We start from the raw sequence: 60103 nt of genomic DNA, 5'->3' as shown, positions 1-60103 counted from the left end.
CATCTTTGCCATCTGCAATACCTTCACAAACCGTAGGAGCTGATGTTAGCTGTGAAGAAGCAGGTGGGGGTGGCTTCCTTCACCCCCTGCCCATCTGTCACTTTTCTGCCTCCAGAATTTTCCAGCTGTAAGGTCTCAATACCTTTGTGGGAGGCTAACAGCTGGAAGACATGGATGGGAAGTAACAGGTTGGAAATGAAGAGCAGGGCAAGGTTTAATTCTCTGGACCCCCACTGCTTCTTGCTGATTGTCGTGAACATGCTCTATTCTATCAATCAGGTATTGTGATGCATATACCCACACTTACATATAATAAAGACTTTGACTAAGCTAGAACAGAATAGAAAAATAAATTTGAAAAGACTTTGGGCTGACCAGCAGAGGGCAGTATTGTAACAAAACTAGCAACAACCATTGTTATGTAGGATCTCTTTAGGTTCAAACCAGGTTTTTCTAAACGTGGCTAACAACATCCACATTTTCATCCTCTGAATAAATTACTCATTTAAGGCTTTATCTTCATCTGCATTTATTCCATAAACTAAATTAAGTTCATGAGCTGAGTCTTCATTTATAATTGCTAAAAGCAAAGGCTGTTCAAAAACATACCAACCACACCGCCTTCTTCATTTTCAATTGCTAAACAGTGAATCTTCACTTAAAGCAGTGGTTCATAAACCGAGGATAATTACTCCCAAGGGGGTAATTTGGTCATATCCTGGGGGTAACAGAGCAATTTGTAATTGCTTGTTGTGAGTTGAGGATCCAGGTGGGGCTGTTGCCACTAGACACTTATGGAAAACAACAAAGTTTGGTTTTGAGGGGGTGGGGGTGGAGATAATGCCGTTATTCAAGACTGGGAAAAGGAGGAAATGGGTCCAGCAGCTTAAGAACCCTGACTTAAAGAGGAAAAATAAGATGGAAACTCCACATATTCTGAAACAAACCTCATAGCTGAGACAGAATAGGGATCGCTATCAGCGGCAACATTTCGGCCAGCGTCTGTTTCTTCCAATGCGCAGACAGGAAGGGAGCTCTTCAATGCGTCTGCTCTCAGGGCTGGACCAGAAGTGGCAGAGCAACCATTCACTTGGCTTGAGCAAATGGTCTCCAAACCCACCTTTCTCAATCTTTTTAACATGGAGGGACCCTTGAAATATTTTCCAGATCTCAGGGAACGCACAACCTTCACAATCCAATTCATTTCTAATGACACAATCCGTGTTTGGCAACGTTTACAGTAACAACAAAGTGGAGGGGCGGCAGCTGAGTGGCAGTGTGTAAAAAGCCCCACCATGGCGAGGGCTGGCGTCACATGGCAGACAAAGAACAGCCATCTGCCACCATTTCATGATACCGGAAGACATTGACCTCTCTGCTTCCTAGATGCTATGCTTTCTTCACTCATCTTTCATTCATTCATTCATTCATTCATTCATTCATTCATTCATTTATTAACATTCTTAATTGCTTCTTGTTGTAAGTATACATTTAAATCCAGCCATGGGGTCTCAGTCATGGAGAAGACCTATGGGGTCCCTAGGAGTCAGAAATGGCTGGATGGCCAGGTTAGCACTTAGAGGGATCATTGTTGACTTCCTAATCTTGCCAATAATCCTGGTATTTTGCTGGTTTCCCGACCCATTACTAACCAGGCCTGGAGGATGTAGGTAAAAATATGACCCCAAATGCAGCCCAAACCAAGTTACCCAATGTTCTGTTTTTGTAGTCTAATATATGATCTGTCTGGAGATAAAAGGACCATCATGATGGAAGCAAGGGTCATCATGATGGAAGCAAAGACCATCAGAAGGAAGCAAGCTCTGGATGATATTCATGATACTTCAACAATGGGCAACTGTTTTCAGAAATGCCTCCCTTCAGAGAAAATGTCTGCTTGGAGTGGGCATTCCACCTTTAATGCCATTCCATAGCCCCGCATAGCTGTCTGTCTCAAATCCACCAAGGCACCAGAAATGGGACCTAAATAACAAGTATGTCACCAAAGTCAGACAGTAATAATAATTTAGAAGCCTACCTGACTTCTGCTGACTTTGAAAAACGGAGCAGAGAGAGACCTGGCTAATACTTAAACCAGGAAATGTCAGGACTGTAGGCCAGGATAGAAAATAAGAAGAAGAAAGAAGAAAACTACGTGGATGTAGTTCCAGGACTTGATTGCAGCTTTAGGGAATATTTACTTGTTCTATGCTTTCATTCAAGACAGGACATGATGTTGACGCACTCACCCACAAAAAAGAGGGCCTCCAGCATGTTACCACCTTTCAAATATTTACCTTGTCATTTTTAATCATCATTTGATGTTTATATTTTCAAAAATGGATTTTAAATATTACTAGCTGCCTTGAGTGCTTTTTAAGTAGAAAAGCAGAATTACAAGTATTTCACATCGGCACGTAAAGTTCCTAGCTGAACATTTGGGAGACGACAGTGCTTGTCCCAAGGAAGAGGGACAAAAGCCCACTGAGTTGGCCAACTCACCTGTCTTTGGGGACTACGTTGATGGGGTCAATGTAGATCAGTGTTGTCCAAACTTGGCCACTTTAAGATGAGTGGACTTCAACTCCCAGAATTCCCCAGCCAGCATGGCTGGCTGGGGAATTCTGGGAGTTGAAGTCCACTCATCTTAAAGTGGCCAAGTTTGGACAACACTGATGTAGATAGAGGTTTTCTGCATCATTGAGACAAGTGTGAACTTTGTCCAGATGGTTGACACCATACCTCTGGCAAGGTTGCTTTTTGAATGTTCATCACCTTCATTTCCCCCACAAGATGAACAATAAAGGGGATGAAACTTGGTATGGGAATTTTCTCAACAGGGAGGGGCAACGGCCTTTCATTATGAGAAATGGTGACCTCACCCCTTGGGAAAGTCAGGGAGTGTCCTACCTCAGCCCTCAGCTGAGGGTTGACTGAGTAGCTCTGGGAACATGCTGGATCAGAGGAACCAGAAACAGCTGTGAGATCTTCCATGGATGCAAAGGCTGAGGAGAGGATGAAGGCACGGGGTCGGGGGTGAGGAAAAAAGCACCAGCAAATAATGGGAGTGGTTCAACTAGATCATGAAATGTGGCCGACTAGGTGTAGCAAGCACAGCTAGGGGGCAGCACCTAACTCATCTTGGCAGGGCTCAGATGTTAAGCAGGGTTGGAGCTAATTAGTCTTTGGATGGGCGTGCACCAGGAAATGACTGCATGGTAGCCATGTGTCCGTGTGGCTACCAGGGGCCAAACTCAAGGGAACCTTCCATAGCAGGCAACAGCAACCTGGCTGAAGTTGGTGGATCTAAAAAACTAAGCAGAGTTTGCCCTGGTTGCTGTTTGGATGGGAGAACACACACACACATGCGCGCAAGTACCAGTGCTGTAAGCTAGGCTGGATTGCAGAATTATTCTGGAAAAAGACCATGACTAATTCTTCTGTATTACTGCCTTGAAAAGCCCATGTGCATAACCAAGAAGTCACTGGGAACTGAGCTGACTCAGAGATTTTCCTTAGGAACTGCCAGATCAGTGTAGATACGATTACTACCCATGTAATCCAGTTCACAACCTGCAGGTTAGTCATTGTAGTAAACAGGGAAGGGACCTGCCTGAAGGAATGATTTTAACTGGGGATTTCCCAGCTGGTATTTTTAGCAAGAACTACACATGGCAAGCCTGGATTCGTAGCAGCTCTGCAGATCAAGTCTTTTCTTTCTCCCAAATAGTAGACCCAATCTAATAGCAGTTAACACCTGCAGTAACAAATAATCTCAGTCTAGAATCTTCCTCTTCTGAACCACGAGTCACACAGCTGAAACGTGGCCGTTTGCATGTCTTCTCCACTCAGTAATGGAAGCTCTGGAGAATTTGAAAGCCTCGAAATCTTTTGATGGTCTAAGCAAATCTATTAACCATCATGGAAGACAAAAGTCCACAGTGTGCGAAAAACCAATGGAATGATTGGAAACTAGATAGAGGTTTTTAAGTGGTGTTATTGCAGAAGCATGTTGGAGTAACATTTTCCAATAATTCATAGGTTGTGGCATAGATTCCTTAGGATTTCCATGACTTCTTCGCAGTGACCGAAAGCTACAAAATTTCATTTAACAGTTGTTTGTGTATACGCTTTGGTTAGTTTTGTAGAGTACAACTTTTTAAAAATGTTTGTAAATAAGTTGGTCAAACTTGTGTAAACATAGGCTTGGGCTGAAGAGACTCTAATAAACACATATTATTAAATACATTGCTTACAATGTTGTTCAGCGTTATTCATTTTTATTTTAATGTTAAAGATTAATTTCATTTAAATCAGGATTACTGAAATGTAAAAGGATATGTCCCTTCTCCACTGCAAAATAAATTATCCCATTGGTACAAATAGACTGTGTGCATGAGTGTGTGTAAAAATGTAAATTTGCTAATGGCTTCAGGAGAGAAAATTTAAAATTTATTCCCATTCTACGCTGGCATCTGCCAGTCCAGAATGGAAACTTCTCCATTTTCCGCTAAAATGCTTTGCAAAAATTGCTTTTCAATAAAAGCAGAATGCAGAATCACAAATCCAGATGTAAAGCAGATAATCTGTTTTCCTTTTTTTTTTTAATGCTTTGGTAGCAAACATAGATATCAATACATTCCCCCCCCCTTTTTTTTTGCCCTGTTCACCGAATACACAACAGCTTTAGGAATTATTTTGATTGGAGCAAATAGCACAGTATGAAAGATTCACTGACTCATTTTGATTGTTGGATTTGTTTCCTCCAGAGAGACTACACAGAGCTTCCCCCTCCATCTTTATCACCACAACAAGAACGCCGAGAGATAGGGTGGCCTGAAGTTACCCAGTGACCTTCCATAGCCAACGGTAGACTTCCCACTCACAATTCAACACCTTAATTGCTACATCACATGGACATTCCTACTTTAGTTCTGCTGGGTGCAGGAGTTGGCCCAACAGAATATACCCATATGTAGTTACTATCAAAAATGCAGGAAAGTCTGAGAGGATCTCCAGGATGATGCCTAGTTACAGTTTCTAAGATGTCTAGTTTGACCTTCGGGGCTGAAATTATCCAGCTAAACTAGATGGCATTGGAGAAATGGAAAGTGACAGGTTAGCAAACTGGGCTTTCAAATCATTACAAAAACCACCATCACTTAAACCTTTTAAAGAATATTTATTAGTTTTCCATCATCAAGTCCCCATGCAGATCCCCTGATATCTGAATGTTTTGCTCCAACTGGAAGGCATCTTGGTCAGATCTCAAAATTTTAGACCTGGCCTTTCATTAATCCAGTACAACAAAGACAGAAGAAATCAGTGATATCTGAAGAACAGACAACAGAAACAGCTACTAGGAGTAGGATTTTACATATTTGGGAGAAATTTAGAACTTGGCAGAGATACAACCCATGTTTGCATGGCAACATTAGCATTTGCAACAAAAAAGAAAGTGTGCTTTATTCTCCATGGTCTGAAGGTTGCGCTCTGATCTTCTTAACGGCATCAAGGACAGCATCAAGGCTAACTTTGTCTCCAAATTCTTTCTCACGATGCTCCAAGAAAACTCCCTAAAAAAGAAACAGAGCTCAGGAGCGCATTTTTCCCCAAAAACGACACTCAGATCACGGTTAACATTTCCACAATTTGCTTAGCTATCCCTTTCTGTGCTTAGACAGAACTTTATACCAAAGACAAGATTTTCAAACTCAAAATCATCATCATCAACAACAACATCTGGCCCTCCATGTTGGGTTTTACAAATTAAGCAGGAATCTGGTTTCATAAGTTCCTCATTTGTAACATTCTGCCACACGAGAGACAGGATTTACACCACCAACTGTAATTAAAACTAACATCTAAAAGAAGTGGAAACACACAGACACACAGACACACACACATTCCTCTGTGATTTACTCAGCACTATCCCAACCTGGAATAGAAAGCTGATTGCCAAGGTCTTTTTGTGGGCTGAAAGCTGCAGACAAGCTCGTTTCCCAGAGCACAGAACATATACATTCACAGCCACATTTCTACACTCTCTACCTGTTTCCCTGGGCCGATCACAAAAACCCCTCCCAGGATAATGCCTTCTCCGTCCATGTTTCCGGTGAACCCGCTCCTCCAAGCGCGCCAGAAATTCCTCCAGACATTGCAGCGGAAAAGGGCCACGAACAACATCTTTCTTTTCAGAGGACCATAGAACTGTTTCTGTAACACGGGATTAGAAAAAAATCAGCTGCACACAGAGAGAGGGAATCTTCTTAGAGAATACCTACTGCAAGTGACCACATTTAGCCAACAGTTGCTGATCTTGAACAAACAGGATCAAATCTGATCAGTTTTTAAATGAGACACCGCCCAGATGCCCTGAGACTCTAGACTAGATTGGAAAGTGGTGCATGGTATGGCTCAGAAAGAATATAGGTGGGTTCATGTGTTCACCAGGAGACTTCACTTTTTTACCTAGTTAAAAAGGGGAATTTCCTTTTCCAGTCATCCTGTTATAACGGATGAATCCTTTGGGGGGTCTCTTTAAACACCTGGGGGGGGGGGTCCAAACTGCCTGGGTTACAGGGAGACAAATCCAGTTCACCTTGACCCAGAATTTGAATTCTGAGGCTACAGAATTCTAATTTCTTCTCCCACATCTAGGTCAGAACTATAATCCAGCTAAGTGCAGATCTTCACCTATTACAGCCTCACCCATCTTTCTTTTAAGCCTCTTAGCCACCATCCTATCTGCAGTTTGACCTATGCATTACTTGTAGCGGTGGTTCACCTCCACTAGCAGAATGTAAGGACGTGCCATGAACTACGTCTACCTCCTCATTGTTCACTGCTAATCGATGGCCTGGTCTTCTAGAAATACAACTTGGAGAAGAACCCAACCATCTCCTTCACCCAGAATCTGGGTAATTAAAATATTCATATTTGGGGCTTTGCCATTATTAAGTTTCCTATAGTAATAAAGTAGATAAAGTAAATAAACATGGCCATAGGAGCACAACTGAACATAGAAGAATCAGCACGTCCACTTTGTCTTGTTACAAACCCAGAAATGCAGACTCCTGCTCTCTATAAAAGCTTCTTTCTCCTCCAGACGTATCTGCAATGTGTACCGATCACCCCTCCCATTATCAGCACTGCAACTTTCTATTACTTCCCCGTTTATTAATGTCATTCTTTCAACTTTTGAGAAGACAGGAAGACTCAATGGGGAACACACCCCAAATTCTAGAAAGGATAAAAAGGGCAGGTGGGGTGAACAGCTGCTCTAGTCTTTTTTGTTGATCTAGCTGTGCATACTGGGAATCCTCCATGAGCAAGTCAACACTTCAAAGGCAAAGAGTGCTCTGTCTATGTCCACTAATGACACAATGGCCAAATCCAATTAACCTCTTAAAGAGCAGCTCGGTGAAGCTAATTTCCATGCCAGCAGATTCCCTTTACAAACCTTTATTATAGCAAAATCCATAGAAGTTCATCTAACGGGATCCACATTCCATGCCGTGAGACTTAATAGGAAACCACAGGCATGGAAGATCCATCTTATTCCTGGAATGTCTGTTTTGCATTCTTACATCCCAGACAGGACACTTTCTACAGTTTAAATTAACATCAACAAGCAATCTGCCTCTCTTGTAGAGAGAGCTCAAAGCATGTTGGTTTTCTCAAGTGTTTTAATATTACTATTCTAGATTCTATATATGTATTATTCTCTAAGCTGCCCACAGGTGTTAGGGGAGTGAGTGACACATGAAAGAAGGGAGGGAGGGAGGGAGGGAGGGAGGGAGGGAGGGAGGGAGGAAGGAAGGAAGGAAGGAAGGAAGGAAGGAAGGAAGGAAGGAAGGAAGGAAGGAAGGAAGGAAGGAAGGAAGGAAGGAAGGAAGGAAGGAAGGAAGGAAGGAAGGATCCCAAGCTTGCAAATTCAGGCTCACCCACGGCGACTGGTAAGAGAGGTGGCCTCTGAATCAGGAGAAAGGATTGTTTCCATTCTGGGCATTTTGGCATCTGCAGTACTTTAAACAAACTTGTAATGCAAATGTGGGCCAGAATGCTGACGTGGATTAAAAAAAGGCCATCTATAAGGACTGGATATTGTCAAGCAGAACTGCACAAGCTCAAAGTTAGACTTAATCTCTGAAGTTCAAACTACTGTGGGGCCTTTGCCAAGCACACAGGATCCTTATTCCATAATAGCAGCATCTGCAAGATGAACAAATGAACCGTTTGAACACTGCAGGTTTTAACCTGTCTCCCCAAACAATTCAAGCAAGAATAATTTTATGCTTCCAAGGCAGAAACACCAATGGGTAATCTAATCATCCTTAACTCGGGTCAAAAATCCCATCTACCTTTTCATCCAGAAATATTTCTCCCTTGAAATATGGTTGAAAATCTTCCACCTCCATCCCAACATTCTCTTTCACAACAGCATAAAGTGGGACCCCCAGCTGGTCAAGCTGGGGTCTCAGAGAGGACAGCTCAGTGGCCTCCTAAAAATGAAAGGACAAGTTGAGTCAACCTTCGTCCAACCCTATTTAGCGTGAGGAGTTGCCTGTAACAGATATATTAAAATGGTTGGTTATGCAAAATCTTATGACAGTAATGTGCTACAATTATTATTATACAATGAGTATATGATGCATTTTCACGATTCCAATAATCAGAGGGAGGGAGGTCCAATGATTCATCGGTTTGAAGAGAAGCAAGACTGTATCTGTAAAGCTTCCTAGTAGAGTTTTGATTTTGGAAGAAAAATGGATAGGAAATAAATGCAAAACAGAATCAAATCTCCCTGAAATCAAACTTATTTCCTGGTGACTGCAAGGGGAGTAATACAGAAGTGATTTGCATTTCTAGTCTAGAAGTTCCACAACAGCTTTTAAAGCATATTCAGCACTAACAATGATGTGGAATGACTACTAGTCACTTTTTTTTCACAAAATTGTCCAACCACCCCCTTTGAGAACCATCTAATCTATTTGAATTTTGGTGACAAGCAGGAAAAACCTTAGTCCAGTTCACCTAGGAATAAGGAATACCTTCAAAGTTGCAACAAAGAAGGGGATGCCTTCAGAATGGTGTCAGGCTGCAGCCTGTGAGATGACATCAGAGTAGAGGCAGATAGCGTTCAGAGCCAGTCATTTTTCCTATGGGTCGAGGGCCTTCCCACAGGAAATTGCTGCCTCATCCTGCTTTAGGGATATCTGAATCAAGTCAAACATTCCAACTTGTCACAGATTTTTCTGAACTGAAGGAGATTTGGAGTGTGAGAATGTTTGCACCTTCAATTGAATTTCTTCTTCTTCTTCTCTGAAGGAATATTGGTTTGGGGGGAGCCGGGTTATGACACGTTTAGCTCCCCTTTTTAAGCTTTGTCTGTACTACCCTAAACTTTCTATATCATGCCCAAATTCCTCATCCTTTGACCAACTAGCTACCCAACTGTAGCTTTTTTTTAATCAATCCCCTCCAGTGATACAGTATTAAACCTTTTCCATTTCAAACCCATGCCAGATTGACTTTTGAAGGGATAAAGATCACCACGAGTCTCTCTTCTGCTCCTCTCAGGCATTGAGTAGACTCAAAAGCCCACCTTGGAGGCTTCTGATTTACTTCTCTGAAAGTGGTACGAAACACTCAATAGAGTGGAGACCTCATTAATACAGGCTAAGATGTGGAGGCCAAACGTCAGCCCACCTTTATCGAGCAACAGGTTTCCCCAACCCAATGCTAGGCTTGGCAAATGATTCTGGCTGAAATCCAATGAATTGCACCAAACTGGAATGGCCACTATAGGATTACGCCTATGGTGCTACAACAACTTTTGTGCAAGGCTACTTTCATCAGGTAGGAGCATCTGGCTGTTCTAAACTGGACTTGGAAGCTAAACTGGGTTAATGCTTGGATGAAAGACCACCACAAAACTCCAAGGGCTGTAGGCTGATTTTAAAAAAAAAATCTTGGAAGAAGGCAATGTCCATGAATTCACAAAAAGTTGAGCACGACTCAAAAGGGATTTTACTTTGTATACCTAAGCAGAAGCTAACAAACCATAAACTGATTTTCTTTTAGCTGCCCAAACATCTCCCATAACTACTTGCAGATCCTGGGAGACACTAAGCATGCAACTTGCAAGTAAGGAAGAATTCCTGAAGAACTGGTCTAAGCTTGTCTTGACTTAGTTCTAAGATCAAGCATTTGTATTTGGGGTAAACTATTTCAGGCTGCTCCTAGGAATGCATGCTCTTAAACACATAAACAAGATTTTAAACCTTCCCCCCAGCATAGGAAAAGCAAATTGCAGGAATAAGGCTTCTGGCTTACTGTACATCTGATGGGCTATTTTTCTAGGTGGAGAAAAATATTTAGGAAAACAAAGACAAAAATAGCAAACAGAAGCCCACTTAAAATATGAAAGGATAACACCCCAACATAGGATGCTACTCTTGGGCTGCATCATTTACTTCCTTTGTGAAGGAACAGGTTTGTAAATCCCATCACCTTAGGCTAGAAATTCCTGGCCTTAGGAACCAGATTAACACTCCACTTTTTGATGACCATGACTGTGCCTCTCTTTATAAATCTGTACCAGTAACTCCTGCTAACCCAGTTCAGTCCAGTAACCCTGCTGTGTACTCTGCCTCCTATTTCCAGCTTAATAACCTGCTCTCTCTGCTAGGCTGAGGGCTCTTCTTTTTGCTTTCATGTTTTCAATTCCCTGTTCTCTACCTTTTGCTCCTAAAGAAGATTATAACCTTTTGTTCTTTGTCAGTTTACTTACTGTATGTCATTTTCTCCATTCCTCCCAGTTGTGTTTTTTTTTAATGTAGATTTAGAGATCTTTAAAAGCTTTGTTTTTCTTTGCTCCTTTTGGTTTGCTGCCCAAAGGATTGACAGTGAAGGTACACAGGGTGTAATGGTATGCTTGAAACCAGAGAAAGATCCACGTTCTAACCAACTGAACATTCCTCCATTCTCAGTTAAGAGAACAATGTTCTCAACAATTCACAGAAGAGTTATGAATAAGAGACTGAGAAAGTGTCCACCTTAAACACTAGGAGATCAGGTGAGTTGCTGAGACTTCTGTAACCTTATTCCATCCTCTTTCAATAAGTCTTAGCAAACAAACTCTGAAAGAACCTTGCTTTCTGTGCAGGTGGGGTGGGATGGGGAGTCCAAGAACTTGGCACAGGCATTGGAGTAAATGTTTACAGGTTATGCACAGGCTGTGGTAATGAGAAGGCTCATGGTCCAAAGAGATTCAAGTTGTGCCCACTTGAAGACATGTCATTCTTTCCAGTTTCCTTCTGTTTTCCACTCATCCATAAGACTTGAATGTTTACATCTTCATGGGTTTTATCAAAAGTATGCAAGCTAGGCTATATTTTATCCAATTCGAGGTGTATTCGTTCATTCAGTCACTTACAATTTGTGACTATGGGTGGAGCACCTCAACAGAAAGATAAATACACTACAGAACTCAGGTAACTAAACCAAATCGACACTTAGCTGAGGCTGGGTATAGCAAACACTCTTGCAACAAAACTGGCCCATCTAACATCATGGTCCAATGCACGTGAGAATTTCACAGCTCTACTGAAAGCCAATGAGATATTTTATTCAACATCTCTTACATCCTCTTTCATTCTTTATTAAGCATTTCTACTAACTTGTCTTTAGAACAGAAACATGTTTCTATGTTTCTCTTTCTTCTCAACTGCTGGCACTTACCAGGAAGGAAAGGAGGGACCTACTAGCGTCTTCTCTGATTAACAGGTTCTGTTCATCAGAAACTGGAGTTTCTGTTCTTGGGTATGTTGAATGCAAATCATAGTCACTATTATTTCTAGGTCAGTCACAAGCCCTGCCATGGCATGATCACATGTGATAGAGGGGAAGGAGCTCCAACTCAGAATGGCCCTGGTTGACTTATGTTCTGTGGACAATGGCTGCTGGGGAGACATATTTTGTGTGGGCTACTCTTGGATATGTAAGCACGCCTTTGAAACTTAGAACTGTCTCCCCTAGTTTGGGGACCCTAACTGGAGGATTATCTTCTCTTGTATTATGAGCTTACATTATTAGTGATCTTATTATAAGTATCCCCTGCGCAGAGCATGAGATCATAGCATCAGTTTTGCTATATCGTTACAACAAAATAAGTGATCTGTACTGTGTATTTGTGGGTCTTGTTGGTACATTAGCATTCAGAAAACAGATGCAGCACACCAAATACCTAAGCTGGGGTTTCTGTCCAAGACAATAACTGACGGGCAGTTAACAGGACAACCTGCTCCAACTGATTCCTACAATCTGTTCTACTGGAGAATATACATTACCTCTCTGCACAAAAATCACCCAGGCCGCCTCACCGCCATGACGACAGCACCATTTGTCTTCCACAGCTCCTTGGCTTTAAATGTTCTTTGTTCTCCTTGGTATAAAGGGAAGCATAGATAAGTTAAGTAACAACTCCTTTAAGTTGTGCTCACATCCTGGTGACTTCACGGACAAGTTCACATTGGTTTTTTAGCAACAATATGGAAGTGATTTGATACTGCCTTCTGTGTGGATGTTTTCTCAACTTCCCAGTGTAGCCTATATCTCTGGGATTTTCAAGAGTCTCCCATGCAAGTTCTACCAGGTCCAACTCTGCCTAGAATTTAGGGTATCCTAAATCTTTAAGATATGATCTGGAGACAATTAATTCTATTACCATCTATCAGGCCAGTTCGATGCCTTCTAGCACAGCCATGCTATCCAGGAATTATGGTAGTTGTAATCCAATATGTTGAAGAGTACCAAGTTGAAGAAGGTCTGTGCTATTTTAGCTCCATTTACTACTTTTACATGTACTCTCTTCCTTAAGAGAGTTTTGGAAGAACATCTGAATTCTAAAGGTCCATGAATTCACGTATTCTCCAAACTGAGCCCCACCTTCTGAGTTCCCAAAGTACACAGCCACAACTGGATCTCAACAGTATAAGGAAGAATGACCTTCTGAGCAGAAAGGAAATGCTTTTTCTGAGAAATAAATCTCATCCATAAATGAAATGAAATGAAATGAAATGAAATGCTAGTCAGCTTTCCAAGTGAGGAGTGTTCCAAAGCTCTAAATCCCTCTAGTAGAATAAGATCTCAGGTTTTCTATTAGCTCTTTACCCACATCAGAAAAACTAGACTGGTCTCCCCCATGCATTTCTATAGTTTGCAATTATGAGCTCCCCTAAGTCTTACCTCGTCCCAGAGTCTTCAAATCAATTGTCTCTAGAAAGTCCAGCGAGGCCTTTTCTGCTTTAGGGAGAAACAAATCCGTATTGGCAAGGATTATCCCCGTCACAGCAGCCCCGATGGCTCCAAGTCCAAGGGTCCACATTGCTACAGAGAAGTACCCTGGATCAATGGGTAAAGACATCTCTAAAAAATTAAGGAAAGACTAATTACAACAGCAACTCAAAAGATTTAAAATGAAAAAGGAAGAAAATGATCTAATTTCATCAAGAACAATAGTGCAATGGTAAGGTAAGGTAAGTTTCTGCTGAGTCAAGCTCAGCTCCTAGTGACTACAGAGACATGTCCATGATGTTTTCTCAACAACAGTATTATTCACTTGATAGTCAAATAATTCCTCCTTGCTTGGCTGCAAAAACTGAAAACATTTTCAGAAGAAGAAATGGCTACTGGTCCTGGCTGCCAAATTACTCAAGCTAGTGCTCACACATGTCCAAGCCCCTGCATTTCTAATACATTGCAAGTAATGTTCTGGAGTTACCAGAATATGGGTAATTGACTCCTGGCCAGGAAGAATTTACCAAATGGACATACACTAGAGTAAACAGGAAGGATTGTAAATCAGAAAGGCAGCTGGACTTTCAGTAACACATCTGACTCTAGCAGGGAATGGAATTTCATCCAGGATGGATGGCCACCATTGCTTGGGGCATTCTACCATCCATTCTGCCCTATTAGTGGTAGTGTAGAGAACCCTCAAGTGATCCCAAGCACGGAAGAAGCACATTCAAGGCATCTCCTTAAGACAGGGCTTCTGAATCAGAACTGCTGTTGAAAGTAATCACTTTTGTGAGAAATCCTCCTTCTGGTTTCCAACAAAGTAAACTCTCCTCTCCAGCAACATAGTTTCTAGAGGGGGAACTGAGTCAGAAGTTGTTTCAAGCTAGAGCTTGGAAGCTGTCAAGGTCTTCTTGGGGTAATCTTCCAAAGCAAGACTTGTTGCACAATGTTGCGAACCACCAGTTGGGAAGCAAGAGTCATCTCGGATGTTTACATAGTGGATTCCATGTACACACTCACACAGAGCTGATGGGCTTAATCTATATGTATACACACATGGAGAAAAACAAAGATAGCTTAAAGCAATAGCAATCCTCTTATCCTAGGATGGTGGCGAAAGAGAGCTGATTTCAGAATAGAATTTTTAAAGAAAGGGACAATTTTGGAGCCATGATATACAACATAACCAAATCCACACAACATCAGCATTGCCAAATACTAGGTACTGGACGGAGACTCATCATCCCCAGCCAGTAACAGCCTACGCGCTGTTCCCACGGAGTGGCACTCCATGCAAAGTACCGCACTGGAGATAATGCTGATGAAGACATGTGATTCAATGCCCTGCTTGCATGAGCTTGTGCTTGAGAGCGTTAAGGAAGTGACGGCAAGAAAGCCCAACAATGCTAAACTTTATTTATTTATTTATTTATTTATTTATTTATTTATTTTCTATTTATTTATTGGATTTCTCTCCCGCCCATCTCCCCTACAATAGGGGACTCATTAGCCACCTGAACTCACTGCCAGCCAGTGCTACCCATCAGTGATGACTGGGATCCTGGGGAACATCAAGACCTAAATGAAGACTCAGCAAATGACAGCCCTACTTTAAACCAGACCTAACCCATGCCTACTGGGTTCTTAAGAGGTAGCCCATAAATGAAACGGAGGAAACAGAGGCACCAGTGATGATGCCTACTGGCAAGTCAACGAAGGATGAGCCTGGGAAGAACAAAAACTTTAACTACAACCCTAGTTTTGTCACCTACGATTAAGTCCAGCAAACTCATTATTACTGCTTATGACTTAATACAAGATAATAATGATTTTTTAAAGTTATATGCTGCCTGACTCCCAGCAACCCTGTTTCTCTTACCATCGTTTGTACAATGCCATTCTAGCCAAACTAGTATCTGTGAAGCTATGCCTTTTTAAGGAAGTCCATGGCTCAAATTGTGTGCTCACAATTGGTTAATATACAAATAATATTCTGTTTTAACCAATCTCCTCCAATTTAGGGCTGTCCGGATGTTCAGTTCCTGCATTCTTTGAATCTAATCTACTTACTTCACAATTCAGTTTTATGTCCTTTGCTTAGATCTTAGTTTCTGCCTACCATGTACTTAAAAAAATTAAAAACCCCGAACCATCCAGCATTTCCTTCCCAGTTTTTCTGACAGCATATATTCCCATGTCAAATATCTGTGAGAGTGTTTAAACTAAACAAGTTTTTTTACAGATTTGTTCATCTCTTAATAGTGTGTAATCATGCATGTGTGATAGGAGTACAAAGACTGTCACTGCAAAATTGCTTTCGTTCTGACCAACATTAGCACCAAGCATGGATCAATCAATGTTCATAGATGCTATCTGTAAAGAGAATGATGCCACAGCCCCCAGCCCCAACCCTCTTTCCAATGTCTTACAGCTGCCACACAAGTACACAACTAAGAGGAAGATGTCTTGACATCCACCACATTCAACACAGTGAGCGTGTCTTATACTGTCTCCAGAACTGGCAAATGGGAGAAAAGAAGCGACAAGAGAAAAGTCAAGCTCAATTGCTGGTGACCTGTCCATGAAATTTTCTTGACAAGAGCACCAAAGTAGGTTCCACAGTGGAGAACATACGTAGCCCAAGATTGAATTATTGTGTCCTTGGTATTCTGAGTTTGCTTCTGCTTATGTCACCTAACCTGGTAATGAAACATCTGCAGGAAGAGAAGCAGGCACAGAGAACACCAAGAACCCAGTATCAAAGTAGTTTGCTATACCCTTTTTCTGAGATGTTTTCTGGATTCCCCAGTCTAGCCTGGTGCCTAGAGATTCCTTGCAGTCTTCCATCCAAGTATTATTAGGTTGAACCTTGCTTCATTTTTTTCTTTTTTTGAGATCAGCCAAGGTTGGCTAGGTGTTGCCATCTACCAGATTATAGGAATCAACAGGCTGAGCTTGGATAAACCAGCTTAGTCTATCTTTATAGCCATGTTCCAGAGCATCTTCTATTCAGCTGCTGCAGGTGTTAAACCTTCCCACCTTAAGCCTTAAGACCACGCTAGAGCAGAAGGTGCATTACATCAAAAACATAAACTCTAGCTATAATCAACTTGCCCTGCAAAAAGTAGCATTACTTCTCTCCCTATAATTTCCCTAACTTGCTTGCAGGGCAGAGAATCCCTGTGCTGTTATCCCTTTGACTCAAAGCGAATAAAGGAATCCAAATAAAATATGAACCACTTACATCAAATTAAAGTACTGCATTTATAATTATAACCCACCTTTTCTTAACAGTAAGCAAAATAAACAAGCAGCAACAGCTCCACACACCATATCCCATCGCCTCTGTTCTATTGCATTATATGCTGCTGCAGTGTTAAGGTTTTGGCTTGGCTGAAATGCTTTGCTTTTTTTAAACTTGTATTTAATTAATTCAATTTCATAAAGCCCTTGTGTTTTACATGACAAACAGCCAACATTCATTTTAAGTAGCTGTATTAAAACTCAGCCAAGCACCCTATTGATGAATGAAGCATGCAACATTCATACAGTTTGGGGCAAGAGGGAGTTAACTCCACCAAATCATTTTTTCCTTTATTATGAAACACAACAAGCATGCAACAACAGAGAATACACTGGAGGAGACTGTGACAGCCTTCTGAGGCTGGCTTTAACTCCAAATATATTACAGGAGTAAGAGAAGACACTTACCAGCACTCACATGGATGCTAAATGCACAGGCTTGAACATCTGAAGCCCTTCCAGTTCAGGAGAAGTCAAAAGCTATCTGGGCAAGCAGAGGGCAGGTCCTGAATGAAAAGCCTCATGCAAACAGGGCGATGGAAATCACCCTCCTCTAAGACAAAACATGGGCAGGAACAGGCTGGTTGCCAGCCAGAACAAGCTTGGCATTCTCTCAAGTGAATTGCTCCAAACAATCTTACTGAACACATCTTGTGTTGAAATAGGGGAGATCATTAGAAAATTGTTCAAAGGACACATTTCCCTAGGGATAGTGTGTATGCGTGTGGGGCTATCAGGAGTGATCTGAATCACACACAATCCACAGGTGTGTAAGAAGTTGTCACACTTAGGCTGACAAATGTTGGCCATTAAAATAATTCCTAGCCTGCCTGATTACATATGTTTCTTGACATCAAAGAAGAAGTTCAAATCTAATCACACTTGCTGGATTATCTGAAAGCAATCCTTATTCACCAAAAAAACCCAAACAAGCAAGCATTGGCAAACTGGCAGTTTAAATAACTAAGTGCTGAGAAGTTACAAGCATTTCTTTAACTAGAATTACTCAGAGGAAAACCAATCGCATTTAAGGCAGGGAGAGAAAGTGTTGATAGTAGACTTGATGTTGAAAGACAGGGCACCCTTTAGCGACTCATTAAAAAAAACCCAAATATCCAAATCATATTATACTTAAACTAGCCACTAATATTTAAGAAAAGGTGTCTTTCAGTTCCTAAGCCAGAATTGTTATCAACACACATGGTAAAAAGGGAGTACCTGGTGGCTTCATGGGCCTTGTAGTTCTCTTAGCAACAGCATGGAAATGCTTTGGCGCTGCCTTCTTCTAAGATTTCCTTTTTCTTTTTGCTTCCCAACCTACTTCACAGGAATCTCTTCTTGTCTCCCTTCAAGCACTCCACATATAACCCTTCTTAGATTTTCCAGGTCAGCCAAAGTTGGCCATGTGTTGTCAAGGAGTACTTAAAAACTCAACTCCGCATCAATGTAGAGAAACTAATACTAGTGCTAATGGTCAGACAAACCGTTCTTCTGATTTTGGCTGAACTGTTTGGAGGCTTTCAATGTTTAGAATGGTGGACTACGTAATGTTTGAACACACCTCTAGAGAGCTTTATTTCTTTAAATCAACTTTCCCAATCCACACCTTCCAGCTCAGCGGGACTCCAATTCCCATAATCCCTAGGCAGCAACACTGATAACTACATGGCTTGGGATGGGGGAGGCTGATTTAAACAACTGTGCATTTGTGTACTGTTTACTGATTGTGGTGACCCTGGGCATAAATGCATCTGCATATACTCAAGATTTAACTGCTATTCTTACTAGCAACGTTCTAGCAGGAATGTTGGCATTATTGCAAATCTTTTATGAAGACTATACTGCTGAATTTAACAGATGCTGAAAACTTTCTCCGCATTAGTTCTCAGCCTGATTTTATTTGATGAAGGAAAAGCTCTAGGTTTCCTAGAATGGCCTTTTGCAACTGAATCACATATAGTTTAATGTTTATTTGGGGACTATTATACCATGGCTTTAAAGCAGTGTGGATAAAAATCACCTTTTTTAAAAAACAACAAATACATTTTTTTTCTTATTTACATCATTATTTTTCAGTTAAGTCCGTTCTGAAAGCAGTTCTTCAAATACTTTGTGAAGAAGGAACGCAGTTCAAAGATGTAATTATGAAGATACCTTCTAATTCTACTCCATTCTGTTGCTAATATGGACATGAGAGAGAAGTTAACAGTGACATACCAGACCTCTCGAAAAATGGAATGACAAGGAGCAAACAAACAAGGTTTGTTTCTTAGTACAATTTAAAAGCTGCTGGTGGTGGTTCCTTTAGAGCATCGTGGCAAAAATATATTCCATGGATCCCGAAACAACTAACTCAACTAAAACTCAGCTCTCAGCTCTTAATGACTTCACAATTATCTGCCTGCTACAGAGAATATTGTTGGAGGAACATTAATCTGTAAAAAACAATATGACTGAACCCTCCCTTTATGTAAGTTGCACCTCTTAAAAATGAAATGTGCACCTCTCTCTGACTGGCCAAAAAATATTTGTTTCAAGTTTAAATTGGTGACCCTAAGGAACTAGAAGATTGCACAGATGAAGAAAATCAACTGAATACCATGTTTCTGATATATTACAAATCTGGCGTGGTCATGCTGACATGTAAGCATTTTTCTTAAAATCTTTGGGCCTTCTCTGTGCTGTTGTCACAAAAAACTATAGCATGCCAAGTCTATGCAGTTGATGTAGACTCAGACCTTTCCTTCTGCCTCTGTTTTCCTCCAGAACTGATTTATACCCATATATTGCTAGCCTATTATGGAGTTATTGCTGACTTGACCGTTCCTTTTTACCTTGTTTTACAAGTGTACAAGCCATCTTATAAACTTTCTAACCTTTAATGGTACTCTGCAAAATAATATTTAGAGCCATTTTATGTCAGACGTTACCACAGAAGAACAATAACTAAAAACAGTAGACCACTGCAAGAACACTGAGAGTTTAAACGTTTCATGGTTCATGTCAGGCAAATCTTCCTAGATAAAATATTTCACACCCAATTTATTATAAAATACTGTAAGATGGGTCTCTCTCTCTCTAATCTCTTAAGTCAAACAGCAAAAACAACTAAATAAGAATCCCCAAAGCTCTTTTGCTCTTGAAGATGATGATTCTTTCAGTTTTTCAAAATAGGCTGAAGTGTTATGACTCTGGATCACCAAGCAATAAACGGTGTTTATCAATAATTGATTAACTCAGCATTACCAGATTTGCAGAGGGGGATCTCCCACTGCAGATAAAGTTAAGGTGACACACACACGTTATACAAACATTTAGGGTAAATGTACACAAAAATAAGAATGATTCTTGCCAAGACAAGAACACTTCAATACTGATTGGTTTTGTTTTTTTCCTTCTACTACAGATATTTAAGAACTGACATCTCAAACTGGGATTGTCTCATTGGAATTGCTTATGGTGACAAGTCTGGCATCTTTCATATTTTTGTAATTCCCATACTAACTGGGAATTATAGGATCTGTAGTCTAACACATCTAATGATGAGAAGGTAAGCCAAGGAGTTCTACTCATCTTTCATTACCGTTGTCAGTTAACATGTTGGTGCGTGCATGTGTTTACCCCACCCTGTTGCCTTCCTTCTTGAATGCGTTTGGAAACACGTTGAGGGCTAAGCCTAACAGGGTATCATGTGTTATTCCAAGCATCTCCACCCAAAACATTTCATGCCACCAGGAAGCTGGCTTGGGAGGGCAGCAGGACAGAAAGCTTGCAAAATGTTTTGCACCCCTACTTTTTCTTGGCTGAGAAAAAGATGGAAAAGAAAAAGATCCCTCACGCAATATAACCCTGGCTAGAAGGAATGAACAAGGAAATTGTGTCTAGTCTACTTCCAAGACCCAACGTCCCTAGGGAGCTATGAAAACAGTAGGGAATTTCTCCCATAGGAGCTGTCCTGTGTGAACCTGGAAGTGTGAGTCTGGAAGAAAAGGTCTAAACTGGCTTTTTTCCCAGTATGCTGCTCTTCCCCTATGATATCTTACATTTTAGCAAGAGATAGTCTGTGATATTATACTTCTGACCATTGCTGAAATTTGCAAAGGTTCTGGGAAAATTCTTCAGAGATAAATGATGGAACATACAATATAAGGACCACTTTTCAAGCTCCTCTTTGCTCAGCTCACTATCCAGTGATCAGCTCCACTCAGAAAATCTTCTTGCACTGATCTTCGAGTAGTCCCACCCAAGACTGACTATATTTGCCCTGCCTTGTTTCAATCCATTTTTGTACCCAACGGATGTGCATTACTCAGGAAGGGAGACAGTGTACCCCACCTCCCTTGCTTTTCTTTCTGTTCATCATCCACTTCGAGAAAAATTAAGCTGCTCTATTAGCCATCCATAAATCATCTCTCTTGGATGGCTCAAACTCAATAACCATAAATTCAATTGCATGGATGAATCAGGCCCTCCAAAAGGTGCAGATGGGTTGATTCACCAAGGCAGTGACCCCAAGGCAAATGAAAAAGGCAATTCTGGCAGTAAGCATTTGGCTGCACCAGGATCAATTACCAAAGGCTCTGTTGCCCTGGAATGAAATGGAGCATTTATCTCTGGAAAGCAGCACTCTTTGACTTGCAAATAAATCTGTAGGCAAGGGCCAAATACACAGTATTATTGCAAGTGGAAGAGCTCCAGTCTTTGCCAGCTTGAAGAAAGAATGCCAGTTAGCAATCTGGGTTGGAAAAACAGCAATGATACTAAACTGAAGAAGCCTGAATTGATGCAAATGATTTCATACTTGCACGTGTGTTAAGTGAATTCCGAAGTCTCAAGCATCTTACGAGCTCTACCATAGGACAGAGTCCTCTTCTCACGCACCACATATTTTTGGAAACAAATAAACAAATATAGGAAACCCTTCCCTAGTGAGAAAGAAATTTGGGAGAGTGATCTGGGGGAAACTGCTGGATCATAATACATTGAAAGCATTGTGATAACATGTGGAATTTCTGCGCAGGAATTATATGTGAAGATTTTGCACTGATGGCATTTAACCCATGTGGGAATTGCACAAATGTTCCATAATTATTCATCAAAATGTTGAAGGGGCTGAACACAGAAGAGAACATTATGTCATGTTTGGAGTACCTGTGAAAAAGTATCAGGTGACTGGGAAAAAGTTTTTGACTATTTGAATGTTATAACTAAACAAATAATTAAACTGTCACCAAAATTAGGTTTACTACATATAATCTGATGGAAAGAATATGGGGTTATATAGTGAGAAACTCATTCCATTTTACTGTTGGCAACTAAATTGTTAATTGCTCAGCACTGGAAATACTTGGATTATTTATCAGTTGAAAAGTGGCACTGTAAAATTTGGCCAGTAGCTCCACTTAAGAGTATAAGATAAAGTTCATACATTGAAGAAACAGGACCGCAAACCATCCTTCTATAGGATCTGGAAGATTGTTTTTGCTTTATAAAAGATAAGAAGACTTCTGTCAACTTGCAGGATATGTGGAAATTAGAACACAATCTGCAGCAAGACTAGAAAATTATAATGCAAAATTGGCAAAAGGTGAATCAAGATGTATTGTTATGAAATTTTAAAACTTACAGAATAAAATAAAAAATCTATCAGGATAGTGCATATATACATGACCATTTTTACATCTGTAACATTTCTACATACTATTTTGCTTGCCTTGGTCATCATTTATAGTCAGTCACTAATTATTCCATAGACTGACTCAGAAAGAGTTTATTGCTAAATTAAGATTTGAACTGAAGCCCGATTCTTTATTACACTGCCCGCTCTCAACATGTTAAAACAGGGGATTAAACAACAGGCATGCCATATTTTATTTATTTTTTCTCATACCGTTGCCCTGGAGTCACCAGGCATCTTCTGAGCAACCAAGAGGCTTAACTTTAATCAAGACAACTTCACAGAAATCCCAACCTACATGGCTTTTCAAACACCAGAACTTTAACTCATTTAAGATTGGTGCATTAAACAAGAGATTCTGAACCATTCGATCGACATGCAGCGTGCCTGGTTAAGTGAAAGTCAAACACTAGATTTCTGTATTCTCCAGAAAAGAACAACAGGGTGTAAATAAACAACAGAATAAACCAGAACTCCTGATTGATTGATCTGGGCTGTAAAGACCAGAATGGATTCAGGTCACAAAAGACTGATTTAATACCCTTCTCGGCGCGCTCTGCCTTCCTAACAAAATCCCAGGACGAGGCGCACGCGTCTTTTGCAATCCAAGGAGGCACGAGAGAAATCCGCCCGCCTGCTTGTCTCCTTTCACCTCCCCTGGCAATGAGAGCGAGAGCACTTTGTGGCGGTGGTTGTGTCATGCCACTAACTAGCATCCAAGGAACAAGCAGAAAAGCTATTGTGAAAGTGTTCCAGGGGCTTGGATGCATTACAGTTTTGTAAGAAGAAACTACTACCGGCTTCTGACCCAGTCAGCTTCATAAAAGAAGCCAAACCGGGGTTGTTTTATGACGATGTGTGGCTGTCGGGCAGAAATGCCTACCTTTGACCGCTGTACGTCATAAACCCTGAATGCAACTGGCTTTACATGAGCCAATGATTAACGGCACTGCTCTCGCCGCCACGTTTTGTGCCCAGTGCTGTTTTTGCAAATTAAACGTAAACCGTGCCAGTTTCAGCTTGCAGAGCCTTTTCACCACCTGAAGAGTGCTATGCAATTGCGAGGGTGGTTTTTCTAGCTTGTAGCCACCCAGAAACCTCACCTTCACTCACTCCAACGGCACATGATAGGGTTCTACTCAACGGTCACACCGACCCGCAGCGTGACTTGTTTGCTTGGGGCTAAGAGCGACCCGCACACCCGGTAACTGCAGCTTAGCGCTAAGCGAGGGCCGGCACCAGGTCTCCGGGGCTGATTCTGCAAGCCCTGGTTTGGGAACGGCCGCGCAACCAGGCCACCTTTCAGGGTCCTGCCCCTCTGGCTTCTCCAAGCGGCCGAAGCCACGCGCGCTCCCCTTTCCAGGATTACAGGAAGCCTCCCGTCCCTTTCAACATTGTATCGCCGCGCCGCGCTCCGACCGCGCGCCAGAGACCCTTCGCGCTTTCAAGGCCGGCAGGGAGCTTTTCCCAATTTTTTCCTTTGTTCAGCAGCTGGCCCGCCCCCCCTTCCCCCGCGACTTTTGCGGCGGCACAGCCGTGACGCGCTGCCCGCGCGAGCTGCTGCCCCTGAACCTGCAACGGGGGAGAGCGCCCTTTCGGGGGGAAGGAGAAGACGCTCGGCGCGGGCGCCTCTGCAAGGACATGGGCGGCCTGCAGGCTTCCTCCGGCGGCTCCTCCGCCGGGCGCAGGGCAGGCAGCACCCCGCCCTCCCGCGGCAGGGCGCCCGCGCGCGAACCAAGGACGGGGGTCCCGGGCGCCGGTGCGCCTTGCTCCGCGGCCTCGACAGATCGGGCGCGGAAGGTCGCGCCATTCGCACCCGGCCTGCCGCTGTCCGGGTGAAACCCACGCGCGGCGGGGGGGCGAAAGGAAACGAGGGCTCGAACCGACCCCCTCCGCAGGCGAAGCGAGGGAGGAGCCGCCCTTCCTCCAGCGGGGATGCTCGGCACCGGCGCTCCGGCACGGCACGGCGCGGCAAGCGCTCCTCCCCGCCCCACGCCCGGGCTGCGGCTCTCTCCGCTCAGCTCCTGCCCCACCCGCCCCGGGGCAGCCCTTCTGCTGCCCCCTGGCGGCCGCCGACCCAGGCAGCGCCGGCCCGTTCCGCCCGCGCGGGGGGTCGCGCCCCTCCCCTCCCTCCCCTCCAACGCCCGGCCCGGCTGGCGCAGGGACCGCGGGACTCACGCTCCGAAGAGCTGCGGGAGGTGCTCCGCCCGTCCTCACCTGCGCCCGCCGTCCGGTCGGGCGCGCTGGCAGCCTTCCCAAGGCCCACAAGCCCCGGGAGCGGGGAGAAGCCTCCGCTCAGGCCGGCTAATCAACCAGGGAGGCGCGGCTTCTGCCCGGCGGTCGGGGGGACGAAGCCGGGGCTCCGGCGGCCCCTGGGTCCCAAGGCGTGGGAGTGCTGCCGCGGTGCGTGGCTGCTGACCTTGCTGGGGGGGGGGGGGGGATCGGGTGACGCCGATTGGCGTTTGCTGCAGACAGCATCTCCCGGCTGCAAAGTCAGCAGGGCCACCAGGTGGCAGCGGAGAGCCCTTTCTCTGCCTCGCTCCCCGTCGCCCCCTAGCGGCCACCTGGAGCGTTGCAGCCCCGATCTGAGAGGTCTGCCTTATCCCAAAGAGATCACGGGTTAAAGGCAGATGAAATGAGTTGCGTGAGGGGCTGCACGCGCTTCAGCTCCCGCAGTGTTCCGCCTTGGCCGCCGTACCTGGGGAAGGCTAGGAGCAGAAATCAGATGGAGACTGATCTGGACCCACACCCAATTGGTGGTTCTCCCAGGGCTGGCAAACTGTAATTTGGAGCGGGACAGAAGTTGGCACCTCCATGGACACTGACGCCTCCAGGACCTTGTTGAGAACGGGATATTGGAGACTGGCTGAAAATCGCCAGTATTTCAAGACGGAAGGAAAGGCTTTAGGGGAGGTATTGAAACCAAAGTCCCATCTAACTGTGTCCGTTCCCTCCTCGGTTAATCCTCTCTGGCTACTTTTAATAAGCTAGGAAGGGCAAAAAGCAGCAAGCAAACTTACTAAGGCAAGGCAAAGTTCGACTACGTAGAACAGTGTTGTCCAAACCTGGCCACTTTAAGATGAGTGGACTTCAACTCCCAGAATTCCCCAGCCAGCCATGCTGGCTGGGGAATTCTGGGAGTTGAAGTCCACTCATCTTAAAGTGGCCAAGTTTGGACAACACTGACGTAGAATATACACACAAGCAAAGCTCAGCTCCTAGTGACTTCACAGACCCGTCTGTGATGATTCGGTATTAGAACTACTAATCAAAGCAGAGTAGCTCAGAGCATTTATTTGATTTATATCCACCATTATTCACAGACTCTCAGCAACAGCATCAACGTGGCTTGCCCTGCCTGCTTCAGACGTGGTTTCTTCTTCTTTAAATTTCAAGGGGTATTTATTAAATATGGGTAGCTGTAGGCCATTGCATTTTGGCTTCACAATCTCCTCCAAACAGCCTAATTTCTTCTGATGATCTTCTATACAAGGCCTCACCGACTGACCTGGCTTATTTTGAACCCAGTCAGCCAGATATTGCAGCCTGCTGTACACATGGATGTGTATTATTTACACATGCATTTATATAGCTACATGTATTTAAATCAGAAATTCAGAAAATCAGAGCGGCTCTGTTCATTTTTATTTTTCCTGGCCGGGTTCTTGTTTTGGAGAGCTGGCCAAGAGAACCACCTATTTAAGCACTAGTCTTGATAAAGTAACTTTTTTTTTCCTAATTAATTCTCCAGCCATAGCAGGAATGTCACCTTTTTTACCCTTCTAAGGTACTAATTAGAAAGAAAGGAAAAGGAAAAGGCATGATTATTTTCTCCATAGCCAGTTTGATCTGGTCTGAGTAATAACATAACCATAAATCTGCAACAAACAAGGGTCAGCATTTCTTCCTTCTGAATCCGGGAAAGCGACAGGTCTCTTTAGCACAGAGTTTACCTATTCTCATTTGTATTTGATTTTGTTCTCATTTTCAATACCTTATCCCCTCCTTCCTTTTGAAGCACAATTCATTGAATTGGCTGCTTTGGGCCTGGTACGCACATTACCCTAAGCCATGAAATAAATATTCAATAAACCCCAATTGAGTACTTTTCACACAATCAGTCTTAAACCAGACTTACAAACTAGGAGGACTATGTTCACAGAACATGCCACACCAAAACCAGAACATATTCCAGTCCTAGCTTGATGCAATGTGTGGATCCATGCATTGCCATTAACCATGGTGATAAGCCACAATGGATTAATACATCACACTCAGCCTCAACCAAACCCTGGATGGCTTCATGTGAGGAACGTACCCAGTCCCTTTGAAATGGTGGGGTAGATTGGGGTTAATGCTAGAAAATGTGTACCATGTCTTCAGGCCCTCAAGAAACATCCTCCTTAAAAAAAACACAATGGAAGTGAGATAACATCAATCTTTGCTTTACTCAAGGCCTAAACAGCTGACTCATCTGGCTGGCTTAGCAACTCAAAAGGGGAAAGATCAAGTGTCAGCTTCAGTCCTCTGAGGAATTTGTCCACATCCACAGGCAGAAAATACTGGAAGTTATCCATCAAACAAGAATTAGTAGATTCCATCAACATATCCCTTTTCATCCTTAATCTAGGAATGTACTTTTTTCTTATATATTTGCTCTTGAGAGCTCTGTGTTCAGCAGGCAGTCAACAAGTTCTGCATATTTCAGAAGGACTTTATGCATTCGCAGGAGCATTAACACTGATTTAAATTATGGAAGTGGCCACTGATAACCCAGATATTTTCAATGCAAGCAGATTCCACTTTCAGAAAAACAGATTTAGCTGAAATGAACCACAGAGGATCAATGTCAGTAGTCAGACAATGGATTATGAATGTGATCTTGGGAAAGAGCATGGCTGCTCTGAAGTGTTTTGGTGCTGCATTTGCACACGCCCTGAAGCACATTTTAAAGGCAGAATCGAAGCCCTCCTGCATACTGGCAGCATAAAAACCCCAGATTTTGATGCTCCTTGCATGCTGCATTTATAAGCTAGTATCTGATCAGCACTCAAGACTAGCCATTTTTCTAACAACATGTGTATTTAACTTTAAAAAAAAAATAGCAAAGAAAACATGCAATTTCACAATTACTTTCAGAATCAGTACAAAATAGCAAGGAATCAATACTATAGTGATTGTACATTCAAATGTGCCATAACAAAACACACAACTGAAGTTTTTTTTTTAATTGCTGGTATTGTTATTTATCCATTTGAGTTAAAAGGTTGCTATCTTCATTTATTTTCTTGCATGCCCCTCAGATAGGTAGAATAAGTTTTCAGTGTAATGTTTTATTATATTCTTATGCTTCAAGAGAAAGGTAAATAAATGGGTAACAGAGAAGTCAATGCTAAATATTAGTTTTGCAATCTTTTTGAAAAGCTGTATATATCCAAAGTATTAAATCTTTCTCTGAGAGAAACTTAATTTTCTGTTTTTAATGGCAATAGAATACTCTGGGTAGTCCTTATTTAAATTTCACTTTTACAGCATCTATTTTATATGACAAAATCTAGATTCAATTCACTTATGCCCATATGCATGTACATACATCTCAGTGAATTACAAATTTCCTCTTGAAAAAGTCTGTATATGATATTTGCAAATCAAATGAAATAAAAATCAAGTTAAAAAACAAGTATTTCCTTCTTTTATAGCACTGCAAAACCAACATTTACAAGGCAGGAGTTTCGGTAACATTTTACAAACACCCCACTATTAATTACAGAACTTTCCACTTGAAAAATGAGCAGGATGAAGTGCAAGACAACAGCAAAAAACTATATACAGAGCAATAGCTCTAGTTTTTATTACCATATATCTATAGAATGTTTAAATATGCAGCATTTTCTCTTTCCTTCTCTTGAGATTTGTCATGTGTCATTTCTCCCCCATCAGTTTTCTAATAGTTTTGTAATTACCTGTTTCCTCTGTTCAGCTGTCATATGCTCACAAGCTTCCAAAACATTTGCCAGTATTAAAGTCTGTTGAACTGTTTTGGCTTTTACCCAGATTCTTCCATTCATTCCCAACACCAGTTCAAATGGATAAAGTTGTCCCAAATCCCAGATGATTTCACAATCTGGAGCCAAAAGCCTGAGATTAAAACAATGGGGAGAAAAAAGAAATCAATCTGTGACATCAATCAGGCGTCAACTCTTATCGTTAGATTATTTTCCTTTGAGACCTAGCCAAATGCATGTTAGAGTTGGACTGCTTTTAATTTCTCTTTTCTGGGGAAGCAGAATTGTATTCTGAAGACTGGTGTTCCATGTAGTGATATAAAACAACTTCGCCTAAAAAAGCTCTACAGGTGTTGGGGTGCAAGCTTTCCCATTTTTTTCTGTCAGCTCAGAGTAGCAAAATTCTTGAAAATGCTGATGGTGTCTGTGTGTTGAACAGAACTAGTGCTGATGGGAAGTGGAGTCCATATACATTTTGACAAAAAGTTAGGAAAAAAAGCCAGAAGCACAATTTATTAATCGAAATTTACTGTACTGCAGTTTTAGCTTAGCTGCTGCTCTTATAACCGATTCACAAAACAGACTTCCCTTTCAACGGCTTTCTATCCTCTTTAAACAGTACAAAATGATATTATCACTAATCAACCTAACAGATATATATTAACTTTCAAAAAAAAAATATCTTAAACTAGGGAAGCATACGAAAGGCATAACCGATGTAGTTCCAGAAGTAAAGAAATCTTAGTAAGAATTCTATCACACCTACTTTCTTATGAGGCCCAATGAGACCTTGAATAAAAAGCCATCTTGTCCTATTACTCCCATGCCATTTGCCCGACTGCTGCTGTCGATGCAGACCATCTCAGGTTCCATATCTTTATTGGCAACGATAAATTGGCCATATATAAGGTCACCCACCTAAAGAAGGAAAGAAAAAGAACACTTATGCCTATGCCATTCATTTATTTACATCCTGCCTTTCCTCCAGAAGCACAAAGTGGCCTATGCTGCACTCCCACTTCAGTTGCATCCTCACCACTCTGTGAGGTAGGCCAGGGTAGGAGGGGAGGATTGGGCAAAGGATGGTCCTAAACCTGGGTTTCCCTGGTTCCAGACCAGCAATAACTACTACCTCACAGTAGCAGAGACCACTTTTTAAATAGCAGTCACTTTAGGATCACCAGTATCAGTTCAGCATGACTCACTCTGAGGACAGTAATCTTTTGTGTGAGAAAAGCAGCATCACAAATATACAAAAGAGCATTCACATCATCTCCAGTACTGAAAGATATCTTGCACTGCAACTGAAGAATGTTATCAGAAAATTGTTTTGCCCAGTACAGTAATGGAGTTGGTGGCTTTCTCATTAAACAGGAAAACCAAACAAACTCACGTGTTGTAGAATTGGCAGCACATCAGTCAACTGACTAGTGAAATGTTATCAGATCATGACTTGATATCCCAATTTAACTAACAATACCGCAAAGAAGTCAAAGTCAGAAGGGAAGAGAACCAGGGAGAGAAGCTCGTATGCCATGCTTTTAACGGCAATACGTAAGTATGATTATACTTAATATTTAGCTTTCAGTAGACCAATGAGGTGCATTTCCAGCTCTCATTCTCAGGCACACCAGCAGATGTATCTGAGAGTCTTCTTGCCATCTCCTATGCCCTTGTTCCCAAAGGTTTGCCTGCCCCTAAGGTATCTCCTTTGAAATTTAAGGCGTTCTGGTGACCCACAATATGACATTACGGAAGTCCACCCAACTGCAACTTATTAAAATAGTCGCGTCTTTGTGTGTGGAACGAGCCCAGCCGCAGCCACTTCTATCCAGATTAGAAGTACTGACTGAGCGCGTTGATGCTGACCGCCACGGCTCAGTTCCATCCAGGTCCGCTCAGGAACGCTGCTGCGTGCGACGGGACGGCCTTCCTGCTCGTCGCGGTGCTTGAGAGGGCGCCTCACCTGCACATTCGGCCTGTTTCTCTTGGTGGCCCCTTCAAACGCCAGGTAAGAGAGAGACGCCTGCTCGCTGCCTCCAACGTCGAGTTTGAATATGTCCCCGGCTTTGGCCGTCACTATGCCTATTACGTGATCTCCCTTAACTGGGACATACTAACAATGGAATGGGGGGGGAAAAAAGGATTTTTTTTAAAAAAGGATTTTTTTGGATGGAAAACAGTATCATGCAGCAGTCCCCTCCCTTGTAATCCACCATGAATATATGGGTTTTTTTGTAAAGTGGCATAAACACAGCATTCCTGCCCCAAATGCTTATACTTATTTCATTATACATTACAATATGCTTTTTTAAAAAAATTACATATACTTATATGTATATAGCCACGCACACACTGGCAGACAGGGCCGCAAGCCTAGCCACAGCTGCGCATGCGCAGCCTTCTTACCCGCTTCTGCTGCGAGTCCACCCAATAGGTTCCCCCGGAACTACTTCCGCTTGCACTTCCGGCCTGCGCCGACGGGCCGCGGTAGCGCAGCAACCCGCATTTCGTGACCAGGAGGTCAGCGCCGCCCCGCCTCAGCCCCGGGCCGCAGATGAGCCGCCCTTTCTGCGGCCCGGTCGCAGTCAGGCGCAGCCGCTCGCCATCCGCCTCGCCCTGGCCGGGCAAGAGCAGCGCTTCCCCCGGCATCACCACCTGCCCCACCCGCGTCTCAGCCAAGCAAGCCGCGGCGCCCGCCATAATTTCAGAAACAGCCGTGGCTCCTGCGCCTGCGTGGGTCCCATCGCCTTGCGCTTGCGCAGAGGGAACGTCCAAGGCGCTGGGCGATTACCAAGGGCTCGCGCTTCGGCCCCTGCGCATGCGCAAACGAAGCTCCGTATCTTTCGCTGATCGTTCTGGGCTGCAAAAAGGGGTAGCGACGTTTAGGGGGATGCAGCGCGTCGCTTTTCACCCCTCGAGTTTAGCTGGTCGGAGAGATTAAGCAAGCATTCAGAGAGGGGTGTTTATCCCTTCAAAGAGTCCAAAGAGCTTCAAACATCAGCAGACCAGGTGGCCCAGGATGATTTCTGAGTTAACTCTTTGGCCAGGCGAGCCCTTTAGTGCCTGACATTTGCCAGCTGGACCATCTCGGAGCAATCGAGCACCAGTAGAAGCCTGAGAAAAAAAGAGAGAGACGATAATGCAGGAAGGGCAACTCCCTAAGCTTGTGCAAAGTAAGCAGTTTCACTCTAAGCCCGTGCAGTCTCCTTGCAAAGAAGTCACTGTGAAATTTGCACGCACCATAGTCAAGAGTAGCAAAGTTTGTTTGGAGTCCTACCCCAACGGCTGGCTGATGCCCTTAAAATGTCGCAGGAAAGTCTGAGATCTGATGACCGCGGACGCTGCTTTGGGTGCACAGAACTTAATTTCACATATATACACCTGGAGTGATTGGATTACATTCTGCTAGCTAATCCTACTCTTCCTTATCTGATTTTGAAAACAATATGTGGATTGCACCTTGTTAATAGTTGAAAGGTGTGGGCTACACTGGGAAGTTGGAAAAAAAAAAAAATCCCAGGAGGCACCAGCTGGATTTACAGACAGCTTTAGGTTTCTACACAGACCGGTTGTATCAACTTTGCACAACAAAAGGAGAAAAGTGATTCACACTTTGCAAAACACCCCCGGCTTATAAATGTTTTTATTTTCACTTGACGTGTACCATTCTAAGTTAGATACAAAATTAATAAGGTAGTGTCAAAGTTAGTTGAATTCCTATTGGGACAACAGAAGCTATTAATGCCAACGTACAAAAGACCTGAAAAACTCTTAAAAACAACAACTTTTCTTATACTGAGTGAAATATGCACCAAGCCATTCTTACATTTGCATCAAGACTATCAATCAGCAGATCTACAGAGAGCGATCAATCTTGGTTCTCATATATTTGCACCGGGACAGTCACATCTTCCTAGACACATCATGGAATTAAAAGAAAAAAATGTTTTACAACTCAGCTGATACTAACTCTTCTCAAGGAAGCTGATCTAGGGGTAAATAAGATCTATACTGGTTAAGCTACGCTTGATGGTTCAGATCTGCAGTTTATGCCATCTTAACTATATCTGTTTTAAGCCATTTCTGCAAATATCAGTATCTTTATAACTGCAGGTCTCTAGATTAGCAGAGCAGAGCAAGAGGGAAAAATGATGAATTAGTTCCTGGAGTGTAGCGACCCCTCTGGCTGGCAGTGGAATAGCACGATGTGAGACCATAAAATGTGGAATACTGAAGAAAGAGGACTTTATATCACAAGATGGGGTTTGGTTTTCCAAAGGGATGTCAACGCTACTCAAACTGGCTTTTATTGACTTTAGTATACCATCATCTTCAGCTTTTGTATACAACTATCCCGTTTCTCTGTGCTTGGTTTTCTGTTTTCCAGTAAAGTTTTTCCTAAGGCTAGGGGACAATTCCAATAGCACATTATAATGTGAAAAATGGGGAGTGGAAACTAATTATGGCTTATGCTTCACACCCAACAATCATAATAGTCTCAGATGCAACAGGAAACTGCTCTCATTTCTTCCTAAGATTGTAATTGATTAAATATCAACCATTTCCTCCTCTTCCCCTCTTTGCAATTTGCTTATCAAGTTACCTATTAGCACATAATTTTATGACTATGGAAATAGTCTAAGAAAGCTATTGCTCCAATATACTATACAAACCAGAAGTGTACATCTTGTGAATTGCAACCAAACCCTTGCAAAACTATCATTAAAGGTTTACTAGTCTTTGCCTAAAAAATATGTATATAGCTGTTACCAGTTATATGTATTAAAGTATTACAAATGTGATTGACACTGTACACAACTGAACAATTATAGTACAACCATCATCTGTGGGAATCAGTGTATGCAATTTCTGTGTATTTTATGTGAGGTCAAGTCATACAGTATTTAATGACAATTCTTCAAAGTGTGTGACAGTCTTAATATTTCATTTGTTAATGATGCCATTAATAGTCATATATTTCAAAGATTTAGCAGAAGAGAAATAAAGGAGAATCATATGATATTTGTATTCTTCAAAAGAAACTCATTTTTATTCTGGACATAATATATTTGTTTTAAAAAATAGGAAAAAGTGTATACACACAAAGATATCTCATGCATGAATGCATATACAGTGGGGCAAAAAAGTATTTAGTCAGCCACCAATTGTGCAAGTTCTCCCACTTAAAAAGATGAGAGAGGCCTGTAATTTTCATCATAGGTATACCTCAACTATGAGAGACAAAATGGGGAAAAAAATCCAGAAAATCACATTGTCTGATTTTTAAAGAATTTATTTGCAAATCATGGTGGAAAATAAGTATTTGGTCAATATCAAAAGTTCATCTCAATACTTTGTTATATATCCTTTGTTGGCAATGACAGAGGTCAAACGTTTTCTGTAAGTCTTCACAAGGTTTTCACAGACTGTTGCTGGTATTTTGGCCCATTCCTCCATGCAGATCTCCTCTAGAGCAGTGATGTTTTGGGGCTGTTGCTGGGCAACACGGACTTTCAACTCCCTCCAAAGGTTTTCCATGGGGTTGAGATCTGGAGACTGGCTAGGCCACTCCAGGGCCTTGAAATGCTTCTTACGAAGCCACTCCTTCGTTGCCCGGGCGGTGTGTTTGGGATCATTGTCATGCTGAAAGACCCAGCCACGTTTCATCTTCAATGCCCTTGCTGATGGAAGGAGGTGTTCACTCCAAATCTCATGATACATGGCCCCATTCATTCTTTCCTTTACACGGATCAGTCGTCCTGGTCCCTTTGCAGAAAAACAGCCCCAAAGCATGATGTTTCCACCCCCATGCTGCACAGTAGGTATGGTGTTCTTTGGATGCAACTCAGCAGTCTCTCTCCTCCAAACACGACGAGTTGAGTTTAGACCAAAACGTTCTACTTTGGTTTCATCTGACCATATGACATTCTCCCAATCCTCTTCTGGATCATCCAAATGCTCTCTAGCAAACTTCAGACGGACCCAGACATGTACTGGCTTAAGCAGGGGGACACGTCTGGCACTGCAAGGGTTGAGTCCCTGGCGGCATAGTATGTTACTGATGGTAGCCTTTGTTACTTTGGTCCCAGCTCTCTGCAGGTCATTCACTAGGTCCCCCTGTATGGTTCTGGGATTTTTGCTCACCGTTCTTGTGTTCATTTTGACCCCACAGGGTGAGATCTTGCGTGGAGCCCCAGATCAAGGGAGATGATCAGTGGTCTTGTATGTCTTCCATTTTCTAATTATTGCTCCCACAGTTGATTTCTTCACACCAAGCTGCTTGCCTATTGCAGATTCAGTCTTCCCAGCCTGGTGCAGGTCTACAATTTTGTTTCTGGTGTCCTTCGACAGCTCTTTGGTCTTGGCCATAGTGGAGTTTGGAGTGTGACTGTTTGAGGTTGTGGACAGGGGTCTTTTATACTGATAACAAGGTCAAACAGGTGCCATTACTACAGGTCACGAGTGGAGGACAGAGGAGCCTCTTAAAGAAGTAGTTACAGGTCTGTGAGAGCCAGACATCGTGCTTGTTTGTAGGTGACCAAATACTTATTTTCCACCATGATTTGCAAATAAATTCTTTAAAAATCAGACAATGTGATTTTCTGGATTTTTTTTCTCATTTTGTCTCTCATAGTTGAGGTATACCTATGATGAAACTTACAGCCCTCTCTCATCTTTTTAAGTGGGAGAACTTGCACAATTGGTGGCTGACTAAATACTGTTTTGCCCCACTGTATATTTAATAAAGTTTTATCCAAAAATTTCAGTAGATTGACTATATTTCATTCTAATTGTCCATACATAGTTTATATGTGTAAGCAACTTGTTCATAAGTCACAAGTAATACCAGGTGTTGTGGCCGTACTTTTATTATTTTTACATTAAAGAACAACATTTATTGAACATCTCAGTTTCGATCAGTGGCACTTTCAGCTTCAGGGACACTTAAAGTATTACGAGTGATGACCAAGTTTTTTGAGACTAAAATCCCACAAAGAGTGTTTACAAATATCTGCTGATGCATTAATCTGATATACACCTTTTAAAGACTGAATAGAAAAAGGAATTGGAAATTTCCGTTTTATCTAAGCAATGGGAAATTCTGTCTCAAAACATTTGGTAGATCTTAAGACTGTATCTTATTCAACAACAACAACAGTATTTTGAACTTACTGGACCCTACTGCATTTATACAGAAAATAGGTAAAGTCACTGTGTTGGAGAAGCGATGAGAAGATGGCTTCATTCAAGCATATGTTTTTGAAATGCGCTAAAACATATTGGAAGAAGTCATTACATATATTAATTTCACTTTGGGAAAGCTTTTAATATTTTCAGATGTCCGTGTCTTTGGATTTACACATGTACCATGTGGAAATTTACAGCTGGACAATGGAAGTGGATTATCCATGTCCTTCCTATTGCTAAAAGAAATGTCCTTGAACATTGAAAAGCTAAAGAAAAATGTATGTTTGTGTGTATGTATATACACATAATCATAATCACAGTGACATAATACAGGGAAAAACTGGGTTACTTTTCAAACACATAAGAGTAATCAAAAGTTCAGTTACAATGCCTTATTTCAAAATACAACAGCATCAGTATAAAAAGAAAAAAAGAAAAAAAAGGAAGGAATTTCAGTACATTAAAGAACAGTTCCCTACCCCAAAAAGGTTACAATTTAAGAGAAGTGTTTATCAGCAATATTCTCTCAAAGAGCAATTAGCTTTATAAAGGCAGAAGGCTACTACATTTAATGGCAATCTGCTTGGATGATTTTAAGTCTGCTACTGAATACTTTACTTGGCAACATTTAAAAAAATAGTACGTGGCTACATTCATATACCGCCTTTAACCTGGTTAAGGAATTAACTCGCTTTCTGGGTTTGCACAGTACACTGAACTATAATCTAATGAAATGGACTGTGTTCACACAGAGCCACACAGTCACAGAAAAAACTCAGTTTAGCATTTTGTGTGAATGTAGCTCTTAGGTTTGTACCCAGTGTCTAGTTGTACACACACACATATAGATGTGTGACACTGATTTGGAGACACTTTATATGAACCTGTGCCTCTCTGTATATGACCTGTGTATAGAATATGTACACAGCTCATATACAAAGACACAAGTTAATACAATGTGTCTCCAAATCAATGTCACACATCTATAACGCTGATGATGGTTCTACACATGCAAAATGCTTTGTGTGGACTGCATGAACCATGATCTTGAGAATAATTCCTTCTGCCCAAAATCATCTATAATTGCAATTATGCAAGAGTCTTACTGCTTATTGAGCCTCATTTGTAATCAGCTGCATGAGAGAATTTCCAGTGTAGGTAAATGTCATTCCTTCCAACAGATAAAAGCACAAAAACAAAAGCTACAGGAACACAGCAGGTTTTGAAGAGGAGCATCAAATACACATTTTCCCAAGACAAATATTAGTTGCCATCTGTTGATCCACGTTATCCGTAACATCCTAGTGTATCTATGCTGGAAAACCGGCACTATCACACACTCAAAATACAACACTTTCATCATCAGTTTTAGGTTACACCTCTTTGCAAAACAAAGTCTTTGTACAAAGCCTTTTGAACACAACAGGATTTTCTTCCAAGCGTAGATGAATTGTGCAACTACTCTGAATTCCCATCCTGAGCAGATCTGTATTTCTCAGCCTGAGTGTCATCTTCTGCTTGCACGTCATGCTCCTTCTCAGCTGCTCTATCTTGTTCCAACTGGTCTTCCCCTCTGTCATCCAAGACTTTGGGACTGAAATCTTCATCTGCAGCAATTTCCAACAAGGCTTCCTGGAGGGTTAAACTAGGACTTACTTTGCCTGGTGGCTCATCCAGATCTTTCATCGCAACATTTAGATAGTTTTGATCTAGTTTGTTTCCTAACGCCTCTTGTGTTGACTTAGTTTCATATTCTTCTGGAGCACCTCCAACCCTTCCTTTGCTTGTCATCTGTGATTGAAAATTAGTTTCATCTACATGAGTACATTATTAAAATCCCTCTTCTGAAACCAATCTTTAGTAGTCTGGGCTTTCGGATTCTCTCACATTACCCCACTAGCAAAAAAGACCATTCTGGAAATCCAAGTGGTTCTTGTTTCCTGACTCTGACAGCCTTGAAGGGCTTCACGACAATTTTGAAAGCCTCCAAAGCAATTCTCCAGATCAACTTGCACTTGGTGTAATTAAGGCAGAATTAGTCTGAGTCTCTTTCTCATGCTTCCATCCTACTCTGGTACAAGGAATATTTTCTGCAATGGTCCTCCTCCCTCCTCTAGATTCTCAGGGTCTGCTAGATATTCCATCACACTAATCTTAAACAAGACTGATTCCAATACTTCAAAATCAGGACAAGAACCAAACTTGCACAAAAGCCAAGTTTGTGCAGCCAAAAGCAGCTGCAGTACAGATTTTTAGGCCTGAGTGAAGTAATGATACAAACCTCCCCATTGAGGCAAGGAGGCAACAATCATTCTCCGGAATGAAATCTCCATGTTGCCTCATCTGGTGCTTCCATTAGCCAAATGGGAGAATCAGAAGAGGACTGTGTACAAGGTGCAGCGGGAACCTCTTCCAGTTGTCAGAACCTGGGGAAGATCTCGAAACAAGGCAAGCAGAAGCAAAGGGTCTGCTTTGCTTCCATGAGGGAGGGAAGGGCAGAGAACATTGCCCCTCAAAGTGGTTTGAAGAACTGCTTTGCACAAACTTCACCAGAACAAAGCATCCCCCCCTCTATAGAGGGAGAGAAGGTCCAAATCTCATGAGGACCAAATATCACAGATTTTCTGCAGTAGCACCTCCAAGATCTCACATCAGAATGCTGACATCTGGAAAGTTCTTGCAATCTTGTGATGTTTCAGCCATATTCTCCTCCTCCTGTTTATAAACTATATATAAAGCTATGGTATAAAAAGCTACTGTATATAAACAGGGAGCAAACTCCACATTCACTAGCACTGATGACGTTGCCTAGTTGGGTAATGAAACGTCTGCAAGCAAACAGCCAAGCTCAGGGAGCACCAGGGACACCACGTATCTTCCTCCTCCTAAAAATTCTCATGTTTCACAGAATTCCATCTAAACGTGTTCCAAATTCCAAGTGTGATCTCTGAGCTGGGCAGTTTTAGACTGGCCTGAATGCTCTTATGGCCTCCAGACAACTCTTATCCAAAGTATATACCTCTGGATTATATGCATCCATCATCAACAGATCACATCTCACAGCAGTTATTTTTATCAAGAGCACTTCATCCCTCTTTTTAAACACATTTGTAGCTTGGAGGGACACCGAACTTAACCACTGTTGCTTTACATTCTTGTCAACCCCAAATACTTTTGTAAAGTATTTTCTCCCTCTTTTTTTTAATATTGTGTAACTTCTACTCCATTGTAAAGCAATATAAAGTTAGGGAGACTACCAGTAGATAGAAACCACTGCTTCGTTTTAACGCCAAGTGAACTTCAAAGGCCTGGTTTTGCTGTTAGAGATAATAACATGGCAAGTACATTTGTTAAACTAGGTACTCACTTCATCTGCCTTCTCTTCAGCCACTTCTTCCCCCAAAGGTTGGTGCGATGCTCCATCCGTCTCAGTTAATTTTGCAGCAGTATCTTCTGTTGGGTCCTCGAAAATATCCTTTATAGAATAAAACTGAATTCAGTTCACTTGAAGCTACCAGCTTATATCCACCTGGCTTAAAATCCAACAGCAATGCTATGAACTGACCTATTTTTTTATATACTTTTTTTTTTTTTTTTTACAACTGCTCCAACAATTTGTCTCATTGAACCAGTGAGCCAAATACGGTTTTTAAAGAAAGAACTTTAATGAAAGATTAAGAGAGCCAGACCTGCTGCCGCTCCTCAAATTTCTGGGCCATCAGGACTTCTTCTGCTTTCAGCTTTTCTGTCCTCTCCAGTTCTGCAAGAAATTCTTCATGTTGAAATTCGAGGTGGTCCTTTTCTGTCTTTTTCTAGAAGAGCACAAGGGACAGGAAAATTGGGAGGAAAGAAAAACTGGATTCAGTCATGCTGAGACAAGCTTTCTTCAACTTTGTTTGTTGTTTTTAATGCATCACCTTTTCTTCTTTCTCTCTATTTTCATTATAGCTGTAAATCCAGGACGCCAAGAAACGGATGGGATCTACTGGCCGGCGATCCGCCACTTCTGCAAGTCCTTCAGCCAAGCACATCCCAAGGTTTTCCTTGAGGTATTTGAAGTCCATTCCCATCTTCTGCCTTTCACTCTGCATTGATTCGATGGATTAACTTATACCAAGTTATCTGTTTATATGAAGCAAAATAAATTGTTGCAAGCCAGCCCTTAGAATGAATCCATGTTCTAATTAAGTTCCTTTGTCTGTTCTTGTAGAGAAGGCATTACAATGGACACTGTTTTCAAAGGGGTTCTTTTTGTACCTCTTATAAATCATAAACTAAACTAATAAATATCTGATACCAATTGTCAGGCCCCACTGAGTTGAGAAACTGAGCAAACAAAATTCACTAGGAGAATAGCAGAAGAATGATGGACGAGGGAATCTGTGAATCTATGTATCTGGTCAGCAGAATACAGAACAGGAAGTGAGAGAGACAAAGGGAAAAGGAAATTAGATTAGTTTTTAAGAGAGAGAGAGAGAGAGGTATGTTCGTATGTGTGTGTCATTTGCAAAAATGGTAGAAAACAAGAAGATTTTACTGAAATATTTGTATTGTACTTGTACTGATGGTTGCTCTGTATCTCAGCTGCTGGTTGTCTATTTAATTCACATTTTTTTCTGGTTTTTGTTATTGTTGTTAGCCATCCAGGGTCCCTTGTTTAAGATGGGCAACCATATAAATTGAATGAATGAATAAATGCATTTTATATGACTATTTTACACACGCAAATTCACATTTAGATGAATTCACATCAACATTTCTCTAAATATTTAGGTAAATAGTTTTCATGTAGTATACTCATATCTTTGCTTACATCATATTGCACAATCAATTTACTTGTGTGGAATTTACATAACTTTGTACCGAGAGATTTATGGAGACCAACTTTCCAAATAGGTCCCAGTCAGTCCTCAGAGCAGCGAAACGCCTCTTCAAGATAGAAGGCAAAGTAGTTCCCTGGGAAATATGTTTCCTGCCAACCATGTAAAATGAAATAGAATAAAATAAAATGATAAAGTTGAACTTGACTCCCTGTAGATTACCTGGATCCATCCATCCATCTTGATTTACCACTGTTTTCTGTTGGGATTTGTTTCAACTTCCCACTCTAATCTAGGCTTTCCTTGTGGCGTCCCACCCAAGTTCTAACCAGGCCCACTCCGGCTGAGCTTTTCTGAGAACAGCAGCTGTTGCTTGCTGTCAGCTCCATCTTTGTAGAGCAGCAACGAGTTGGATCCCTTAATGCATCGATGAAATTTAATGACTCCAAACAAGGCACTTTTACCCCCCATTCTGATGACGGAATAGAAGCCACACCCCAGCAGCTCCCATGGAGCATTCCTGTTGTTGGAAAGGGCAGCACACGTCAGGTTGCATAACCTGGAGCCGTGCATTTGTGCAGACCACTCTACGATGTAGGAAGATATTTGCAACCGACACAAAACTTCTCAGCAAGCAAAAAGACCTCCAAAAAGGTCGCAAGGAGAGACTTTTTCAGGGTCTCACCAATTTATGCCCCAAACCAGGTCAGCCTTTGCGTCACCCGAATCAAGCACCCCAATAAATATCCTCCTTTTAGAATTCGCTGGGCGGCGAAGCTCCTAAAGATTAAACGTGCATACTTTGCGCTCGGATTCCTCCAGCCAGAAGACGACTCATCTGCTGCTCGGGCGAGCTCTTTCCTGGCTTTCTGCGTCGTCTGAGGAAGTTCAGGCTGGAGAGAAAGCGGGCTCCCCCGTAATTGCTCGTTAATACCATTAACTACAGTGGAGTCGACGCACCTGGATTTTGCTACGGGCCGGCGATCGCGGCGTTCCTTCGTCGCCCGGCAACCAAACACCTGGTTCGGATCCGATCCACCCCGGGCACGTGACGTCACGGAGTCTTCTGCTGCACGAATCCGGGGCGGAGGGAGGATCTCATTGGCTGCTGAGTCCCATTGAGAAAAAAAGAAAAGATCTGCTTGGGAAACGTAGAAAGGGAACCCAGGTTGTGCCTCGAAACTCCGGCATTAAAGCGCCGCAAGTTTATGTGGCGATGAATGGAGGAAGAATAGCTTTCTGCATTCCAGATAAGGGCGAGATATAATGAATTGCCTTCTGTGGTGTGATTTTTGTTTCCTGCTGGAGAATAAAAATAATAATAGTAAGTTGAGTTTTTGTTCCACTTTTTCCCTGGGAACTCATGGAGGAGGAGGCCGTCGCAAAGTCACGCAGTGGGTTTCCAAGGGAACCCTCCTTCTGAATGGCACCCCTACCAATGCCTGGTGATTTGGGAGCTCTTCCGTTGCCAGCTCAAAACCCCATCTGGGCTGTTCCACCTGGACTTCATTTGGGCTGGAACTCTAAAACTGGAGGGCTACCAGACATACCCTTCTGTGAACCAAGCACCTGTGGGATGAGCAGGGCCTCCCCCACTCAGATCTCAGGGAAAGGGGAGGCAGTGTTGGAAGACAACATCATAATCCGATAGAAAGTGGGAGGCAGGTCTTTGGCGACCGATGACAGTCCTCCTGTGCTTGCAACAAGGACAGCAAAGGAAAGGCTGGTGCCTTCTCTGGGACGGGCCAATTGGAAGGTGTGCTTCTGTATCTGCCTTCTGGATAGTAACAGGAGCAAACAGTCGCGAGGTATTTGGAAAACTGAGCTCAACTTCTTCATAGACCCATCCAGGCAGTTTTATTGTCTTCTTCTGAGATGGAGTTTTAAACTTCTTGCTCTAGCTTAGAGCCCTGGAATTCCCTCCGGTCTCCCATGGAAGTATGGATCAGGTCCAACCCTGCCAAGTTATTTGGATCAACTAAGGTTGGCTAGATCCTGCCACCTGCTGGTGAATATATATCACAGACATAGACTAAGATGGATGGATGGATGGATAGATAAATGATCTCTCTCTGCTGTCACTATATATCTCAGATAAATGGTTAGAGATGAGAAATAAGAAAACAAAACCCCAGCATATACCATATTCATATTTCCCTAGAACTATTGTGGGGGGAAATGGGTGTATCCACCCTCCCTCCCTTAATTTATATTATTGTTATGTTTCATTTGCTTCATTTTATTAAGTGAATGGAGAACACCTTCCTATCAATAGCTATTAATAGTGGATGCTGAAATCCTTATGCTGGATTAATTTCTTGCCAGGTGTCTGTATCGTGTGGGTAAAAAACACACGCAAAGAATATTTCTAATGTGGTCACAAATTTTATTCATAAAATAAGCCCTCAACTTCTCTTTTCATCACATAGCTTTTAAAAAAGATATTAATTTACAGAGTAATTATAATTACTTATAATAGGTAGCTCAGTGAACCCAACAGCGCAGCCCCCACAGCCTTCCCCTCCAATCTATATAAAGATCTGATGATAGATGAATATAGCATAAATATAACACACACACACACATCTCCCCCTCTCTTTTTTCTCCCTGCACAAGGCATAATATCTGGTGAGAATCCGATATAGCGACTCTAGGGAGATTCATATTGTCGTGTTGCTAAGATACAAAGGAAGCATCTTGTCTCTTGGTTATCCACAAAGCTTCTCCCAATAGATGGAGAGTAGCAAGAAGAACATATTATGTGCATTTCTTTTTTCCCAAATTAATAAAGCTCTTTTTCAAAGTAATGTGGGTCTCGTTTTGGAGGTGTAGCCTATCCATGTTCTGAAGCAGAGCTCAGACTGAAATAGCAGTTAGCTTGTCCTCTATTTGAATAGGATTCCAGGTTCTGTATTGAATGACTCCAACTGTAGACCAGTTCTCAGATACTGATTTCTGAAACGGTAAAACCATCTTGGCATCATTCCAAAGTTGTTGTTGTCTCCTCCTCCTCCTCCTCCTCCATGTTGTTGTTGGTTTTTTTTGGATTAGAGGCTCAAGAAAACAACTTATAATAATTACTAATAGAAACCTAATGGGAATTTATTGTTCAACTTGTTTTCTATTTTTCTTTTAAATAGATCTCTAATCCAGAGATACTTGGGAACCAAAAATGGAGAGTGCCTACCTGAGAAAATACCTGGGCAGATGCTTAGCAGAAGGCCTTGCTGAAGTTGCAGAACATCGACCATCAGATCCTATATTGTACCTGGCCCACTGGATTTATAAATATAAAAAGAATATGATTGAAGACCTGCAGGTGGGGTTTCTGCTTCTAGTCTCCTTCATGTTCGGCACAATTTTAAATCAGCTTAGGATTTCTGCAATTTCACAGTGTGGACAATGTTTAAGAGTCTTTATTTCTAGCTCTGCCAAGGTCTGAAAATAGCTTTTTTTTTTTCTTTTCCCTTTAACATGGGCAGTCAGATTCCTCATTGGCAGGAACTCTTGCTTCACCAAGGCCTCCCAGCTCCTGGGCTTGAGATTTTTCAAGGGGAAAAGTAGTGTGATGAATTTTCAGTTCTCCCTCATGGGAACAGTTTTGTTCCTTTTCCTTTTCCTTTTCCTTTTCCTTTTCCTTTTCCTTTTCCTTTTCTCCTCCCTCCCTCCCTCCCTCCCTCCCTCCCTTCCTTCCTTCCTCAGAGAAATGCACACCATAAATGTATTGTAGATGAGATGAGAGGGTGTGAGTAATGTATTTTATTCCAGTGGAATTAAAATTCCAATGCAATTCGCATGGAGGGAAGGAAAGAGAATTTTGTTACTCCAGCTCCAGGCACAGCCAAGATTAAATAAAGTTCTTTGCTCCTTATTCAAAGTGTTTTGAGGCTGGCAAAAATGAAGAGAAAAGCCAAGGGGATTGAGGACTCCCTTCAACCTGCTTTTGAAGGAACAATGGGGTGAAATCTCCCTCCTTTTTTCCATATACTTGGTCCAGGCCTTTTAGAAAATTGGTGGCACTTTGAAACTAAAATGGAAGGGGGATGGTTTGTCTGTTCCCCTTCGTCCATTGTACTCCACTCTATTTGTATGCAGAACTGGCATTGAGTTCTCTCTACTTCCACCCACAGAACCTGATTTTCTAAAAGGCACTGCAGTTGTGGGAACTGTCAGTTGTTTGTTTTATTGCACTCTTAGAGGAAATTGGACAGGGAAGAACTGGAGCGAGAGCGCGAGGAGGCTCAAAAAGAAGTGGAAATGCTAGAAAAAATGAAAGAAGAAGAACTTTTGATTCAACAAAAGCTGGAAGGAGAGAGGCAGGTAGGGTAGTTTTTAAAAAATGTAGATATATGTGTTATAATTGTTGTTTAAGTCTTTTGATTATATACTTCAGACAGTGGGCAAATGCATGTTCTCTAATTTAAAACATTTTATTTTGCAATGTTGATTTGCAACATTAATTGAGCCATCTTCTTAAAATGAACCAATTCCATATGTCATATCTCAGAGCATATTAGCCTGTCAAGGCTGGTTCATAGATGTAAAATGTAAAGGTTGTTATTACGTTATTGTGTCTGGATATACCTGTATCAATACAACAATTCCAGTTATCTGTTTTTCCTCTGACTGCCCTAAAATGATGATGCCTATCCGAGCCTACATCTTGTGGCATAAAGACACAGATACATTTAAAAGATCTAAACATTTTAATCTATTATTATTTACTATTCATTTGTCATTCATTCATTCACTGTTTACTCCCATATATTGGGGTTGGATGAACTTTGTTAAATGTGAAGCTGTGGCCTAAGATTAGGAGATAATTATGCTCAGAAATGTAGAAAAGCAAAGATGCAACATGAATTTGTTCTTGCTTCCATCAGACGTAGGCTAGGTTTATGTAATTCAAACCATCCAACCTTCCTCAAAAAGAAGCCACACAACGACGCTGGTCTTATGGCTCAGAGGGCTGAAGGCCTCCAGCCACTGCGGTTTAAAACTTAGTGGTGCTGTTTAAAACTAGGTTTCTTCTTCCTGGCCACACTGAAGTGCTTTCCTCCTCCAATTCTTCAGGGGGTAGAAAAGTATATTGAATATTTTTTGTTACTAAGGCACCCTATTCTGGGACAAATTAAGGAAAGTTTAGGAAACTGATTGGTGAGTCTCCTGGTTTCACTTACCTTCCCACCCAATGTCACTAGTGAGCTGGAACAATATCCGCCAATGTTTTCCTTAACATGGAACTGGACTATTAGGGGGTGAATTTTAACAGATGGCTAGAATAAGAGGTTTAGCCATCTGTAAAACCTTGCTTTGATCTTGCACAAATGTTCTGCATGGGTGTGTTCAGCTGATGGTCAGGTTTGTTTTGGACACGGGTTTAGTGTTACTTAGGCAGAGTACACTTTGAGAATATCACTCGTCTGGAACAGGGCTTACCCCCACAAAAAAGGCCGCCTCTCCTCCCACAGGAGAGGGGAGATGGCTCCTCTGTTCTTCCCTAACCCTACCTCTGGCTTAGAACAAACTTTTGGGGAACCCAGAGTTGGCACCGATTTGCACTCTCTCTTTTGTTTGCCTAGCGTACATTCAAGTGACTGAGGTCAGAGAGTGGAAGTGGCAGATGGATCTCAGGTAGATAAGAGAAGCCCTTGAATTGAGATTGGATTAATGGGTCTCAACCAGAGACACTCCTGGCCACCTTTTTGCAATTTTCAGAGCTTTATCAGTTTCATCACTCTCTCTCTAATCAGGTGTTTTTTGGGGGGAGGGCCTCTTTCCTTGCAGCCTAGATGAATTGTTGGGATGGGGAAGGGAGAGGGAGAGGCAACCAGATCACTCCTTTCCCTCTGCCCTTTCCCCATATATGCACACGCCCATACCCAAAGACTAGCACTTTATCAAGCCAGTGCTGGTCCTGTTTTTCTAGTCAGAGAGATCCAGTCAGGCATTATTACCACAAGATGCTTCTCTGGAAGCCAGGAGTCTGATCTCTACTAAAGGACAAGTCAAAATAGTCAAAACGCTGAGCAGCTGGAGAAAAGGGAGTTTATCTATACTAGCCTAATGTGGCCAAGAGGAGCTGGACAGATCTTAGCCCTTGACTGTGTCATTGACTTCATCATTAGTGTGGTGAGGCAGAACATTCATATGGCAATGTTACTGTCAAGAAAATGGGGAAAACACAATTTTAAAATTGGAACAGCTAAAGATGTCAAAAGCTGCCTCTGCATTGGATTAGAGATTAGATGAAGAGAACATCATGAGGACATGTCCTTCATAAACACTTAGTGAGGCATCTTCCATACTCATGCTCTCATCTCTTTTTTCACTTCTATGTCCCCCCAACTTTTTTTTTTCATGGTATGCACATAGGTAAACAATTCTTATGTAAACTCTTTCATCTGTACCAAGGTAGCCCCTAGGGAGTGACTCTTTGCTAACTTAAACCCTTGCATGAAATGGTTGCAGGCACAGATGGAACGAGAACAGGAAGAACATGAGAGGATGGAACGAGATAAGGCAGACGATCTCTTGCAGGAGCAGAAACGGCAGGCAGAGTTGGAGGTAAGAAAAACATCGCTCACCATATCTTTTCCCCCAAGAAAGGTAGTCCCAATGAGGTAGAACCACCAAAGGTGGCCTTGGTTAGGAGAGAAACATGCTGACTCCTTCACATTTCATCTTATTTCCAGTATGAGGTGCATATTTCATTACCATCTCTCAACTTTCTTCATTAAAGAGAAGGATGGGAAAAGAGTCCTGCCCTCAGTTGATGCATTACCCAAATAGCCCAATGACACCACTGCAGTTGAGAATTTTTGAGGCTACCCAGTCAATTGGTTACATGCCTCCATTGCTCCATGGACTTGCACACACCCAACACCACAAGGAAGAGAGCTAGTATATGCAAAAGCAAACAAGTCTGGTTCTGCTACATCTAGGTCTGCACATTTTGAATTTAATCCTGGCCTTCCGACCATAGTGACTTCTACTTCAGCAGCTATTTCCAAAGGACTAGCTTCTTTTTCCAGAGACATACTAACTGATTAACCAAATCAAGCTCTTAAGATTCTCACTTCTCATCAGGTGGAAGGATGGGCAAAATTCTCCATCTATTCTACAATAATTCTCAGTTTTTACAGAGTGGGCAAGTTTTGATTGTCAAACCTGAGGGTGCCTTTTAAAAAAAAAGTTCGATTTTTATTTATTTGTTCAATAAACTACTTACTTGGAAGGTGACTCCTTACTCATAACATTTGCATGTATTTTGATGCACATTTTTTTCAGTACTACATAATGTAAATAGTTGATTTTTTAAAAAAATTCCTGAATATTACACTTTTGGATGTTCATTTTTTTTAATTAATGCATGCATTTTTGGGTAGTCCTTCCCCCCATTTTTTTTAAAATACGTATTATTATTGATGAACTACTTCGCAAAATTTGATAACTTCAAATTTTGAACAGTAACACATTTAACTTTTATTCATTCAAAAAATGTGACATTAGGTCTGTTACCTTTCAACACAAGCTAAATGCAAAATATATTCCCCATCCCACAACGGTGTGTTTTAAATAATCTTTGTGTAATATCAATAAGAGTAGTTCTGAGCTAATCGCTATTGAGCAATGGGGAAATCGTTGAAGTTACGTATTGACACTTTCTTTGAAATATTTCAATTCATAGAATCACAGAGTTGAAAGGCATTGAAAGTCTAATCCAGTCTCTGTTCAGTGCAGGATCCACTATCCAGTGACATCTCAGACAAATTCATGTGGCAACCCGTTCCACCAACTAACAGCTTGTACTGTCAGGAACTTTCTCCTTCCAGTTTTATTTTATCCCTAAGTTCAAATAAGAAACAGAATAATCACACTGAATAGAATTCAGGAGAGGAATCAGTGGATCTGTGCAAGAAGAATGGATGGGAATACAGAAGAGTTCTGATATGTTAATATACAAATCTGTTCCATCTTTAAAACATTTGCACAGGAATGCACTTGATATTAACAATTCAGCTTGGTATTCTTAAAACAAAAACGTGAGCAATAGGTTACCCTTCAATTTGATAAAGGAACAGCATATCATGTCAGCTTTGTTTAACTGAATACAATGTACAGTTCCCCAACAGATTTCTGCCCATATTAACTGGACTGTAATTCCCATCATCACTAACCTGTATAGACTGGAAAATGAGTTTTTGTTCTAGGCGAAGATTGCAGCTGAAAAGGAGGCAACTTCAAAGACTTTGGCTGAGCTAACTGACAAATACGGGGCTCCTCATCTGAGTAGAGTTGAAGAGATAGATGAAATGGAACAGTCTGAAGTAAGTACAATACTCTGTCCATCCATCCATGTCTGTCGTCTGTCTGTCTGTCTGTCTATCTTTGAATGTTGTATACTACTGTAATCCCATAATAGATTCCCAACAGTTAACAATATCAAGCATAAAACCATAACCCAACCACTTGTAAAACTCACAATTCAACAATCTTTTTACCCATCAAACCAAGAGTATCCGTTTTGTTCCTCCCCTGAAAGCTTTCCAGAATGATTCTATCTTTACCAGCTTTTACAAAACCATCAGCACAGATGCCAGCATGGCCTTAGTGGGGAGATTACTCCACAGTAGTCCATCCCCCCAAACATTGCTCCTGGGCCCCAGTATCTCTTACTCTCCCACAAATGAGGGACTATTAAAGACTTCTCCAGTGAAGACTGTTATCAGGTGGGTCAGTTCAACTTGGAAGCCCCATAGAGCTGGATAGGTAAAAAACAGCATTCTGAATTACACCCAGAATCTCATTGGAAGCCAATGTGGGGTCTTGAGGACCAGTGTTATGTGCCTGGAGTGGGTCTCCCCAGCAAACAAATGAGCTGCTGTATTTTGTATGAACAATGGTTTCTGAGTGGTCTTCATGGGTTTCCTTCCATTTCCTTTAGGAGCCCAAGATCCTGTCCACCAACCTTTGCCCATTTTCTGGACAAGCGGGTACCCTTCCAAATAAAGCCATGGGCTACAGTCTGCACTGGTTTTATTTTTTATCAGTGCTGACGTGGAATCCTTAGGTATTCTTGAAATGTTAGACAATGTTATAATGTTAGATAACTTTCATGCTGAAAAACAAGAGCTACTTTTCAAGAATCTTTTATTAGAACTTTAAGAATCAGAACATGAAGAAAGATACCTTCAGCCAAAGTTACTATCTGCAATTATATCTTATATTTAACTAATGCTATACATTTTTTACTGTTGTACTCTCTTACCGATGGTATGTATGTATGTATTTATTTACTTACTTACTTACTCACTTACTTACTTACTTACTGTGGATGTTTTAATTTGTATGTTTTTATGCAAGCTGCTGGAAGTCTTTTTGATTGTGGTGGCATCAAAATACTTTAGATAAATAAATAAATAATCAGGCTGCTTTGCTGTGCTTTACAAATTCCAATAATCCTACAAAATCAGTTACAGTCTTTCTCCCCTTTCTCTCCTTCCCCTTTTTCTAATTTTTAGCATGCCATGACTACTATAGCTGACTCTGAGGAAGAGCAATAGACCTTTTGCTGTAGATTCCAGAAATGTCATGACTTTCTGCGAACACAGATGATCCACGTCAAGGAGACTTAGAATAAGTTAATACAGTACAGTTAAGTGGATTGAAAATTAAAAATAAATCAAAACTAAAAAAGTAGCCTAATGTGCTTCATGGTTATTTTCTTATTGGAAGATATATTTTCATGATGTAATGGTAAGATAATTGTAAAGTCTTCTTAGAGTCAGTCTCAAATCTAAGTTGAGTTTCTTAGAGTCATTCTCAACTCTAAGAGGTGAATTGATATGTTCATGTAATTTTCTGGGGCAACAGTACCAAAGTGACTTGCTGTAGCCTTCTTAGAGATGACGTCCTGATGATTTCCCATCCAGGTACTAACTATCCCCCATCCTGTTTGCCTTCCAAGCTTAAACATGGTCATCCAGATGTTGACATCTGCTGAGATGAACCAACTGATTCCAACAATAGTATCTGGGCTAAATTAGGATGTTCTTTTCAGCTGCTTTTGCAATTTCTTTATTGAACTTAAAATTGTCAAAACGTAGATTGTTAGATAACCAACTCTCACTGCCATATAACAAAGCTGGCAGAAGCACTTGTATACTTAGCAGTTTTGGCTTCTTCTAAAGGGGTGTGCTTCATCTGAAAACATGCACTTTATAATGGACTTGTGCTGAGAACTGCCTTGCAAGATTGAGGGATACACCACATAACTTAATCTCAGTGTTGCAGATCCAATTTGCCTTGGATTTCTGGCAAAATTCTGAAGTATATACTGTACCTAGGTTGTGGGTGGTCTCTCTCTATCTCAAATTTATTAAGTAAGATTAGACTGTATATATTTTATTTTGTATCCTAATATTTGTTGCATAGAATATAACAACATTGGAAAGGGGCATAACAAGCCCCTGTTCAAATGCAAACAGATGGGACAGTCTATGAAAAGCAGCATACCAGTTGTCTGAAGAGCTGTTCCACTGTCAAACTGTTCTTATCCTTAGGAAGATTTTTTTTTTCCCTCCCATTCCTCCTGGATCCACCTTCCTGCACCATCAAAGTTCCAGTTTTAACATTTCTTGTGCCTAAGCAGTGAAACAAAGTCTTCAAAGCAGGATGACAAACAAAGTCAGAGCTGGAGTACAGATATTGGGGGAAAGTAGCACGGATGAAGTTGCAACCACTCTTTTGGCATCCATGTCCAATGTACCGGGATGGCGTGTTTTGGAGAAGGCTGCCCTGAGATCACCAGGTACAATTAGGAGGAAGTTTTTGGCATTGGTATGAAAAGACACATACAAATAGATAGATCTGTTCTCCTTCCTTCTCTCCAACTGATTCCTGCAGGTTTATTTAGCTAAACCTGAGACGCCTTACGCGACCACTGTAAAGAATGCATTGATAGTAATATGTCTCTCACAGCTGTTGTCATCCGACCAGAGTTGATCAGGATGAAAACTGATATGGGGCCCAGAATAAAGCTGAACTCAATGAAGATGTGTAACCAGCCACACTGATATCAAGAATAGAAATCTATGCAGTGCTATAAATATAGTGAAGGCAGTAGAGGCAGCTACCTGGGGGTCTACAAACACAGGGAGTCCCATAGGTCTTTCCCTTGCCACCCATCCTTGCCTCAAGCCTTCAACAAACCTGATCACATGGGATAAAGCTACCACAGTTCGGCCGCAAAACTGGATGACCATTGGATGGCAGCAAAGTGATACAGAAATCTCTAATGCTTTGATTCTAGTGGTCATCTGAAATTTTGCAGCCCATAAATAGTATGGAATTCCTTCACCTATTATGCTATTGAATCTTGATTTACGGGGGGGAAAAAACCCTAAAAGGAGGTCCCCCTGAGTCTAAAAGGGGTGACAGAGAAGGTAAGGAGAGACTCTTGTGAAGATCAGAAGCCACTATATTACTTTCTTCTTATGTTTCTCCATCCTGCTCTCAATTACCACAGCCTAGGGGAACCTCAATGCTTGAGTAATTTCACTGGGGCGGTTTGGGTGGGATAAGAACTTTACCTTGGGATCCAAAGATCTCTGCTTATGCCCCTGAGTCCACATCTAGAAATGAAAGATTTATTCTTCAGAAAAACAGCCAGCTTCCACACAACAGATCATCCAGGTCATCAACTGCTCTCTCTCTCTTTTTTCTAATTGCCCAAGGAAGTACGTTTTTCCCATTACCAAAGCCTGATAAAAGCAACCTTACTTATGCCAATGGGAATTACTTACATTGCAAGAATAAGCTCTCAGGTGGTTTACAGAGACAATAAGAGCTGCCTTATGAAGTTACATAAACCAGTAATATGGTACACATGATGACTCACTCATTTGATCTGATGGTTGAGACTATGTCACTTAGTTCTGTTTCTCTGGCTGAGTTATGAGGGCTGCGCTTTGTTTACTGATTGTTAGGAAGGTTTTCAAATTGTGGGAGAGCCATCAAGATGGGGCAGGGGTCTCTGGATGAGATGCCCAGAAGGGATGTGGTCAACCAATGGCAAAGATGGTCAGGTTGTGTGAGTGTGTTTGCTGATTGTCACTGCTGACTACAGGTTCATTCAGGTCAAAAGAGCGACAATAATGTTTATGTCCTGAAAGGGAGAGGAAACCTTTAATAAATAGTGTTTTTGGCATAAAGGAAGGCCCCACCCAAGGCATCCATTCAGTTCCAGCTTGAGAGATTTTAGCATTTAACCGTCCTCTGTTTTCCCATTTTGGATAATTGGGGTAGTATGATCAGCTTTGTTTCACAGAGTGGTTGAAAGTAGTGTAAGGCATGGCCTGAGAAAGGATGAATCTCTCTCCCTTGGAATTGCAGAAAAAAAAAACCCTAAAAGCATTTCCTTTAGGAGTTCCTTTTACGGTATGAAATGTACTATTTTTAAAAAACTTTGACAGCCACCACATTTGTGAAATGGGCAGCCATAGAAATCAATAAATATAAATAAATAAATAAATAAATAAATAAATAAATATTGAAGAGGCATTTATCCATAATCAGTGGCCTGACCACCTATCATGCTGAAGTGGGAAACACCCAGAACAAGGCATAAACTGAGAAACATGGTTTAGAAAAACAAAGTCTCCTTATTGCCTCCCACAAAACTGGGGTAAAATAGAACCTCTCAACTGTATCATGTTGTATGATATGACCCTGCCTATTTCTTGCCATCAGTTTGCTCATATGCCCCCCACATAAAGCCATCAAATATGGCCTTGGGAATATGCAGTGGGGACAAATGATGTTGTATGTGTCATGATGTCATGATGTATTCAATGTTATTTTGACATCATTGTGACTTCCAGTAGATGCCTATATAGTGAGTATAACCCTTAGCCAACAAAGTGTGGGGCCTTAATTTAAGTTTGGACCAGAATGGGTAGATCCAAGTTCAAGTGTACCATGAGTCAGAGGTGACATGGGGACTAACACATTTTGTCAGCCCAACCCTACCTTGCACAGTTTTTATGGGAAAAACTAGAGGAGGAACTGCTGTGGATACCACTCTGAGCTCCTGGAGAAAAGGTACATTATAAATCTATGTTCATACATAAATACATGATTCTCCATTTCACTACCAAATATCTACCCAGTAGGAGCTTTAACGAAGTGAGCAGAGCTTTATCTGTACAGTTTTGATCTTCTTCCCCTGGTTCCTCATCACTGTAGGATTTTCTTTGCTACGCAGGGAACTCGAGCACAGCTCTGACACTGGACAATGGGCTGTTATCCCTGTGTGATGGGCAATGAGATTCTTCTTCTACTTACTTCTACATGACTGGATCAGAAAATGCCTAGAAATTTGGGAGATTAGTAAAAACATTCAGAGGTACTTCAAAATGTATGCATGAAAAACAAGTCTAACAGCCACAGGCAAAACAACTGACAAAGTCAAAATTAGCACATGAATCTTCATCGTCATTTTTAGTATTTGTTTTAGAAATAATGCCACTTACAAATATTTAAACAACACCAAATGTGGCTATCATCTCTCAAAGCAAGGACTCAAAATAGCCCATTTGCTATACATGGATAACCTAAAATTATTTGCAAAATCAAAAGCAGAGCTTGAACCTACTGAACACCGAACATGGATTCAGTGAGATTACAGGACTGCAATTTGGGCTCGATAAATATGGAATTAAAGGAAGCCAAATTGTTGAAGAAGGTAGATTGCACCTAATAAATGGAAATGTTGTAAGATGCAACTAGCATCAGAAGAAGGATGCAAATACTTAGGATTAATGGAAGCTTCTGGTTTATGGCACGAGCAAGTTAAAAAGAATACTAGCTCTAATTACTTGAAATGGATCTGGACAAATTTGAAAACAAAATTATCTGCAGGGAACATAATTAAAGCCATAAACATTTGGCTATTCCAATTATTTGATATATAGTTGATATATCAAACCAGGTATAGCTGATTGGACACAAGCTGAAGTAGAGATCCTTGACAAGAAAAGAAGAAAATTAATAATCATAAATCATGCTTTCCTCCTAAGAAATTATGTTGATTGGCTCTTCTTTGCCAGAAGTAAAGGTGGGAAGGGATTATTCCACAAGTAAACAAATTGAAGAAGGGAAACCCAACTTGAATGATGGTAATCAGGCTTAATAAGGAATCACTACTGGTGGAGGTTTGTAAAGAAAAACAACCAAAGACTACAGAATCAAAAGAAGATTAAGTAAAGGAAGCAATTGAAAGCCATATTAATGCCTGGAAATCCAAATGATTTCCAAATCCATGATATGGAAGGAAAATTAGATCAAATTTGTCTTGGCAGTACCTAAAAACCACAATTCTCAAAAAAGAAATTGAAGGCACAGTCATGGCAGCACACGAGCACAAAGACACATCCTCCAAGTCAAAACTGAAATGTTAGCAAACGCTGTTGAAATAAATTCAATGAGGAAACTGTAGATCACTGCATTGACTGCTCTAGCAAAATTGCCCAAATGGAGTACGAGGGTTGCAAAACTGTGCATTTGAAGTTATGTAGTTAGTAGCTTCACTGTTAACAAAAGCTATTGGGACTACATACCTGAAAAACTCTGAGAAAACGTGGAGGTTAGGATCTTGTGAGATTTTAAAATATAGTCCGCCAGACAACTGGAACACATTATTATTGTTGAGAAGAAAAAAAAGTGGGTCATAGGTCTAGCAATATGAGGAGATCATTGAATAGAGGAAAAACAAAGGGAAAAAGTAACAAAATATTATGATTTGTGAATTGAAATTGAAAGACTTTGGAAGAGAATTCCAAAAGTCACTGGAGCTCTTCAGCAAATATTTGGAAGTTTTAAAGCCACCAGATTTGACAGCACTGTCTTTGCAAAAACACATCTTGCTTGAACTTCAAAGACACCTCCATGATTCCTAAGCTCTTGTTAGAACCTGAACCACCAAAAATTACCCAGTCTAAAGCATGTGATATTTGGTGGATGAACAGATCATCATCATCATCATCATCATCATCATCACCACCACCATCATCTATTGGCATTTGTGGAAAAATTATAACATTCAAGATTCCCAAATATGGTATAATCACAAACCTGATAAAGTTGCTGCAAGTTATGATGATAAAGTGTTACACAATTTTCACATACAAACTGATCACCATCTAGAACACACTAGATATAATAAGATATTATATCTTATTTAATCTTGCCAGGTCATCCTATGATTATTGGCACATTAGGTGGAATAACAAATTATTTAAGACATTTTTACAAGTATTAAATATTTCAGCTCCATTAACTGCAGATTTACAAACTTCCTTTATGGGCACATGCTAAATCTCAAGACATTACTTGGATATTTCCTAGGTTCCTGGCTGGAACTCGAATTCCCAAAGAACACCAGTGAATGATGTGATCCTTTTGTTTGTTCTTTGTACTGGCTTATTCTTTTATGAATAAATGCATGATACTTATGACAGTGGTGACAAGGATGATGATGCGAATTGGGCTTACGCAGCTAGAGTTCTTACCAATTCTTTCATCTGGCTTCTTGGTGGAAAAATTGCTTGAATGGGATCTACTTCATAGGCATTTAAGCACTCAGTTTCAATTCAGATTTTATAGCAGAGCAAAACACGTGGACAGAACTCATGTCCTTCACACGTATATAACCAGCATCCTTGGTGCAGCATTGTGGCTTTCTGTGGCTCTCAGAGATAACCTGTTTTGAAAGAGTTTTGGAGACTTGTAAAGATATAAGGTACCCACTTTGCCCCTTTAAATTGTCACCTTCCCAAATGGGGACTGGTTTAGATCCAGTCCTCAAAGTGTGGTGCCCAGCCCAGTATGCGGCAAAGCCAGTAGAGATTACACGTCCTTGTTTTTGCACACTGGTCTTATCTCTAACCTGGTTCTACAGAGGAAGTTCTCATTATGGACCACACAACACAGAACAATCTTCCCCTACTGCCAAAGATCCTTCCTAAATAAAATGCAACTGTTGTTTGGCATCTCAGACCATAAATGTCTGATTGGAATGCAAAAGCCTTTGATTGATAGAGGAATCCACTGAGGAAGAAGCAGCTGGGTGAAAAGTGAAACGAGTTCTGTAGCAAAGCACAAAAATAAATCTGATGTCAAACAGTTCCCGGACTTGTAGCCTTGCCTCCCAGGAATGTTTGGCAAGACGCTGCCCAACCATTTCTTTCCATTCCCCCCCACCTCCCAAACACGTTTTCCTCCCCAAGTAATTGGCTGGGTTGGAACACACCTCTTTGGTTCATTATTATCTCACTCAATGTTGTTTTTGCCATTTATATGGGGATCGGACAGAGCCAAAAAAAAAAAGAAGAAGAAGAAGAAGAAGAAAAGAAAAAAGAGTGGGCGGATTATTTATTTAGTTGATAACTGTAAACGTACAAGATTATTGGTGACTGGTTTGCCTGCTCTGCAGAGTGATCGTTTGCTAAATACATGGCAGCATTTAGAACATCTGCAGCCCACTTGATTTGGGATATTTGATTCCCACTAATAACATTTCTGGTTACGTAGATCAGCAGGAGAGCCCTTTTGAAAATGTCCCTGCTGGCCAGAAGCTTGCCTGCTCGGTGCCCAAGACAACCCCTTCCCTGTGTGGTGCCCAGTCCATGCAATTGTCTCCCAAGAAGGTGTTTTTAGCTTCCACTCACCCAGGATTTGAGAAAATTGCAAAAATGCACCCCTATTGCCAATCTTTTTAATCACTAAACTATTTTCAATTGTCTTTATTTTAATGGTGTTGATTACATTGCTGTGTTTTATATATCCTGGACTTTACCGTTGTTAAGTTGACTTGATTGCATATATAGGAAGAAAGCTGAGACATAATAATAAACAAATAACATTTGGCATTTCCTTGGGCCAAATAGGAGGAGACCCCACAAATTCTTGTGGTTTGAAAATATTTTTCAAAAGACTCTTTTAATGTAGAAACAAAAAGAAGAAAAGCATTAACCAGGTGCAAAGCTTTTTTTAAAAAAGAAAAAGTCAGAAACAAAAGTAAACCAAAACATAAAAAAGGAAAGGAAAGGAAAAAAAATAGAATAAATGAATATAACAAAAATTTCAGTTCTTACACAACCAATTAAACCCTAACTGCAAGTCAATAATAGAACATGATACAAGTCTTCCATCCAGTGTAGGTCAGGTACATTGGAATCTTTTTATCAAAGCACAGCAGTGCAGTATTTTTAACAGTAGCTCATGCATGGTGAATCCAATTTAACATCACATTCCCAAGTTAACCCTTATTTCTTATCCCAACACTCTATTAATAGCTGTATGAATATTAAACCAAAGTAATGCCATTGTAGAACATGTCCCCAACAGGTGAGTCCATATCTTCTTTAAAATATTATGCTTCCAACATACAGAGATTGAAACCCAATCTTTAATCTTGGGTGTCCAATAAGCACACAGAAAAGAAGATGTTTAAAAAATTATTATTACTTGTATCTTGAGACACAATTATCTTAACAGGATACTAATGTAACACTGTTGAAACTCTAGTGAATTGACTCGTTAAAACAGGATATTCCAACTCTTTGTTCCAAATTACTTGCAGCTTTTCCATATTTACCTTAGTATTACTTTTTAGTTGTACATAAAAGTTAATTGTAGATTTGGGAACCTTCAAAACTGTTTCCAAGAATTTGGGGAATGCTGCTAATGCAAGAGGCCCTACTTGTAGAGGCATAAAATGTTCAATTTGGATAAATCGCCATTCAGATGTCTGAGTCCAAATTTTTTTTGGAGAACATAAGATGTGTTAAAAAGCCTGATGAGCAAGAAGCTACTCCCAGGTGTTAATACTGGGTTGTGCGTGGAGGGTGGAGGTAGTCCAGTAATCTTCAATCTGTGATTATCCTGCAATGCCAAAATATTAGGCCCTGGTGATGATCATATAACAACTTTTTTTTTAAAAAAAAGTCTTATGTAATTGCATGCCACAGGTAACTGTAATTAGTGTCAAAGATCTGGGGAATGAAAGGCAGCCCCCAAGAATAATGTCAATGCTCACTAACTGATAACTAATAACAACTAATGCTTCAATACAAGTTCAGGATGATTTCATACTACTACTAAATTCTTTCTCATTTGTGCAAGGAGTTCGATTTGAAATCTATCCCAGCTTTTTGCATGTATTTGAGGGTTCACCCAAAATCCACACCTGTGCATTGGAATGCATGCCCAAACAGTCCAAGAGAGTCCTGCAAACAGCTGTGTGGTCCTTGCCCACCCTTCAAAGATAGGCACTTCACTCATGCTGATGTACATTGCATAGAACTTCTCTGAAATGCTTTGCAGAATTTTAATTTGTGTAGCTCTAACCACAGAGGGCTGGCAACTAATGATATCTTTATGTTTATTTGTTTACCCCAGGAACTGAGAATGTGTTAGAGACCATTTCTGGAAAAGACTTGAAGGGTCTTGAAAACAGTCTCTGAAATAGGGCTAGAGTTGGAAAAGCACCAGAACCTGGTGGTGATCCAGAACACTCTTCCGTAGGATGCCTCCTTCCCCTATTTGATTCTTCTGCTCCTACAATACTGGAATCATGTGAAAAAAAAATCTGTAAGTGAAAATCCATCCTCAGGCCAGTACTGACAGATATAGTGGAATGCTTTCAACATGGATTAAATACACGCTTAATGGACATAATTTTTTTTCAGGTTTTTCCAGCTTTGCTTCTCTTTAGCAAGAGAGGGACATTCCAGAGCCTCCTTGCTTCCTCTGACGCTAAGCAAGGGTGCTAGGTGTGAATTAATTCTAGCACTTCCCCCTTTTCTTAATGATAGATATCTGGGAAATGTTACAAGGGTCTTGACTGGTCAGAGAAAATGTCACAAGATAGGGGTGAGTTTCTGTGGAATGCTGTCAAACTGAATCCTACAGGCAGGGTCTTGCAATTTTTTCCTGGACCTTGGGTCACTCTGGTGTAGAAGCAATGACCAGCGCATAAATTAAATGAGATATCACTATATTAATCTTTACTAAATACAAATAGGTGCCTTAGCCTTTAGAAATTTTAGAGTTCCCATTCTCCCTCTCCATCACCGTTCCTTAGGCGAGCTTTTAATGATGCCGGAATAAAAATGGTATAAATCGCTAATAAAACCATTCGGCTGTTCTAAATTCTCTTTGCCCTTCATTTCCCGATCCCCCAAGGTTTATGGATGCATTCGTTGGTATCCTGGGCTGTCCTCCATTCGTGTTCGCGAAACGTGAGTTTTCCATTCGTGAGACGGGTGTTGTAAGGAAAACGAATCCAGAGGAGATCCCCACTGCTCTCCTCTGTGGGCTCTGCCCCACGCATCAGACTCCTGATGCTCACATGCCAGGAGAAGCTCCGGCGCTTGGAGAGAAAACAAGGCTGCCTAACTTTAGGGTCATCGTGTCTGCGTCGCAAAAGTCCGGACAACCCAGCACAGAACTGCCTTGAACCCTGAACTCTTCGCTGCCTCCACGCGGCGGTCCATAAACTTGTGGCTGAGCCCAGCTCCCCACGTTGCATCAGCCGGGCGGGCTGGCCGTCTCCCGCGCGAAAAGACGCCAGCCAGCTCGCTCGGCCAGCCCGCTTCCTTAAACAATCACAGCGCAAACTTGCTCGGGGCGGGGCGGGGCGGGGCGGGGGGGGGAGCGAGCAGGACTTCTTCCTCTCTCTTCGCCCTCCCCAAACGAGGGGAGACAAACCCTTTTCGGAGCCGGCAGAAGCCTGCACG

The 60103-nt window shown here is 41.5% G+C and overlaps 4 protein-coding genes across 12 annotated transcripts; 1 reads left to right on the top strand and 3 right to left on the bottom strand.

The window, feature by feature from the left end:
- Nucleotides 1-4322: 4322 nt before the first annotated feature.
- Nucleotides 4323-24732, bottom strand: PRXL2A (peroxiredoxin like 2A). 5 transcript variants are annotated; one of them, XM_088129360.1, is made up of 6 exons: nucleotides 24464-24732; nucleotides 13252-13431; nucleotides 12354-12448; nucleotides 8364-8504; nucleotides 6052-6216; nucleotides 4332-5576 (listed from the first exon to the last, which is right to left on the bottom strand). In XM_088129360.1, the coding sequence occupies exons 2-6, from the start codon at nucleotides 13427-13429 to the stop codon at nucleotides 5466-5468; spliced, it is 690 nt and encodes a 229-aa protein (XP_087985486.1). In that variant the 5' UTR covers nucleotides 13430-13431; nucleotides 24464-24732; the 3' UTR covers nucleotides 4332-5465. The 5 variants fall into 5 exon arrangements, with proteins under 5 accessions (XP_025020900.1, XP_087985486.1, XP_087985479.1 ...); XM_088129353.1 differs by lacking the exon at nucleotides 24464-24732 and adding an exon at nucleotides 24173-24309; XM_088129367.1 differs by lacking the exon at nucleotides 24464-24732 and adding an exon at nucleotides 24102-24123.
- Nucleotides 24733-26716: 1984 nt separating this feature from the next.
- EXOSC3 (exosome component 3) lies at nucleotides 26717-31073 on the bottom strand. Of its 4 annotated transcripts, none has more exons than XM_088129319.1 (5): nucleotides 30700-31051; nucleotides 30257-30406; nucleotides 29057-29208; nucleotides 28249-28423; nucleotides 26717-26847 (listed from the first exon to the last, which is right to left on the bottom strand). In XM_088129319.1, the coding sequence occupies exons 1-5, from the start codon at nucleotides 30991-30993 to the stop codon at nucleotides 26743-26745; spliced, it is 876 nt and encodes a 291-aa protein (XP_087985445.1). In that variant the 5' UTR covers nucleotides 30994-31051; the 3' UTR covers nucleotides 26717-26742. The 4 variants fall into 4 exon arrangements, with proteins under 4 accessions (XP_087985445.1, XP_025020906.1, XP_007425818.1 ...); XM_025165138.2 differs by lacking the exon at nucleotides 26717-26847 and adding an exon at nucleotides 26854-27108 and having other exon boundaries at nucleotides 30700-31049; XM_007425756.4 differs by lacking the exon at nucleotides 26717-26847 and having other exon boundaries at nucleotides 27131-28423; nucleotides 30700-31040.
- A 5414-nt stretch (nucleotides 31074-36487) lies between these two features.
- On the bottom strand, nucleotides 36488-39965 carry LOC103059492 (uncharacterized). Its single transcript, XM_088130171.1, has 4 exons — nucleotides 39399-39965; nucleotides 39171-39293; nucleotides 38849-38956; nucleotides 36488-37272 (listed from the first exon to the last, which is right to left on the bottom strand). Exons 1-4 carry the CDS (start codon nucleotides 39570-39572, stop codon nucleotides 36940-36942), a joined length of 738 nt encoding a protein of 245 aa, XP_087986297.1. The 5' UTR covers nucleotides 39573-39965; the 3' UTR covers nucleotides 36488-36939.
- Nucleotides 39472-49960, top strand: LOC103058525 (DPY30 domain-containing protein 1). Of its 2 annotated transcripts, none has more exons than XM_007425759.3 (6): nucleotides 39472-39530; nucleotides 43442-43620; nucleotides 44499-44621; nucleotides 46773-46868; nucleotides 48515-48631; nucleotides 49826-49960. In XM_007425759.3, the coding sequence occupies exons 2-6, from the start codon at nucleotides 43474-43476 to the stop codon at nucleotides 49865-49867; spliced, it is 525 nt and encodes a 174-aa protein (XP_007425821.1). In that variant the 5' UTR covers nucleotides 39472-39530; nucleotides 43442-43473; the 3' UTR covers nucleotides 49868-49960. The 2 variants fall into 2 exon arrangements, with proteins under 2 accessions (XP_007425821.1, XP_087986300.1); XM_088130174.1 differs by lacking the exon at nucleotides 39472-39530 and adding an exon at nucleotides 41500-41625.
- Nucleotides 49961-60103: the final 10143 nt, after the last annotated feature.

Source organism: Python bivittatus, unplaced genomic scaffold (assembly GCF_059951505.1).
Source record: "Python bivittatus isolate LINGU-HERP-01145 unplaced genomic scaffold, Pbiv_v1 ctg000050_np1212, whole genome shotgun sequence".
In the NCBI taxonomy this organism is placed as follows: domain Eukaryota; kingdom Metazoa; phylum Chordata; class Lepidosauria; order Squamata; family Pythonidae; genus Python; species Python bivittatus.
Note: the sequence above shows the minus strand (reverse complement) of the source record. Positions and strands in the feature narration are given on the sequence as shown.

Bases quoted from the DNA above. Each gene is read 5' to 3' on its own strand.
- EXOSC3 (XM_088129319.1), bottom strand. From the start codon at position 30,993: ATGGCGGGCGCCGCGGCTTGCTTGGCTGAGACGCGGGTGGGGCAGGTG. The intron at 29,209-30,256 runs GTGAGGCGCCCT...TTCCTTCTTTAG, and splicing joins GAAACAGGCCGAATGTGCAG to GTGGGTGACCTTATATATGG. The intron at 28,424-29,056 runs GTAGGTGTGATA...TTTTAATCTCAG, and splicing joins TCATTGGGCCTCATAAGAAA to GCTTTTGGCTCCAGATTGTG.
- LOC103059492 (XM_088130171.1), bottom strand. From the start codon at position 39,572: ATGCAGAGTGAAAGGCAGAAGATGGGAATGGACTTCAAATACCTCAAG. The intron at 39,294-39,398 runs GTGATGCATTAA...GTGCTCTTCTAG, and splicing joins ATAGAGAGAAAGAAGAAAAG to AAAAAGACAGAAAAGGACCA. The intron at 37,273-38,848 runs GTGAGTACCTAG...TTTCAATCACAG, and splicing joins CTGAAGAGAAGGCAGATGAA to ATGACAAGCAAAGGAAGGGT.
- LOC103058525 (XM_007425759.3), top strand. From the start codon at position 43,474: ATGGAGAGTGCCTACCTGAGAAAATACCTGGGCAGATGCTTAGCAGAA. The intron at 43,621-44,498 runs GTGGGGTTTCTG...TTGCACTCTTAG, and splicing joins ATATGATTGAAGACCTGCAG to AGGAAATTGGACAGGGAAGA. The intron at 46,869-48,514 runs GTAAGAAAAACA...TTTTTGTTCTAG, and splicing joins AACGGCAGGCAGAGTTGGAG to GCGAAGATTGCAGCTGAAAA.